Below are 72,089 nucleotides of genomic sequence, written 5' to 3'. Positions count from 1 at the left end.
CTTGCAGAGCTCTATCATATTCCATATGAACCTCTCTTATTATCACTCTTATATAGTACTTACTGGTCAAAGATGAAACAACATAAACCAGGAAAGAGACAAACAGGTTGACAATGAGAATTAAAAGCCAACTGTGCAAGGGATGCAGCTGTGGCTCAGTGGTGGAGTGCTTGCCTACCACATGTGAGGCACTGGGTTCGATTCTCTGCACCACATAAAAATAAAATAAATAGATGGGCATGGTGGCACATGCCTGTAATCCCAGTGGCTCAGGTCGCTAAGGCAGGAGGATCAAAAGTTCAAAGCCAGCCTCAGCAAAAGCAAGGTACTAAGCAACTCAGTCTCTAAATAAAATACAAAATAGGGCTGGGATGTAACTCAGTGGCAGAGTGCCCCTGACTTTAATCCCTAGTACCCAAATAAATAAATAAATGTATTGTGTCAATCTATAACTAAAAATAATAATAATAAAAAACACCAATCATGCAAGTGGGTGTGGGTAAAAAAACATACAAAATGATGATATTTGATTAAAGGAGAAAAAAAGGGACAACTTAACACACTACCAGAAAAGAATAGTAGTAATTATAGCAGCTACTATTAACTAAGCAATAAAACCATAATGTAAATGCATTACTTCCTGTTTCAAGGAGGCAGGAGAAGGGTTCCTATTTCTACATCTTAAGAGTGTGGTGCTGATGGTATGTCAAAAGAAACTGACATGAAGAAAAATATTCCCTTGATAGAAGCAGAGCTTATGTGATCATACCACATTAAGAATATGTTTATCTAAAGTATCTTGATAAATATTGTAACTTTCTAATGAAGTCATTACCACAAATAACCCAAGATATTCCTGTTTATTTTTCCATCTGACTAAATGAACTTCTTTATTAAAAAATACCTGGCCTATGATAACATATACTCCAAATAAAATAAAATTCCAAAACAGAATAGGAATGTTCCTTGCCTTGAGATACCTTATTTAGTAATTCTACTCTTAGGCAAGATTGTGTGTGTGTGTGTGTGTGTGTGTGTGTGTGTGTGTATGCATGTGTGTTCTTTCCTGCAACTCAATGTTCCTTAATAAATTTGAAGTAAAATGTTACATAAAAACAGTTTTGTCCTCTAGGGAAGGGGAACATCATCAATGGATCTTGTTTGGGGGTACATTAATCTTCCTGCCTCTCAGTCTCCAGCACAAAAATCACAACTTGTTTTGTAAATTCAGCTTACTTTTTTTTTTTAACTGTTAGAGCCAAAGTTGTAGGGGGGCAGTTTCATGATCATCAACAAAATCAACAAATCTCTTGTTTAAATATATTTCTCCTTTTTCTTCATAAATAAAATAAATACCCTAGGGGAAAATACTGGCTCCTTTGGTCATAAATCATTTCTTTCTCTTCCTGGGCATGACTTTCTGTGAAGATACAGCCAAATTTCACTCTTAGTCCTTCGTGCTTACCAATGGTTGGTGATGACATTTTCTCCTGGAGGAAATTAAATTTGCCTTCAACTAGCCTTTTAAAATGTATTGGCTTTGCCTCTCAGCAACTGGTTGTCCTGGCAGGGCTCCATCCCTCAAATAAGGCGATGTATCAATGTGACATAGAGAATAGGGTTTCAAAGAGCTGGTGTCTAAACATTACAGAGTAGCTTGCCACTGCTGCCTGGGACCCGAGAGAACTTCTGTTATGGACAGAGCATGTGCAGCATAATTTTTAGTAAGGGGGCTGTTTTCATAGGTACCTTGTTGACAGATATATGCTCTCTATGATAGCTCTATTCAACTCTGTAGAATGTGTCAAAGAGTCAGAGAGACACATCCAGGTGCATTACATACTCCAGTCCTCCCCATTTTGGTAGGCAAACAAAGACTGTGGTCAGTTCAGCAGAGCCAGGTCAACAAATCTGGATGGCATAAGACTCAGGGTTCTAGTGATTTCTTCTTATTGCTGAGTCTGCTCCCTTTGCAAAGAAATTTCCATTGTTACAGAGTCAAATAGATGTGTCTTACTGCCCTACTTCTCTTTAAATCTGAGAAGCCTAAAGAGATAAGACCCCTTTTTTGGAACACCTTCCATGTTATCTTCAGTTCACTCACATCCAAGCTAAGCACATCTTTGTGTGCAATAATGAGGAATGCAGGGGAATGTATGTGGTGCTTTTCTGCTTCTATGTTGTTCCTCACAAGAAATTGTTTCATATTTACAGTCCATGGCACTATGTTGTGTGTATCATACTCACTCCACCCTGCACATCAGTTCTACCTCCAGGCATGGGAGAGCATTTCAAATTCATTCTGCTGGTTAATTTTGCCAAATACCTGAAGGTAAGCAAGCTGCACAAACATCCTTCAAGTGCTTGGGGATATTGAGCCAGTGAAATTTACTTCAGGACATTCAACTTGAATACTCCTCTTTTTTGATCCTTCTTCAGTTCTTCCTAGTTAAAGGAATGGCATAAAAGCAATCAAATTGGGTTAAATAGAGTTTAGGATTCGCAGTGGACAACAGCAATGGAATTACTCCAGTACCTTTTCTTTTCCAGTCCTGAGGAAGAATACAGCATGCACCAGAAATTTGATACTATACTAAAAAAATGAAAGTCATGCCTGACAGCATGGCTAACTGGGACACAATCCACCTGATTAAAAAAGAAAGAAAGAAAGATATGTTCATAAAATTAACTCTTAGTTCTTGGAATATTACCGAGTGGTAGAGTGCTTGATGAGCAATTGGGAGGTTCTGGGTTCAATCCCAGCACTGGAAAGAAGTAATGACAGAAGGAAAGAAGGAAGGAAGGAGGGAGAAAGATACTCTTACACACACATTTCTGTCCCTGGTGTTGTTGTTTTGATATTTTCCCTCTTCTGGTACTCACAGTACAGTCTCTCACATGCAGTCATCTTGCCTCTCTTGGTACATGTCTGTTTCTGAAGTAGATTTCAAACCAGTGAAGGAAACTGATGGCATGTGGGGCCAAGTATGGAAAGACTACAAATAGTATCAATGGTGGGAATGTGAGTCAAAAGTAGAGAGTGTAGCTGGGAATATAGGTCCTCTCTGCAGATATCTGGTTTGATTCACCCTGTAAATATGTAGAGGCTTTCTTTTTTTATTATTTATGTACATTAACTTCTAGTCATCTGGTTGCAGATAGCTATTGCTCTGTAAATCAACACAGGATTATCTTCTTTCCCTATCAATTCATGAGTCTGAGATAAAATGCTGTAGAGTTAACCAAAGATAGTACCAGCCATTCATCTTAATTTTGTGTGGTTAAAGTCATTTTCCAAAGAAAACACATAAAATGAGAAATGCTATGTGGAGAAATCATTGCATAGTTAAATAAGTAGAAATAAATGACATATATTTTATTCAATTTAGTTTAAGATTTAATTTCTTTTATAAATTGGTTTTCTTTTTGTTTTGTTTTGTGTGCTGGGGATTGAACCCAGGGCCTTGTATATGCAAGACAAGTACTCTACCAATTGAGCTATATCCCCAGCCAAGTAGGTTTTCAAGAGTTTAATATTCATATAATTAACTGACTACTGATTTCTGAATGGTTCCTTATATTTTTCCAAACTGGAAAAAAGTGGATTTTGAATATAGAAAGCTTTATTTATTCCTTTTATATCAAGTTGATATTACAGGATTTAGCTAGGTAAATTTGTAGCTGACTCATGTTAGTTGAAAAGCACAGGAAACTGACATGGTCTTTATTTTCAAGAAAATTAATGGGAGTCAAACATGAAGGTAAGCTTAGCAGTTAAATCTGAACTTGGTGGGCTAGGGTTATGGCTCAGTGGTAGAGCACATGACTAGCATGTATGAGGCACTGGGTTCAATTCTCATATAAATACGTTTTTTTTTTAAAGGTCCATTGACAACTAAAAAACTAGTTTTAAAAAATCTGAACTTGGCTAATGTTCACAGAAATTGAAATCATTTAAATTTTATGATTTTTTGCTTGTCCATATATTTTCTGAATCAAGTTCAATGTAAATAATTAAGTATATTTGGGTTTGATTAAACACTCAAATGTTTAAACATAGATGCTGGTTCTGGTGTATAGTCTGAAATCCAATGTGTGAGTATATAATATTATTCATTTGAGGTTCTTTCTGTTACCCTTGGGAACAGGATGGTAAACAGATGCACTTCAAATTTTCTCATTTTCTTTTTTGCTATGGGTATTAAATAGCCATTTTGTTTTTTCAATTTATTTATGTCTCCTGACAAGGTATTATATTTGGAAGCATTTGGTTGTTATACAACATTTAAAATGACTATAGTTATTAGCTAAGGACTATCCTGGCTATCTGTATTATATGCTTGCTTGTAAAACAAACACACTGATAAGAAGTGGCAAGGCCTAAATATTTGCAACATTTTGCATTTTATAAACATATATATTATTCCATTTCAGCCTGACTGGTTCTGCACATTTAGATATCACCAAACTACAGGAAAAACACAAAACAGTAAGGAATGAAAATGAAGACATAGCCAAAAGTTCTAAGTACATAAGTAACTGAGTAACTTATTTCACTACCAATTTTAACTGAAACTAGCAAAACAATTTAAAAAATACATACTTTTGTCCATGTTCAGTTACATGTCACAGAGTTGGGTATATATCTATTAGTTCATTTAGTTCATTGCTTTGGGGACTTAGTCCCCACTTTCATTTGCCTTAGGGCACTGAAGTCTTACATAATAGTATTTAACAGTCTTTGATATGCACCTCTTAGGTATTTGAGTGTGCTTTCCATTATTTCCAAAATCTCTGTTAACAAACTTTTGAATGATCAGGGCCCATTCCAATGTAGTCAAGCTGAGAACAAATCTTTATTGGGAAAAATAAAGATTTGGGTCAACATCCATCAAATGAAAACTTATAAGGCAAATACTATTCAGACCTTAAATCTCCTCTAACTATATGCACAAATGTTTTATTACTCCTTAAAGGTTTTAAATATTGATTTTAAACTCACCAGCCTTGTATTAAAGGTCATGCTCCAAATCATAAGGTAATAATAATACTTTTTCACTCATTTAATGATTTTTCTGACACTGCAAGTTTTTCCCTTAATAATGATGACAGAACATTTGTTTATTCTTGTCACCTGTTCTTGGCAAATAATAGTTTCACTTGCCATTTAATAAAGATGATTCAAGTAATTAACAATTATGCACAGGTACTGATCAAAGGTTAGCTATGAGCTCAAGGTAAGAGTATAAATATTCAAATTTTTAAATGTTGAAACTAATTTATATTTCTATAGAAAAGAAAATGATATTTTGCTTTTTGACAGCTTGTATGTGTGTGATTAGAAAACATGCAATGACTGCTTTAAACATGGTTGTCCTAGTTTAGAAGACCTATAAAATTAAAACTTACTTGAGGACATGAAAACATTCTTTACTAAAATCATGCATTGCTTAGTTCAAAGCAGACAAATATTGCTTTCCTTCAAAAAGTACTGCTGTTGGTAGACATATAAACACAACACTCATTTATGAATTCCATAATGGATCTTTACTTTAGCTATGGTAGGTAAAGATCATGTTAACATTCAGATAAGGGAAACATGTCGACTTAATTTGTATTCAGGAAAACGAATACAGAGAATTCAAGAGGTACAATGACTATTCTGAAAGCACAAAACCTAAACATAAATCAGATTCTCTGTGTTGAGGCAGATCATAGTCAAGGCAAAACAACAGAAATTAAACACCAGGTGATAGAAGCCCAAACCCAAACCATGGGAAGTAAGTCGTTCATTTAATTGTACAGTTAGGACAGTCAAAACAGCAGCCAATACAAAATACTGTTTCAAAAGACATTAACAGTTACATAAAAATGTTCTCATTGGTTAACAATGAAAGAATATTATTCAAATCTATCAAAATAGTGTATGTGATCCAGGGCATATTTAACAGTTCATTTGGTATTTTTAAACAAGAAAATGAGAGAGTGAGTGAGTGATGCATTTTCCCTACTAAATGTCAGGCACTTTGTGAGACCTTTTTCTCTCGCTATTTTATTTAATTATCACCAATTTTATTTTTAGATTGCAAGCACTATAATCACAGTTACTATTCTGCAGAAGAAAAAACGGGAGCCCAAGGTTAAGAAATGACTAAATAAATGACAGGAGTTACCATTTAAAATTAGGTTTTAATTCCAGTGCCCCTGTCAATCAAGCAGTAACTATTGAGTGGCTTCTGAAATTCTAGTGTGGGAGGGAATGGATAAGAACAATTGCCCAGTAGTAATATAGCACATGGCATTGTGGATGAGTATGTTTATTCATTCCTCAGGATATGTGGCTATGTATAAATGTCACCACCCTCTTCATAGCCTGACATAAGGTTAGTGTTCAATTGAATTCTTGGTACTCTGCCCTCCATATTCCACATAAAGAAAATCCATGTTATTTTAACATTAAACAATCACACACACTTTCACCTAGAAACCTAGACTAGATATGGCCCCTTCTGCAAATTAAAAGAGGCTGGCTAGCTTCTTAAACCACACACAAGAGTCTTAAAAATCCTTCCTCCAAGACATTAAAAAAAAATAACAAAAAAACTTTTTTTTCCCCTGAATCCTTAGGGAAAACTTCTTGATATTCAGACAAAAATCAGTAGAATGCATATGATGAATGAATTGAACTTTCTGGGTTTTTCATGGTGAGAAACGCACGTTTTGTAAATTAGAATAATTATATCTAGTTTTTGGGTTCCTTGTGACAAAATCTTAAATGCAAGAAATTTGATTTCAATCCATTCCCACTGTCACTTTTTGTCCTCCTTCCTCCCCCTATTTTCCCTCCCCTACTCTATTAAATGTCCTTCCCTCTACGTATACATGAAGATGAAATTTTTTTGATGCCTTTAGATATAACATGATTTTGTTAGACTCGGTGCATTTATCTTCCCCTTTCCCTTCCTTCCTTCCTCCCTCCCGTTTTCCTTCTTCTACTCTACTCACCTACCTTATATCTTCATGATATCTGATCCCCTCCCTCACCACCACCTTTTCCCCTTATTTTTTTTTTTAGCTTCCATGTATGAGAGAAAACATTTGACCCTTGATTTTATGAACTGGCTTATTTTACTTAGCATAATGTTCTCCACTGCTATCCATTTGCCAGCAAATACTATTGTTTCATTCTTATCTACAGCTGAGCAAAACTTTGTGGATGGATATATATATATATATATATATATATATATATATATCCCACATTCTCTTAATCCATTCATCTATTGATAGGCATCTGGATTGATTTCATAATTTGGCTATTATGAATTGTGCTGCCATAAAAACTGAGGTGACTGTATTTCTATACTAAGCTGATTTTAGATCTATTGGATGAATACTAAGGAGTATGATTGCTGGGTCATATGGTGGTTCCAAATCTAGTTTTTTAAGGAATCTTCATACTGCTCTCCAGAGTGGTTGTACTAATTTGTAGTAGTCCCACTAACAATCTGTGAGTGTACCTTTTCCCCACATCCTCACCAGAATTTACCTGTGTTCTTGATCATTGCCACTCTGACTGAAGTGAGATGAAATCTCACTGTAGTTTTAAATTGCATTTCCCTAATTGCTAGAGATGCTGAATATTTCTTCATGTATTTGTTGGCCATTTGTATTTCTTCTTCTGAAAAATATCTGTTTAGTTCTTTTGCTAAGAATGGGCTGTTTGGTTTTTGGCATTGAGGTTTTCTTTCTCTTAGTTCTTTATATATTCTGGATATTAACCCCATCTGAGGAGAACCTGACAAAGATTTTCTTCTGTAGGCTCTCTCTTCATCCTCTTAATCATTTCCTCTGTTACACAAAAACTTGTTAATTGGTGGCATACGACTTATTAATTCTTGATTTTACTTCTTGAGAATTAGAAATCTTGTTAACGAAGTTGGTGCCTGCACCTATAGAGTGTCAAGCCTGGGTTTTATTCTAGCAGTTCCAAGGATTCTGATCAATTAAGTCTTTGATCCATTTTGACTTTTGTGCGAGGTGAAAGAAAGGCTGTACATGTGGATATCCAGTTTTTCCATCACCATTTCTTAAAAAGGCCATCTTTCTCAACATATATTTTTGGAACCCCTGCCTACTATCATATAGCTGTTAAGGATGTGGGTCATCTCTGTGTATTCTACTGTATTTGGTTAGTTTGGCTAAGGGCTTATCAACTTTATTTACCTTTATTAAGAACAAACTGTTGATCCTGTATATTATTTTTTATTCTGTTTCATTAATTTTGGCTCTGATTCTTATTTCTTATCTTCTACTGCCTTTGAAGTTAATTGGTTCTTCTTTTTCTAAGGCCTTGAGTTTACTTATTTGTGATTTTTAATTTTTTAAAAAAATAGGCACTCAATGCAATTAAGTTTCCTATTAGCACTGCTTTCATACTGAAACCCAGAGATTTCAATGCTGTATCTTAATTTTCATTTGTTAGAACTTGATTTCTTCACTCATTTCTTCTTTGATCCATTCTTCATTAAGAGTATTGTTCAATTTCCATGTGTTTATGCAGTTCCCTTTGTTTTGCTTTTTAATGTTCTATTCTGGTCTGATAAAATGCACAGGATTACAATGATCTTTTTGTATTTGCTAAGATTCATATTGTGACCTAGAATATAGTCTACTTTGGAAAAAGTTTCCACGAGCTGCTAAGAAGAGAATTTGGCTGCTTTGGGGTGACATATTCTCTAGATGTCTATTAGGTCCATTTAATTTATAGTATAATTTAGGATGAATATCTTTATTGAATGTATGCTTTGATGACCTATTGGTGATAAGGTATGTTGAAATCACCCAATATTCTTGTATAGGATCTATCTGGGATTTAAGGAATATTTTTTTAATGCAACTGAGGGTGTTGACATTGGGGGCATATATGTTTACTATCACTATACTTCTTGTTGAATTGTTCCCTTTATGAGGATATAATTGACCTTGTCTTTTCTGATTATTTTTTGCTTAAAATCAGCTTTGTCAGATATGAAGATAAGCTATTCTGGTTTGTTTTGAAACTCCATTTCCACGGAATATTTTTTTCCTTCCTTTTGGCTTTAGCCTGAGTGTCTTTGCTTTGAGTCTCTTGAAAACAGCATGTAGTTGTATCTTGGTTTTTGATCCATTCTTCTAGTCTTATGTTTTTGATACCATTTATATTCAGTGTTATTATGGATATATTTGTAGTATGCTGCCATTTTGATATTTGTTATTTTTAATTGTCTTAATTCTCACTTAGCTGACTAGTCTTCTATTAAATTTCATTTATTTGGAAGGTTTTGATTTTGTTTTTTGGGTTCTTCTGTGTACAATTTATCTTTGATCGTTCTTTGTAGTGCTGGCTTGGCAGTCATGTATTCTTTTAGTTGGTCTTTGTCATGGAAAGTTGTAATTTCCTCATCAAAAATGAGCAGAGTTTTGCTCGGTATGGCACTCTTGGTTTGCAACTGATTTCCTTTAAAGCTAGGAGTATCTCATTCTAGACCATCCTTGATTTTTGGTTTCTACATTTGAGAAGTCAGAAGTGAGCCTTATTGATGTTTCTCTCTTTCAGCTTTTAATATTATTTCCTTGTTTTCTCTGTTAGTCATTTTGATTATGATGTGTCTTGGAAAACTTCTCTTTTGATCAGATCTATTAGGGCTTCTGAATGTCTCCTGTATGTCAATCTCCTTTCTGATATGGGGAAATTTTCTGTGACTATCTCATTGAAAATGCTCTTAGGGTCTTTAGGTTTTATCTTCATGTTCTCTTCTATCCCAATACTTCTCAGGTGTGGTCTCTCGATGTACCAGATTTCCTGCATATTCTGATCATGTCCTATTATTTTTCCCCTTAATTGTGCACTCAAATTCATGTATCCTATCTTCAAGGCTGGAAAAGTTTTCAAGGGATGAAGTTGTGTTTTCTATGCAATCTATTAGTGATTTTCCAAATGAAAATTTTAATTTGATACACAAGAGTCTGAATTGATTTCTTTTCAATATTTCTACTTCTTCATTTAAATGGTCTTTCATCTTCTGAATTTGGTCTCTTAACTCATTCTTTAGATCTTATTTTAGTTCATGGAACATTTTAATAGTTTCTAATATCTTGCCATTGAAACTTATCCACTCAAATTTCTGTGAGATGTAGGAGTAAAGAGAGGTAAATAGGGAGCCTACATCATGGGAACAAATCTTTACTCCTCACACTTCAGATAGAGCCCTAATATCCACAGTATATAAAGAACTCAAAAAATTAGACAATAAGATAACAAATAACCCAATCAACAAATGGGCCAAGGACCTGAACAGACACTTCTCAGAGGAGGACATACAATCAATCAACAAGTACATGGAAAAATGCTCACCATCTCTAGCAGTCAGAGAAATGCAAATCAAAACCACCCTAAGATACCATCTCACCCCAATAAGATTGGCAGCCATTATGAAGTCAAACAACAAGTGCTGTCGAGGATGTGGGCAAAAGGGTACACTTGCACATTGTTGGTGGGACTGCAAGTTGGTGCAGCCAATTTGGAAAGCAGTATGGAGATTTCTTGGAAAGCTGGGAAAGGAACCACCATTTGACCCAGCTATTCTCCTTCTGGGTCTATTCTCTAAAGACCTAAAAAGAGCATGCTACAGGGACACTGCTACATCGATGTTCATAGCAGCACAATTCACAATAGCAAGACTGTGGAAGCAACCTAGATGCCCTTCAATAGACGAATGGATAAAAAAAAATGTGGCATTTATACACAATGGAGTATTACTCTGCATTAAAAATGACAAAATCATAGAATTTGGAGGGAAATGGATGGCATTAGAGCATATTATGCTAAGTGAAGCTAGCCAAGCCCTAAAAAACAAATGCCAAATGTCTTCTTTGATATAAGGAGAGTAACTAAGAACAGACTAGGGAAGAAGAGCACGAGAAGAAGACTAACATTAAACAAGGATGAGAGGTGGGAGGGAAAGGGAGAGAGAAGGGAAATTGCATGGAAATGGAAGGAGACCCACAGGGTTATACAAAATTACATACAAGCGGAAGTGAGGGGAAAGGGAAAAATAATACAAGGGGGAGGAATGAATTACAGTAGAGGGGGTAGAGAGAGAAGAGGGGAGGGGAGGGGAGGGGAGGGGAGGGGAGGGGGGATAGTAGAGGATAGGAAAGGCAGCAGAATACAACAGACTTGAGTATGTCAATATGTAAATCAATGGAAGTGTAACTGATGTGAATCTGCAATCTATATATGGGGTAAAAATGGGAGTTCATAACCCACTTGAATCAAAGTGTGAAATATGATATATCAAGAACTATGTAATGTTTTGAACAACCAACAACAACAACAACAAAATAAAAAAAATAAAAAATTTCTGTGAGATCCTTTGTTTTGGGATTATGAGTTTGGGGGAATAGATTCATTTTCCTGTTTCCTCATGTTTTCATAAGTCTTGGACTTGCACATCAATTAAGATGGATTCCTCATTTGTATCTGTGTCTTTACATATGTAGCTTTTTTTTGTTTTCATTCTAAGTTTTCTTATTTTGATAAATGAGTAGATGTCAGTGGAAGAGGATTAAATTGTACTCCTTGGAGTTGACTTTTTATGGGGATTTTATCTCCCCAATTTTATGAGTTGAAGCTATGTTTATGCTCATGGGTGGGTTTAGATCTTGTGTGAAGTGAGATTCTTGTTTGGCTAGGTTGTAGTTTCTCTGTTTAAGTGTCCCACTCATTTTTCAGCCCCTCTTGGAGGGGAAGCTAGGAATAGCACTAATGTCAGTAACTCATGTATAAAGATAAATGTCTGGTCTCTACTCTGACATTTATTAACATTAACTGACACCATTATAGGAATGGTGGGGTCAGCGATTAGCAGCATTCCCAGCAATATGAAACTATAAACTAGATTAGGCATCCAACATCTGGTGTCTACCATATGCACTGTATTAATAATTACCTCAATATAAATGGGGTGTGAACTGCATAAACTATATAATTCTGTTATTCAGTGGGATTAATGGTTTCTTGAGTAAAAATAGGGTGAGAAGATGGGAGAAAGTTTTAAATATTTATAAAAAGTGATCAGGGGAAAAGCAGGAGGTAGGTTGCAGATGTTAACTGTAAAGAAGAAAGAATAAAAGATTAACTGAGAAATAAGGAACTTGTTTCTGCTGAGGTGGTCAAAACTGTAGTTTGAGGGTGGGGTAGAATTTCAGTCTTCATGGTTGTTTTTGGCTTTGCAGCCTTTAGGTGGAAGGTTGCTGTCTGCCTTTGTGGTTAGGGGTCCCAGCTGGTTATAGACCATCTTAGCTTCCAATCTCCTGGTATATGGGGAGGTATCACAATTTGGGTGCTGATAAATTGTGGGTTTCTGTAACAGGGGTTGTATAGAGGTCTAAACTGGAGATACTAGTTATTATGTTATACTCTCAACTGGTACTCCATGGTTTAAGTTTGAGAGTTGGTCCACACCCACTACTTTTGGGGGGGATACCAGTCTCTAAAGGATGTCTGGATCTCTATGACCTCTGGTAAGATCCACTTTTCGGCACAGTACCAAAACCTCCACAGGTTTCAGCTTCACTCCTACACATATGAAATACTAAGCATTTGCCCAGGGTGCAGATGTTCCTGTATGTCTGCTATAGGACCAGCAAAAAAGGTAACTTTTCTCTTAGGTTGCAGAGCCTCAAAAGTCAACATATAACTTTCTCTATGCCTATTTTGGTCTCTCTGGTTCAGGAGTCATCTGGGAATTTTTATTTAGGAAAAAATATATGTATATATACAAACACACATTTAGTTGTAGATGGACACAGTACCTTTGTTTTACTTTTATGTGGTGCTGAGGATCAGAACCCAGTGCCTCGCATGTGCTAGGCAAGCGCTTTAGCACAGAGCGGCACAATCCAGGCCGGGATTTTTTTTTTTTTTTTTTTTTTTTTTTTTTTTTTTAAGTCAACTGCAGGAGTTCCCAATTCCTGTTACTGCTCTGGGCACATGCTTGGTGGTGGCACCGAAGGTGGTTTTTCCTGTCTGGTGTTCACTGGGATCTCAGTAGTGGTGGTAGCGGCGGCTTTTCCTGCCAGGTGCACCAGAACAGGGGGGCTTTTCCCAGTAGAACGCACGCATGGGGGACTCGGCGGTGCCAGGGGGCGCGTGTGGCACGTGGTCACTGCGGGGTGTGCATATGGAGCCCAGCTATAGGCGCGGCTGCCTTTCCCGCCCAGGGTTCAGAGCAAGGCCACCTCTTTCCCTCCCAGCGCGTTTTCCACACAGGGGCATTTCCTGATCCTGAGGAGCTAGTTTTGCATTTTCTTACGCTAAGCCGCTTCCCCTACTGACTTTGCGTCCTTTAAAACCCGAAGTCTTCTCCAATACACAGGTTTCCCCAAGCCAGTTTTTCTTTATTCTAATCATTTTTTAAAATTTCTTTATCGGCCCGTCACGCCCTCTCCTTCCTCTGTGCTGCCCTCCCCTTCGCTGGCGCTTCTGTAACTTATTATTTCTCACATTCAAGTTTCTGACTTCGTGTGTGTAATTTTAACTTTTTTTTTTTTTTTTTAAACAGTTCAGTACCAACTTCCAGTGAGCTCCCTTCGGTTACCCACCTGGCTTTGCAGGTCCAACTCTGAGGGGCTCCCAGAGCTGCCTCTTTCTTCCCATCGGCCATCTTTTCTAGTCCACACTCACTTGATCTCGCGAGATCCACGCCTGGGAGGTGACCCATCCTGCAAGCAAAATCTCGGTCAGCTCTCTGCCTCACTCACACTTGATCTCGCGAGATAAATGCCCACGCGAGCCGATTCATCCTGAAAGCACAGTCCTGGTCAGGTCTCTGAAGAGAATACCCTTGACAGTTGTGATGGCTACAACAGGAGACCTCAGCCATCATCACAACCCTATAATATCACACATCCCTATAATATTATGGCAGGAATGAGCCATAAACAGGGGGAGGCCAGCTCCACTCACTCACTAGCCACCTATAAAAGGCAGGCCTGAAGCTCAGCCACACTGTAAAAGGCTTCCCTGACTCAGGCTGTGCAAGACCTTCCCATGCGTGTAAAAATGTGCCAACTTGTAGCCCAGGAGGGCGAGGAGAGATGACTGTGGTCCACTTCTTCCCTTCTGAGAGTAGGAAGTAATGGCAGCTCTTTGGTGCCTGGGTTATTTATGTCAGACTCTCTTTAGCGTGGAACAAGGCCACTGGCAGAGAGGTGACAAACACCACTGGTGATTTGAACTGACTGGAAACAGCAGTGGTTTTAAGCATAAGCGAAACAGAGCTTATAATTCTATAACTGGATACTCCTGGAACTTCTCAGAAAAATATAAGAGGTGTCATTTAAGAATAACATTTTTTAATAGTTTCATTAAGTAAGTCTGAGACAGTAGGTCATATAAGCCTGATAATTTTCATGGGGGATGTTTTATATTATTAATAGGAGGTGCAGATTTTTAAAAGTTAGAAATTACAGTTAAAAAGTCTGTAAACTTATTAATGTAAATAATATATAATATGCTGATGACTGTTTTAATGTAAGAAGTCCATTTTGAATTAAAATTTAAAGGACGCAACCACCTCTCACACACAAAAATTACTAATTATGAGTGATCCTTCAAGACGAATACACAATAGTATATATTTCTACTGTGTAACATGTGCTCATGCCCTGACATTACTGAGTATTTGGGACAGAAGTGGATATCTTCAAAGCTTTTGGTGAACTTTACTGAGTTATAACTGACACATGAAAATTGTATAGAGCTATTCCTCAGTATCCATGGGTCTAATTTCCAGAATTAAGTAACAGTTAATAACAAGCAGTGAAATGCAAGCCAATAACATGGCAAGGTCACAAGTTTTCTTCAAGTTACTTTTGAAGTTTTCTTCAAATTACTTTTAAGGCAAATGGATAATCAGATAACTTATAGAAAAACAACAGGTGGTGGGCAAACTTAACAATAAACAGATAGGAACAAAAGAAACCAATTTAAAAAAATGTCAAGAAGGAAAGATTAATGGGACTACTTCTTGGCACAGACACTGAGGGCATTGTAAAGTTAGGATTTATGGCCATAAGTTTCTTAATGTATCTCAGATGAGAAATTTCTTTAGCAGTGCAGGTGCAATAAGCTAAACACGGTCCAGCCACTGACACTAATACCCATATTGACAGAGTGACTCATAGATGAAGGCCCCATGAATAGGATGGATACTGTTACAGTTCTGGAAAGGATCAACTAGGGTCTAACACTCTACCACCGAACATGTAGGAGGAATCAAATATCTGACTGGCAAAGGCTGCAGAAGTTGGACCCCAGTTCTCTTGATAAATATCCAATGGTAATAAATTTGGAGATGGTAGAGATTGCCCACTCTCTCTTGAGAGTGCTTTTAGGTTGAGGTTCACTTTACTTTCACTTGTAATAAGGTTCTCTTGCATGACTCTCTGTGTCTGGCTTTAAATTTTCTCTTGTGAAAGCATGAGAATCAAGGTTTGGAGCTTCAGATCCCCACTCTCCTGTGACACCAGGACTATCTCTCCTGTCAATATCAATTCACAATGCTCAAGTTGCTCATGTAAAATGGCATATAACCAATGTATATCTTTGAGAATACTTTAAATCCCCACTATATTACTTATAATGCTATCTACTATATCATAACATACAATGTAAGTGCTATGCAAAGAGTTTTTATACTGTATTATTTAGGGCATAATGACAAGAACAAAAGTCTGTACATATTTGACACAGATGTAATTCTTTTTCAAATATTTTAATCCTGTGGTTGATTGAATCTAACAATGGATAATGAGGACTGACTGTATATTCCGGATGTAAATGTGATGAATTTATGGATGTAAACATTGTAAAATTATCCCTATAAACAAATATATAAGCACAGCATCCAACACCATACATAGTAACCATTGTGTGTCTCAACCATGTATGTGTTTTTGTGCCACATCAGCAGTTGAAATCGAAAGAAGTGAAGGGGTCTTCAAGAAAGACAATGATCATTAGCCCAGGGAATAGATTAGGTAGACACTGTGTTTGGTTTGGTCATTGTGGTTGACTAGCACACAGCATTAGTACTGGGTTTGAAAAGGCAAATGACTAAGCCACTATTAAAGTTGGATATGATACAAAAGCCTAGCACTCACAGTCTTATATGAATTTTATGCTTTTATGCTACCACTTGGATCCCTGTGAGTATTTAACTTTGGCATTTCTGGTTTATAATCTCCCCAAAATGAATACATTTAATGCATTGTCTTCAATCTGATAATGTTTACTGAGTTTGCCTAGGCAAGCCACTCCTAGACATAATGCAGGACAGAGCAAAGTACTGTAACATAGTATTAGAATCAGCATAAATTAGAAATACTTAAAATTCAATAATCTTAGATTAAAACAATGTTTAATGGATGTTACAAGTCTATATAATAGAATTAACTCTTGTTATCCAAATTGACTTGGATCTTCAGTTCAGATGCCAAGAATTCAATGGCACATAAATAATGTAAAAGCAAAATAAATAATTCAAAGTGAAAGAAAAAATCTCATATTGGTGAAATATTAGAGTTAGGAGGATCAATGATGTGTTTAAGATAATGCTCATTTTTTCCAAAACCAAAATTTCATGGAGCATTCAGATATGTTTAGACATACAGAAACAGTTAAATTGCTTCAGGAGGAAAAATGAGAATGGAAGAGGGAAGGAGAGGAAAAGATGATTTTTTAAAATTCGTGTAAACAAAAATGTCAGAGGCTGACACCTTCAGGCACGGCTTGATCAAGAAACTAAGTCAATGCCATCAAAACTCAACTCTGTCTTCATTTATCTCTATGATTTTGTTTTTCATCTCATTCTTGGACATACATTTTCCTTTCATAGAGGTAAGGTGGCTAAAAAGGACTCAGGTTTACATTTTCACAACTTCAAGTTCAGAGATAATGCAATTTCTTGTTCAAAAGTCCCAAAAGTATTTTCAATAAGCTCTGATTGTATATCTTCCCCATCCATGGAATAAACATTGAAACCAGGACATATGCTGTTTCGATGGGTCAGGCTCAAGCCACAAGTACACACTGGGAAACTGATGTCAACTTCTCTCATGAGTCAAAGTACTATATCAGCTGAAAGATAAAGAAAATTCCCACCAGGAATTCTTTAAACTATTATTAGGGGGAAAAGTGTGTATGGGGTGGGGGTGTTAGGTAAGAAAACAAAGTAAGTATTAAGCAAATAAATATTTACTACTGATACTAAGTTTAAAAGAATGAATCAAATTGCAACTGGAAGATTAAATGACAGTAGAACTAACCAGATATTTTCTCTAGCATATTTGGTCACACTTCATAAATAAAAAATAAATAAAAGGAAAATAATGGGTAATAAACACTGTATGAAAGAATAACACTGACATATATCTCCTGACTGGGTTAAGTCAAAGGTTATGGAGATAAGTAAGTCCACAGTCAAATATTATTAAACCAGTTTTTCATTTGGTTTTGATTTAAAGGTACATCGGGAGAAATGATTTATTTTCTGTCCAGAAGTAATACATCAAATAGTTTTTTAATGGGACAAAAGAGGGATAAGAGAGAAAAAAATGAAAGAATCAGAGGAAGCATAGCGTTATTTATCAAAACTTATACAATAATTCTGCAAACTTTTTTTCTCCACTTGGCCGCTCTTATTAAATTCTGTCTGGTGGAAACACAAAGTCATGGAACAAAGCAAATCTGTGTCATCAAAACCAAGTAGCTGGATGCTGTGGCACCTGCCTGTAATTCCAGCAATTCAGAAGGCTGAGGCAGGAGGATTAAAAGTTCAAAGCCAGCCTCAACAACTTAGGGAGGCCCTAAGCCACTTAGTGAGCCCTGTCTCAAAAATTAAAAATAAAAAAGGCTCAGTGGTAAGTTCCCCTGGGTTCAATCCCTGGAAACAAACAAACAAACAAAAAATGGACATTATACTGGTAGAAATTAATGAGGTGATGGGACAATCATAACAGGTAGAAAAGGGACCCAGTTCCACACTCACCCAGGTACTTCAGTGGAAAGCCTTAGAGGGACCAGGGCAGAGAACGTGAGCCAACTTCCTGTCATGTAAGGAGCTCAGAAAGATTTTCAGTATATGAGACAATAATGGAGGATGAGAAGCTGCCCAAAGTGGAAAACAGGTGCAACAATACTGGTAAATGTCAGAAAACCCCTAAAGATCTCAAGAATTTCTTCTTACTCTTGAGTCTGCTTATATTTTGAGGGTATTAAGGACTTTTTCATGCACTAATTGTGCTTTAAACAGCTCTTGAATTCTACCTTTTGGTTGATGAACACCTGAATGCTAAGACTGAGCTCTTCTATCATCTGCCTTAACTGATTTTCAACAAAGAAAATATTTTTCATTCACTTATCTGCTACATGGGGAAGAAGCAGATCACTGACTCAGAACTCCCAGGTTCATCTTTGTCTCACGAAGTTTTCTCTGAGTTCTATGAGCAAAAGACCTGACAAGAATAATTAGAGTAGGAAAAGTTTATTTGGGGCTCATGGTTTCAGTCCATTGGCAGCCAGCTCCATTCCTTGGGGCCTGAGGTGAGACAGAAAATCATGGCAGAAGGGTGTGGTAGAGGAAAGCAGCTGGGGACATGGCATTAGGGAGCAGAGGGAGAGAGCCCCACTCAACAAGGACAAAACATATATCCAAAAGTTTTGCCCCCAGGGTCCTACCTCCAAACACACCCTAACTATCTATGGTTACCACCCAGTTAATCCATAAAAGAGAATTAATGCACTGATTAGGTTTAGACTGTCATAAACCAATCAATTCATCTCTGATCTTTTTGCATTGTCTCATATATGAGTTTTAGGGTGATAGCTCACATCTAAACCATAACATTTTTGATGGATATTTTGTGTTCATATGATGATAGAACTTTAGAATGATTAAAAACACAATAGTAATAATAAATGTTAAAATCCTCTAAAGCATCAACTTAATTGATTGCAGAAAACCTAAGAAAACCCAAGAATTCAAATACATATCCCAAAACAAAAGGAAAGAATGAACCAAAAAAAAAATACAGCTAATGAGACATTGTGGCATCATTCTCCTGCAATCTCAGCTACTTGGTAGGCTGAAGCAGGAGGATCACAAGTTCAAAGCCAGCCTCAGCAACTTAAAACCTCAGCAACTTAGTGAGACCCTGTCTCAAAATAAAAAGTAAAAAGCACTGGGGATGTGCCCAGTGGATTCAATCTCCAGTGCCTCTCCCTGCCAGAGAGAGAGAGAGAGAGAGAGAGAGAGAGAGAGAGAGAGAGAGAGAGAGAAGAAGAAGAAGAAGAAGAAGGAGGAGGAGGAGGAGGAGGAGGAGGAGGAAGAGGAGAAGGAGGAGGAGCCGCCAAACATGTTGAGTGTTTCAGAGGAAGTCAGCAGTGCAAGAATAGAGTGACACTTGTAACCAACTACATGAAGGTCACTGGGTTTGGACAAAAGCAGTTTCAATGGCATATAGAGCAAAAGTGAGGCTTTCATAAGATTAAAGGAATATAAGTGAAAACTAGAAATTTATTGATAGAGAAAACTCTTTCTAGAAGTTCAGTCTTAAGTGAGAGCTGAGAAATAGAGCAAATGCAGAAAAGCAACATACAATGAATGATGAATGGAAAGATGTTGTTTATCTTGCTGATATTTTGTCATTTACTGTTGTCTGTTTAGGAAGGGGAGGTAAAAGCCATTTTATACTACGATGGAAATGGTCCAGTAGAGAGAGGGGGAAGACTGAGAAGAGAGAAGAGATGGCTGGAGTAGGGAAGTATTTGAGGAAGTTGTAACAAGTGGAAGAAAAAAAAGTAAAGTTATATTTCTTCTACTAGGAAAACGACTGATAAATAAATATAGGAAGCAACATGCATTATTAAAAAATAGTAATCTACCTTCTTTTTATTTAATTGATAGGGTCTGAGGCACATGCAGGTAGAGATAGCTAGTTTCTATAAATGAAAGAAGACACTGGCAGGAGAATTTTTAAGACTAAACATGCAGATTTGGGATGGTCCAGGCAAAGGTCACAGTTAAAACCATCACAGCCTTTGCAGTATAGGTCCCTTAGTTACAGAACACCCACTCTGAGGAGCCTACCCTGACTTTCTGGGCTGTGACAGATATTTCTACTACATGCTACATTAGGACCTTGTCCTCATTTCTACTGAAATCCTCATACACTCAACTCAAACTGTACATTTACCAGTCTGTCCTGGTATCTTCCACAGGATTCTTTCCTGGTACCTAGCCCAGGATTTCTAAATGGAGACAAGCAGAAGGGGATTTCTGTTTTGTTCAATTCACAATCCTTCCATATCACCTTGATAAATATTTTGCACCTCAGAGGTACCCAATACAATCTTGAAACAAATAAGATATAACTTGAAAATTTAAAAAAATACAACAGGGTTTTGTTGTGCATTTTATAGCTGTCTTTGCTTAATGTGTTATCACTTTCCACATGATACTCTGCTCACAGTAGCCTTTCTAAAAGTACTTTGTTATTTTATAAACTTTCTTTTTAAATGTTTCCTAAATCGAATCGAATAACAAAGTCAATTATGTGTAACTCATTTAACTAAATTGGCAATGAAAATGAAGTGAATAAACAGTCAGCAGAAAAAATAAATATGCTATAAAAAAGGATTCAAGTTTATATTTTGTACAAAGTAAATATAATAAACATTGTTCAAATAAGATGGAATGCATAGCAAAGAAGATGTCTGCAATTTTCTCTAATGCTTTAAGTGAAACAAGGAAATCATTCATTATGGTAACTTGATTTTACTTATGTATATGGAAAATATTGTAATTATAGTTTAATGATATGAATTTATACCATCTTATATGTGATTTTTTCAGTAGAGTAAAACAAATAGACCTTATTGTTATTAATTTATCTTCATATATAAGTACATAAAATACATATTATCATGAATTAAAATACTTATTGTTAAATATGTAATGTTTTATTTAAAAGCCACAAATTGAAAAAAAAAAACATGGTATACTCTTCTCTCTAATTTAAATCCAGATGTTACAAATACTAGATTCTCCAATATTAGGAGTTACATTAAAAAAAATGCACTTTGTCAGACAAGATTGGTTATGACCCACTAATATAATTTGAAAGAACAAAAGCAGAAGATTTATGTGGATGGAGAAAACACACACACATGAGAATATATGTCAGAAGCATGATTTTCCAAAACACTCAAAGATTAATGTCCATGAGCAGGAAAGTGAATGGAATGTCTTAGAATGATTCTTTGGAGGATCACTTATAGGTTGTCCTATAGCCTGTACTACATAATCAGGAAAGAAAGTCTTCCCTCTGCCTGCAGAATTTATTGCTGGTTGGTAACTTAAGCAGAGTGCTTGCAAAAGGGAGCAAATTTATTTTGGGGGAGGAGCCACTTGGTGGGTAAAGGATCTGTGGAGAGTAAAGTACCCTGAGTCTCTCAACCTACAAAATAGAGGAGAAATTGAGGGAGTTCCAACTAGGAGCAACATATTGAGGTACTTCACTCACACAGAAAAGACTTCTTACTTGGGAAATAACCAGAGTTCTACACAGGTTTGCCTAATTCCAGCCAAAACCACCATAAAGAAAATCTTACCAATGGGTTCAGACATCCTTACCCAGAGAACACAGCAGCATTTCCATTCAAGAAAGTAATCTTTTAGGTAAAAAGACATGCCCAGCTGCAAAGCAAACCTCCACTAGTTACCCATGAACACAGACATAAATGATGAGCGCCAAACTATTTAATATTTGAACCATGAAATTGAAAGCCAATGATGAATACAGAGCACAGGTCATGTAAGGGGTTTAGACTCAATGTAAAGAACAAGGAAGAACTTAGGATTCTAACTAGTCTCTTCAGCAAAATCAAGATCGTGTAGTCTACCTTCAGAGAAAGCATACTACTATGAAATTGAAGAATGTCATCTGAGACATATTTCATAAAAATTATAAAAATAAAAAAAATTTTCATAAAAATTATAAGTTTTTAAACATTTTTGTGAGCTATTTGTAATTCTGGCTGTGATGCTACAACTTGTAGCATGGGAATTGTCCCAATGAAAACTAGCAGGTAAGTGCTATAAAATACAAAATGAATCTTTCAGAAAGCATAGAAGGGCTGTTAAAGCAGTGAGGACACGAGGAGCCAGACCCTAAAGAGAAGGGACTCTCACTGAGCTGAGCCCAACTTCCCTCACACAGCTTTGGAATATTTACTTTTTTGGGGTACATGGTTGAGACACAGGACGGTGAACAGCTTCTGGGAAACAAGAAACCAAAGAAGATGCTGTCAAGAATTCTCAGGCAAAGAAACAAACATTGGAACTCAGAGAAATGAGGGTAACAAGAAGCTTCTCAAAGAAAGTAGGCAGCACAAAGAAATTAACAAAATATTTGGCATATATTTTAAAGAAATTTTTAAGATGCACAGTGCAAAATGTTACAGTCATAAAGAAAGTGGAGTGCTATAATACTGAACACAAAAACACTACAATTCATTGTTCACCAAGAATCCTAGTAAATACTCTATACTTCTATCTGGAGCACCTAGATTACACACTTAGATTAAAAATAAGACTTACAAATACTGCCTCATGGTCAGTTTAGAAATTTCTTAGTCCTTGACTGGACGTGGGCAATCTATCTTTCCTTTTTCTGATTATCAAAGAATGGTGCAAATTTTCTCTAGAGGAAAAAAAAATGAATCAACCATAGCTTCTATGCTTTTGTTTTTAAATTCATGTTCTTATTTACTTATTTTTTTACATTTTTTCATATTTTTATTGATGCATTATAATTATACATAATGCTGAGATTGTTAACATGTTTGTACATGCATACAATATAACAATATAACTCAGTCAATAACATACCCCAGTATTTGCCGCCCCTGTTCCTTTCCTCTGTTCTACTGAATTCCCTTTGATTTTCATGAAACCCTGGCCCTACTTCCTTTCTTTTCCTTTCACCTTTCTAGCTTCCACATATGAGAGAAAACATGGAGCCCTTGGCTTTTCACAGTTTGACATATTAATGTTCTAATATGTTCTAACAGTTCTCAAATTCCATTAATTTTCCTACAAATGACATAATTGCATTCTTTCTTAGGGCTGAAGAAAATTCCACTGTGCATATATAGACCACATTTTCTTTATCCACTCATCTGTATGGACACTTAAACTGGTTTCATAACTTGGCTATTCTGAATTGTGCTGGTATAAACATGATTATACATATATCATCATAGTGTGCTGGCTTTAATTTTTTAGTATAAAAAATGAGGGGAATTTAATATGCTTAGGATAAATAATGAGGAGTGGTATAGTTGAGTTATTTGGTGATTCCATTCCGCTGATTTCCATAGTAGTTATACAAATTTAAAATTCCACCCATAGTGTAAAAGTGCTCCTTTTCTCTGTATAGTATTTATTATTGTTTGTATTCTTGATTTCTACCATTTTGTCTGGCATGAGATGAAACTTTAGTGTAGAAATCTACACTAAATTTGCATTTCCATAATTGTGAAAAAAGCTGAATATTTTTTTGCTGACCATTTGTATTTTTTCTTTTTGAGAAGTGTCTGTTTAGTTCTTTTGCCCATTATCAATTCCTTTCTTTCTTTTTTTGTTTTTTGGTGTTACATTTTTCAGTTGCCTTTTCCTCTGACAGTAGAGTTACCAGCAATGATTTCCCCCCATTCTGTAGGTTCTATTTTTGCATTCTTCATTGTTTACTTTGCTGTTTAGAAGCTTTTTAATTTGATGTCATTCCATTTATTAATTCTTGGCATTATTTCCTGAGCTTTAAGATCCTATTGAGGATATTGGTGAGTATGCCTGTACGTTGGAGTGTTAACTCTACATTTTCTTCAAAGAATTGCATAGTTTTCTGGTCTAATTGCTAGGTCTTTGATCTATTTTTAGTTGACTTTCGTTCAGGGTAGTTCTAATCTTGTAAGAATCTAGCCTTCTTCTTCTACCTATGAATAACCAGTTTCCCCAGCACTATTTGTGTAAAAAGTTATCTTAATGCCAACATATGATTTTGTCACCTTTGTCAAGGATCAGATGACTGTGTTTGTCATCTGAGTGTGTTTATCTCTGTGTCTTCTGTTTCATTGGCCTATGTCTGTTTTTATGTCAGCATTATGTAGTTTCTGTTACTATAACTCTGTGGTATAATTTGAAGTCAGGTACTGTGGTTTCCTTTTTTGGCTTAGAATTACTTTGGCTATGGGGTCTTTTATTCTCCCAAATTAATTTTAGTAGTGTTCTTCTGCAAAGAGTGTCATAGGTATTTACATGGTGTTTTGGGATTGCCTTGAATCTGTATAAATGCTTTTGATGATATGGTCATTTTAATATTAATTCTGCCTGCCCATCAACATGGGGTTTTTCCCCATCTTCTTATGTCTTCTTCAATTTCTTCAGTGTTCTATACTTCTCATTACAGAGGTGTTTCACCTCCTTAGTTAGATTTATTTGTAAACTCTAAAAACTTTTTTGAAGCTATTGTGAATATTGTTTTCCTGATTTCTTTCTTGGCAGATTCATTATTAGTATATACAAAAGCTATTGATTTTTGTATGTTAATTTTGTAACCTACTACCTGCTGAATTTTTTTAATAGCTCAGACAGTCTTCTGGTGGAACATTTTAACCCTTCTAAATATAAGATCAAATCATCTGCAAACAATGATAATTTTACTTTTTCCTTTCCTATTTTCACCCTTTTATTTCCTCCTCTTGCTTAATTCATTTGGCGAAAATGTCTAGTTCTATAAAGAAGAGAAGAGGTGAGAGTAGACATTCTTGTTCAGTATTTTTACATGAATGCTTTCAGTTTTTTCCCATTTACTAAGATGTTGCATAGCCTCTACACTTTTTATATCAAATAACTGGTATTTAGCAAATTCAATTACTTGCCAGGAATAGTAATTGGATCAGCAGTTGCATATATATGCAAACATAGAAGAATGAATACATATTATATATACCATATTTTATTTATATACACACATAGACATGTGAGGAGTGAAATAGAGAGCAAAAATAGAAAAATAGAATATAGGTGATATAGATATTGTACTTGTCAGACTTTAATTAGAACCTATTATCATTATTTCAAGGAAACACGATAAAATATAATAATTCACTAATAATCAGACTCTCTACTTAAAAAAATAACAAACAAGGAGAAACTGAAGAAATAAAGACTAACATATCTGAAATTAAGAACTCAACAAGTTTAACATCAGATAAAGGACTGAAAGAACCGAACAGTAATATCCTGAATTGACATTACACATAAGATGAAAGACACATGAATGACTATAGAGACTTATGAGTGTGGTGAACATATTTCCAGTATATGTAATTTGAGTCTCAGAGGAGGCAGAAGAGAAAGACTGAGAAAAGCAATGCTTAAGACGATGATGACTATATTTTGCCAAAATTGATCAAAGGCTTCAATCTATAGATTTGATAAATTTTAGGAACCAAACAGAATAAATTAAAAGTAAATAATGCATTTTGTGTCATATTAATATTTTAATATTGCTTAAAGATAAAAGGATATTCTTTAATACAAGGAAAAAATATCTATTAATATTTCTTTTCTTCTTAGTACCGGGATTTGAACTCAGGGTGCTTGACCACTGAGCCACATCCCCCACCTTTAAAAAAAATGTTTTATTTTGAGACAGGGTCTCACTAAGTTGCTTAGGGTCTTGCTAAATGGCTGAAGCTGGCTTTGAACTTGCAATCTTTCTATCTCACCCTCCCCAGTCACTGGGATAACTATTTCTTTTTTAAAAAAATATTTTATTTTTTAGTTGTAGTTGGACACAATATCTTTATTTTATTTTTACGTGGTGCTGAGGATCAAACCCAGGATGTCTCATGTGCCACGTGAGCACTCTGCTGCTGAGCCACAACTCCAGCCACTAATAACTATTTCTTTTTAACAAGCAATATTAAGGCTGAGAGCTGAGTCTTTAGTATATAAACTAGAACCAAGAAGACAATTAAATAACACCTTTAATTGAAAGAAAATACCCATTGATCCCAACATCTCTACTCAGTGAATTAGCATTTGTAGGCAAATAAAAATAAGACAATTTTCATCATTAATCTTTTTTTTTTTTTTTTTGGTGGTGGTGCTGGAGATTGAACCCAGGGCCTTGTGCATGTGAGGCAAGCACTTTACCAACTGAGCTAGATTCCCCAGTTCCCTCATCATTAATCTTATTCTGAAGGAAAAAAATAATAATTGGGCAAAAGAATGTTGTTGCATACAGAAATGGTAGAAGGAATAGTGATTCAAAAGATAGTTAGGTAAATCTAAGTGCAAACTAACTGCGTAAATGTTAATAATGTTTAAAATATATGTAGAATTTATATGCATAAAATGGCAGAAGGATGACAAGTGGAATTCTTTTGGACACAGTAATTAGTTCATATTAAACAATGTTAATTCAAGAACAATTGTTCTAACATCAGGAATCCAGTGATAAAGGAGTAGGCAAATCCATCATTAGTAAGAAGAAAACAGTATAAAATACTAAATGCAAAAGAAGAAAAACAATAGAAAGGAAACATAAAAGAGATTAGAAAGGTTGAAACTGAATAACAAATGTATATAACTGGCATACTCCCAATAAATGGGAGTGGATAAAACAGTAACAACAGTCTTAGTTTATAAAACAGTAACAACAAAACATACTGTGTTTCTTGGGAAAAGTACATGTAAATATGAGTGTGCAGAAAGTTAAAAAGAAAGAATGTAAGATGATATATACCATACAAATAAGTACTAAAAACAATAAGAGGTGATTTTGTTATATTAACACAAATCCATTTGACATTAAAGTCAAAAGCATTACTAGAGATACAGTAGCAAGGTTTTTGTATTATGTATTAGAATATGTATTCGATTTTTATTTCTATGTAACAAGTTATTTATTTGTAACAAAAATCATGCCAATTTTAATTTTTTCTCAGGGTTTCCAGGGAGCAGGAGGCTCTAAGTGAGAGAACAAAGTTCTCTGCTCTAAGGTCCACCGGACTGCTACCAAGGTCTTGCCTGGACAGCATGCCCTCTCATCCCATCAAGGGGACCCATATAAAAGAAAAGCAGCCATAGTTTTTGTTTGGAGGTATTATTCACTGAATATGGGCTTCTGGGTTGAGAGGTACTTTGTTTTAATTAAAGGTGTCATTGGATTAAAAGTGGCTAGTAAAGAACCCATCCACTCATGATGTTGATAGAATGCCTTTCCTTGTGACTATGCAAACAAGGGCTCTGGCTTCTCACTGGCTGCTGCCTAGAAGATCCCTGAGGTTCCAGAGGCCTCCCATAATTCTGTGCCAGGTAGCTCTATGCATGGGCAGTTCACTAAATGGCAATTTACATCTTCAAGGCTAGCAAGAGAATCTTTCTCTATGCTGCTTTAAAAATGGAGGTGGATCTTATATAACATAATGCAATCATGGAAAGGACAGGCCATTGCTTTTGTTTTTGAGTCCTACCTCAAGGAGAATAGATTATATATGAGGTAAGACTTGGGGGTGGAGATCACACAAGCCATCTGAGGAGTTTGCCTACCATAGAAGGATTCAAAAATTTTTGTGCATCTACAAATGTATTTTCACAACTAAAACATAAAAGTGTAGTCAGGCATGGTGGCAAGCACCTTTAATCCCAGTGGCTAAGGAGGCTGAGGCAGGAAGATCAAAAGTTCCAAGCCAGCCTCAGCAAAACCAAGGTGCTAAGCAACTCAGTGAGACCCTGTCTCTTATTAAAATACAAAATAGGGCTGGGGATATGGCTCAGTGGTAGAGTGCCCCTGAGTTCAACCCCTGGCACTCCCAAAAAATAAAAATAAAAAAGGAAAAAAGACAAATACAAAATCATGTAGAAAGGTTTTAATTCACATCTTTCAAGATCTCATCATGAAATTATCAATGAATATAAAATTATGAAATTAAATATAAAGTATTAGATGTAAAATATGTACTGTCTCTAGAACCGACTTCAGTTACATAACAATTTATATGATATGATTATATATCCTATTATGGCAATATGAAGAAGGAGCAGAGCAGGGTAACTGGAACAAGGAGACACCAGGAGACATGAAGAAGGTCCTGAAATGCCTGGAAATAAAATTTCTTAACAGCAAATGGATTACAGAAAAATAAAAATGAAAGTTCAAAATTATTTTTTGCATTGAATTATATTGAAAATATAATATATATATAAGATATGAAAAACAATCCTCCTTGGAGAACATTTACCAAAATATATACATTATAGAGAAAAGGTTGAAAAGCAATGATGTCAATTTTCATCTCAAGAAATTATCAAAAGAAGAACAAATAAACCCACATGATGCATAAGGGGAGAAATAATGGTAAGGTTCAAAGATCATAAAAGAGAAAACAGTAGCATAATAAAGAAAATTAATAAAGACAAAAGATTTTCCTTGGAAGATTAAAGTTCATAATCCAACAGCAGAAATGAAGAAAAGATGACACATAAAACTACAAGAATATAATGTTTTTCTGGACCATGGAGTCCAATACATGAAATATATGTGTGACAGTTAAAAAATGCTATAGGGCTGGCGATGTGGCTCAAGCGGTGGTGCGATCGCCCGGCATGTGTGTGGCCCGGGTTTGATCCTCAGCACCACATACAAACAAAGATGTTGTGTCCGCCGATAACTAAAAAATAAATATTAAAAAATTCTCTCTCTCTCTCTTTAAAAAAAAAAGATGCTATAAAGTTGACTTAGGATTTTAATAACTTTCCCTTTCCTAATCTGCATAGTGGGTGCACCAGGTGTGGTTTTATTTGATAGAGTTTCACAGGGTTAGACACTATTTTTTAATGCTTTTTTATATAGATATCATGCCTCGATAAAATTATTATGTAAAACTATAATGAAATAACAAAAAAAGACAAATTTTAAAAAGTGAAAAAATTATGGCTAAGAACAATAACACATCTACAATTATACTATTTCCAAAAGGTCCTGACTGATTGCTATTAACTTCAAACAGCCATTGTTTAAAAGTTTTAAACTGTTTGCTTTAAACTTGAAAAAAATGAATGAAATGTAAATGCATTAAAAAATACCAAATTGACCTCTCCTATGGTTTGGACCTTGAATATTCCCCAAAAGTGCACATGTTAAAGGTTTGCTTCCCATAGTGGCGCTTTTGGGAGGTGGTAGAATTTTAGGAAGCCGAGACTGGTGGGAGGTCCTTAGATAATGGGGCATGCTCTTTGAATGGTATTATGAGACCTTGGCCCTTTCCTCTTCCTTAATTTGTTTCCTGTCCAGGAGGTAAGTAGTTTACTCTACCACATGCTCCCCATGGCCACCAGAGGCACAATCCTAGATTGGAACTTCCAAAAACTGTGAGCCAAAATAACCTTTTCTCCTTACAAGTTAATCTTACCAGGCATTTCAGTATAGTAATATACAACTGGCTGTTTTAATCAACTTTTACATTTCTGTGACTGTTACGGGCCAGGCTATATAGGCAATGACCAAACAGACTCCATTTTACCATAAGACTCTGTATCCTGCAAGGAATGCTTCTCCCATGGGAAAGCCCCACCTCTGTACCCATCAACAGTTGCTTAGCATAGCATGTTTGACAACACAAAATGGCAATTCTTACACAATGTAAAATTGTTCTCTTTTTGGTTCTCATTTTCCTTGGACAATGTACCCTGTCAGAGATTGATTGTCAAGACATTAGTAACCATTCTTTAACTTGTACTCAACTAGGGACTCTCCCTTCTGCTGATGACTTTAGATTTCACGACATTTGTTTGTGGGTTTGAATCATAGCAACAGACACTTATGATTAATATGGTTTTAGACTATAAAAGGTGTACTCAAACTCCAGGAGGAAGTCAAAGGTTATAGACTTGCAGCCTGCCTCTTGGTCCACCAGCTGGTGGATCTGGACAACTGGCTGGTGAATAAAGTTTCTGTCTCCTGCTTTAAGATTGATTTATTGCAATCTAACCATAACATAACCAAAAGACCTCACAAGAACAACACAGAGTGGAAAATTAGGGGGGTGGGGTGAGGACTCATGATTTCAGAGGTCCATAGATGGCCAACTCCATTCCTTGGGGCCTGAGATGAAGTAAAACATCATGATGGAAGGGCTTGCTGGAGCATCTCAGGACATTACCAGGAAGCAGTGAGAGAGATAATGTGCAGCCCACAAAATATATATTCCAAAGGCACAGACTCAATGACCCACCTCCTCCAGTTTTTACACCCTACAAGCCTTCAGTCAGCACCCAGTTAATCCTATCAGTGGATTAATTCACTGATTGGGTTAAGGCTTTCATGACCCAATCATTTCACCTCTAAACCTTCTTGCATTGTCTCAAACAGGAGATTTTGAGGGATACCTCATATTTAAACCATACCTCATATTTAAACCATAATACATGCTCTAATAATAAAAAAGAAATATTTCAAGACATTGAAATGACAATCAACATATCTTTCTTGCATGATCTATTCAATCACAAAGACATCAAAGTCATCAGCCCATTTTCTTGTCTAAATTTTACTAAATCCCCCAAATTTGGTAACTTTTTCAAAGAGTAAGAAAGAATGAAAAGTTGATTTCTATCTAATTCACTTTGTTAGTCTAGCAAGACTTTTTTTTTAGTTGTCAATGGTCTTTACTTTGTTTATTTATTTATTTGCAGCACTAAGGATCGCACCCAAGACCTCATGCAAGCCAGAAAAGTGCTCTACCACTGAGCCACAACTCTAGCCACCTAGCAAGACTTTTAAAGCAAAATTCAACAAAACAAATTAAGAAAAGAAAATTAAAGACCAACACAATTGTGAAAATCCATGTAAATTTTTAAAATTTACCTTGAGTGAAGGAAGTTAAAAAAAACCTTCACATTGAAAAAAGTCAACTGAATATAAGGCAAAATGAATTAATAAAAATGCTCCCACTAAAAATTTCAGATAAAATTTTATAATTCTAAGAATATGGAGAAAATTCTAGGAATGTTAGGAAGAATAAAATTCAAGTACCTATAAAAGAAAATATAAATCATGAAAATGGAAAGTCTGTATGGCTATTAAGTAATACTATTATCGATATGGAATTCAGTTTTCTGATATCTTGACATTTAAGTGTGAGAACAAAATAAACATTTTTAGAAATTCAGTGATTTGCAAAGTTTGATTTTTAAAAAATAATACCTGCATCTCTGATGGTGAAAATTTTAAAAAAGGAAAGTACACGAAAGTCAAGCAATACAAAATATATATATTTATGTACTATAGTTTGTCAGATTTATAGCAGATCCAGGAAGCAAGATTTGTCAGATAAATGGAAAGATAAATATTCCAGCAGATTGGATTATAATGAGATACCATTTCTTCAACATCATGATAACAAAGTTAATTAAAAACCACTAATAAAAATGAAACATACCAACAAACAAATTTAAAGAAAAGGGAACAGAAAACTACAAGAAAGTCATGATCCTAAAATGAAACAAACTGAGTTATAGACTGAGCAAATTTGATGAAACAAATAATTCAAACTGGTCTGTACCTTAAGATAGCTTTTCAATTTTTGTGGATATTATCATATTTCTTGTTGTGAATAATATTCATAAAGTAATAATCCTCTCAGTACTGTTAATTTACTTCAATTTTTAAAATTAGCTTTAAGCAAAGCATCAAAGTTTTAATTATAATTAGAGAAGAGTGATAAAGATGGATTTCTCATTTCCCTGTTGCACATGCTGGGAACTTGACAGAGTAGTTCAATTTGATTCTTCAAGAAATAACTGTTGAAATATAGCACTTAAAGCTCAAAAATAAAATATTACTAACAATACTAATAAAAGTAAAAACAATGATGACAAAGAGATGGAGAATTGGCTTCATTCATTAAATTTTTTGTTGTGGGGGGAATGGAGTATATTGAAAGTCATTGATAAATCAATTAAAAATGTCTGAATATTTATTATTGTCATGGTGACCTCCAATGGAAATAGAATTGATTTATTTCTAAGGAATGGATTGAAATGAGCAAGGATTAAATTCATTACTTCTACTTTTGTAACCTTCGGTATTGCTTACATCTCTTACTTTATACTCCAGATAGAATAAAAATAAACAAAACCTAGTTGTATCTATTTAATATGATACTCCTGGAGCTGGGGATGTGGTTCAAGCGGTAGCGCGCTCCTCTGGCATGCGTGCGGCCTGGGTTCGATCCTCAGCCCCACATACAAACAAAGATGTTGTGTCCACTGAAAATTAAAAATTCAAAAATAAATATTAAAAATTCTCTCTTTCTTTAAAAAAAATATGATACTCCTTACGTTGAAATCTCTCTGTAATATGCTAAGCCTCTGAATATCTGCATTCAAGTGAGAGACAGGTTACTAAGTATCTTCTGAGCCATGCACAAAGCTCCCTTTTGCTTTTTGAGCTTTCTACAATTTAACTACATTAATACTAACTATGTCCTCTAGCTATCTAAAAGTAACTTCCTTCTCAGACTTCTCTTTCTGACAGTCTTTCTTCCTCCTATATATTTTGTGTTAATTTATATTTAAAATGTTCTATACCTGTTAGATTATTTGCTTATCCCTCTTAGGAACTTCTGATAAAGATTTTCCATTACTTCTGTTTATAGTTGAGAGAATGATGCTCAGAAAGCTTAAATGACATATTCAGTTGAAAAATAGAGAAGCCAGCATTTGAACCCATGCTCACTGGCTCCAGAACCCATTCTCTTAACTACTGTATTACTTTATTATGAGCTGAATACTTAGTTTATAATAAATTTTATATCATCCATATCTTTCATATGATTTTGTCCTTGTGTAACAGTCACATTTTATATGGAACTTTGGACATCTCTTTTTGATATATTTTTACCCTATTCAGACAAGGAAATTAAACAAAAATGGCTAAGGCAGCAAAACTTGGTCTAGGCATGGTGGCGCATGCCTGAAATCCCAGCAGCTCAGGAGACTGATGCAGGAGGATCCCGAGTCAGCCTCAGCAAAATTGAGGCACTAAGCAACTCAGTGAAACCCTGTCTCTAAATAAAATACAAAACAGGGCTGGGGATGGGGTTCAGTGGTCAAATGCCCCTGAGCTCAATCCCTGGTACACTCCTGCTAGACCTACCACCACCCACCTGCCAAAAAAAGAACTGTGTTTCTCAAGTTAGACTGACCTTTTTCAAATGGCAGCTCTACTGACCTTGTGTAGTCCCAGTTTATCAGTCAATCATTGGTCCTAATTTTGCATGAGATCTATCTCACAGGTCCCTTGCAAAGTTGTAAGATAAGGTATGTGTCCAGAATGGCACAGTTAATTAATTGTTGCTTATCTTTCCTTTTGTGGCACACTGCCAATATTTGTTGATGTCCTAAGGGTGATATATTCAATAGACACCTTTCATTGTTTCCCAGTGACAGCATGTTGGTTTGGTATCTGAGAATAATCACATGTCATACTGACAAACTATACAAGGTGCACATTGATTATGTTACAAAATGAATAAAATTGAGTATTTGCTTCATTTACTTCACTTTCTCCCTCTTTTCCTGTGTCCCTTCTCATTCCCAGACTTCATGAAAAAAAAAAAAGAAGATATTGCTCTCTGGTGCCACACGGCCTTCCTTTTGAACAAGTCAGTGGATCTCTCCTTCCTCAAAGAACCAGAGACTGTTTGCATTGGATAGGAACTCAGAAGGTTTTCTAGTAAAACTCTTTAGCAAGTGTCATTCTCTGACACCACCCAAGATGATATCCCTATTTCCCACTTTCTCTACATCAGTTCAGTTTCTAATACAGTCACTATCTAGAATATTAAGTAAATTTTTTAAAATTTAAGAAATGAAACAATACGGGGAGTTGTGCTTGTTTTGTAACACAGATGACAGGAAGAACATCATTATATAATATGCATATAAATTTGCATTTTAGAGAGACTCACTGTTTTAAGAAATGGATGAAAGATTCTTAGACTGTCTTTCCGTAGACAAAGTTCAGGCACATTTACACATGTGATTTTACTTACAATCTCAGAGTGTTTATAGCATCCCTTGGCTCACTTATGGACCTCAGATTCAAAACCCATGGCCTGCAACTGTTATGAAAGCAAGTATCTGCCTATACTGCCCTTTAACATCTTTTAGATAAAAACATCAAGTACAGGTTATTACTTTGTATCTGAATACACCATTTCTCTAGAACTGCACAAAGGGTTTTATAATATCTGGTTAATGAACGGAAACCTCAAGCTGGCTTGATCTAAGGGAGAAGCATATTAGAGATACATTGCTGGTAATGAACAGCCTTGTAGATCTCAATAACAAAAGAGTCATACATGCACAACATTTGCGTTATTATCCCCTCATGTTCTCCCAAAGCACACGTTGGCCTTCTTGCCTCATTTATCTCAGTAGACTTAAAAACACCCTCATGTGCCCACATGATAGCTTGTCAATAAATATCAAATAATTTACAGGAGGAATGCCAAGGAGAATCAAGAGTAACAGTGAACTTTGGTCCCTATCCTAGAAATTTTGGAAAATTAAAATACCTTGCTAGTGTTGGGTTTTTGTTTTTGTTTGGGGGTTTGTTTTTTGTTTATTCTTGTTGGTTTTAGAAGAGTCAAAGAAAACACAGATGTGTTTACCACATTTAAATAAAGCATTGTTAGTAAGAAGATTGCTACAATTTTTTATTTGAGATGCTGTGGGCCTGACTGATGCAAAGGAAAAGATGAGGTGAGGATTCCTGGATGGATGGTACCTGGAACATTCCTCTTCCTTTTGTGTTTAGAGGATGTCAAGATAGCCTCTTAGTCCTTTTTATCAAACTTCATCCATTCCATTTACCTTAGAGACAGGTCAAGAGAAAATCCTGTGAACTCTAACAGTATTGGACAATGTGAATTTACATGAAAATCAGAGCATGAGCTTCATATGAAGAACTAGCAAAGTGGGCTGGGGATACAGGTTCATGACTGAGCAGTTGCCTGGCAGATGCAAGGCCTGGGTTTGATACTCTGCACTGTAAAACAACAACAACAACAACAACAACAATGACAACAACAACAACAACAACAACAAAAGAACAAAGAGACAGAAAGCAAGGAACGCCAAGAATCCAACAGATGAATATATAGCAAATTAAGTCTGATATCTATTGGTTTACCAATGATCCAAACAATAGTAGTACCTTCAGGAACTGTCCCTTAAACATTTCTCATGTCTACAATGTTCAAGTAAATAAAATAATTTGCATGGATTTGTTTTCCAAAGTGATATCATTACCATGTTCCAATTTGAAATTCACATTAATCCTATAAAGTCAGTAAGATAGGTTATATTTTTCTTTCAGAAACAGACTAGAAAACATTGCTTTAATTTATGCTGAAATGTTCTGAAGATTTATTTCCTTATGACTTTAAGTTATATCAAATGAAATTATCATAAAATTATTTTATAACCCTATTATTTCTTTTTATAGACACAGAGAATTCAGAATGTTTAAAATGGAACAAAATAGACATTATAGTAAACATCTCTGGGAGTATAGAGAATAATTTCTTTCAGTCTTATTCCAAGGAGTTGCAAATCTAAACCCTACTTAGTAGATCAGTTATTATTCAGAGAGAAATAGTGCCAAGAGGATTAGAACATATTTGACATACATGCTGATACCACCTCTCCCTCATTTGTGGCAGATATTCTAATTGATCAAGACAATCTTTTTTTCAGATCTCTCATATAGTGCCATGATCCAGTGCAACACACCCAATCACCATTTATAGATGAGAGTTTTCAAATTAGATGAAACCAAGTGGTCATTCATTAAATAAGTGAAAGTTTGCAAAATTTATGTAGTTCTCACACTGTATAAGCCACCTCCACTGTAGGGAGAAGGAAAATATATCTTAAAAAGTTGTTATAAATATGGGTTTTATGAATATAGACATTGTAATGGAGAATAAAATCAAAGGAGTTACAGAAGATTTTCTTTTTTGAGTGTACGCTTTTTAGTGAAGTCCAATAGAACAATGAATATATGGGTAAACCTGCCTATCTTGCTCTCTAATTGCATATGGTGCTAGCAATTACCATGTAGCTTCCACAGCACACTGATAATCAGAACTTAGCATAATAAAATAGATCTACTTTTTCCCTAGATTAAATTGAAGGGCTATCACAAATACATACTATGGAGATGTTCAATTTTTTGCCATAAGAGAAATAAAGACAGAGCAGCTGAAGATAGACAGATGAGATAAATCACCCTCTAACATTTTCATATTAGGGACCACACTTCTCAACTGCAAATTGAACGAGGTCAGCTATGGTCACAGAACACATACAACAGAATAGAAAAAGGAAAAGAAAAGATAAGTGCACTGGAAAAGCACACCCATACTCACTCTCCCACCGCATCTACACGTGTTAGTGAAAATGATAAGGGTAATCTACATAAAAGGCTGTACCTTTGGGGGACAAAAATATATCAAAGAGGTGGTTACCAGTAACGAGTGCTTGTGAGCATTTTTGATGCATTGAATTATCATACTGTACCTATAAATCAGTACAACTAAATAATAAAAAAGATAATTATAATATTAGCAGGGTTTTTAAATACATGTAAAATTGTCAGTTTAAAGAAGTTACTTAGTATTCTTAACTTGCTGAGAAGTTTTGTTGTTGTTGTTGTTTGTTTTTTGGTATCAGGACTGAACTCTGGGGTACTTAACCACTGAGCCATTTTTTTTTTTAAATTATGAGACAGGGTCACACTAAGTCCTTAGGGTTTCTCTAAGTTGGTGAGGCTGGCTTTGACCTTGAATCCTCCTTACTCCTGAGTCACTGAGACTACAAGCATGGGCCACCAAGCCAGCAGTAAGAAATTATTTTAAATCTTTTTTGTGCATTTCCAGTGTTGGAACCCAAGCCCCCACCCCTACATTAGTTATGTGTTCTAACATTGAGAGCAAACATCTCCATTCTTGCTGAGGATCATTATCAAAAATATGTGCTAAGTTTGTCCAAGTTATTTTTTTCCTATAAATATTCAAATGATCATCTGCATATTCTTTTTAGAGTGATAGTAAATTCTATAAAATCAATTGTTAATATTAATTTGGGATACTGAATAAATTTATGTCAGATTTCGTTTTCCAAAATATTTGTAAAAGTTTGTTTATCTAAGTTCATTTGGAATATTATTTGTAGATTTCTTTTTTAAATTGATTTATTTATTCTAATTTGTTATACATGATAGCAGAATGCATTTCAGTTCATAGTACACACAGAGCACATTTTTTCATGTCTCTGGTTGTAAACATAGCAGAGTCCCACCATTCCTAACTTCATACATATACATAGGATAAGGATGTCCATCTCATTCCGTCATCTTTCCTACCCATGCCCCCTGCTTCCCTTTGACGTATCTAAAGTACTTCCCTTCCTCCCATACTCCCCCCCACCTCATTATGGATCAGCATCCACACATCAGAGAAAACATTCGGACTTTGGATTTTGGGGGATTGGCTTACTTTGCTTAGCATCATATTCTCCAACTCCATCCACTTACTGACAAATGCCATGATTTTATTCTCTTTTAATGCTAAGTAATATTCCATTGTGTATATATACCACAGTTTGTTTATCCATTCATCTACTGAAGGGCATCTAGGTTGGTCCCACAGTTTAGCTATTGTGAATTGTGCTGCTATAAACATTAATATGGCTGTGTCCCTCTAGTATGCTGTTTTTAAGTCCTTTGGGTATAGAACCAGGGAGTGGGATAGCTGGGTCAAATGGTGATTCCATTCCAAGTTTTCTACGGAATCTCCATACTGCTTTCCAGATTGGCTGCACAAATTTGCAGTCCCACCAGCAATGTATGAGTGTGTCTTTTTTTCTCACATCTTTGCCAACACTTATTGTTTGTATTCATAATACCTGCCATTCTGACTGGAGTGAGATGAAATCTTAGAGTACTTTTAATTTGCATTTCTCTAATTGCTAGAGATGTTGAACATTTTTTCATAGTTTTGTTTGATATATATATATATATATATATATATATATATATATATATATATATATATATATATTTAGTTGTAGGTGGACACAATATCTTTATTTCATTTTGGTGCTGAGATTTGGACCCAGTGCCTCCTGTGTGCTAGGCAAGCACTCTACCACTGAACCACAACCCCAGCCCCATATTTTCATATATTTGTTGATTGATTGTATATCATCTTCTAAGAAGTGTCTGTTCAGTTCCTTGGTCCATTGTTTGGATTATTTGTTTTTCTGGTGTTAAGTTTTTTGAGTCCTTTATATATCCTAGAGATTAGTGCTCTATGTGATGTGCATCTGGTAAAAATTTGCTCCCATTCTGTAGGCTCTCTCTTCACCTCACTGATGGTTTCTTTTGCTGAGAAGAAGACTGTGTAGTGTTCTTTTAGTGGCTTTGCCTGATATTACTGTCAGAATAAAGCAGACCTCATAAAATTAAAAAAATAAAATAAAAAGCATTTCTGAGAAATTTCCATTAAGACAGTAGTCTAATAATTGATATTTAGGTGTCATTGGAATTTTAATGATATTTTTAGTTATCAATGGACCTTTATTTAATTTATTTATATGCAGTGCTGAGACTCAAACCCAGTGACTCACATATACTAGGCAAGCATTCCACGACTAAGCCACCATTCCAGTCCCTGCATTGATTTGTTTTAATTCATGAAATGTATTAGTGAAAGAAAACTCCTTGGATTACATTATTTGTTCTGCCCTCTATTATCACAGTACTTTAACCACATTCTGAAAAAGATCTTACTTCATGAGTTATGTATGTTCTGCTCAAGACAGTCATCACCAGAAAAAGACAAGGCAATGTTCCCTTTCTAAGTTCTTGCAGCTTAAGCATTCTGACATGCACTAAAATCTTTTAGAATGTTAATTATATGAAAAATGTAAGAAGTTTGATTGGCAAGTTCCTACCAGGCATGTACTTCCTTTATATTTGTTTATTCCTCCATCAGAAGAGCTCTGCATCATTCAACTGAAATGCTTAACTCAAATATAAGCTATATAAGCTCTCTAGATATCTGTGATAAGTAATTAAAGTAACAATAAAAATTAATTATGAAATAACCTATTATTCATTGGAAACAACAATGTGCAATGTGAATTCATGCTCTGGGATAATGGGTAACAGTTCTAAACTTTCTATTCCACTGAGTTGTACAGTTGCATTTTCTGGAAAATTAGTGAAATCCAAGATGCTGCATCTTCCTGTCACAGAAAGATGGATTATTGTAGGATTTACTTGTCGGGCTGTGAAATGACCCGCAGCACTAAGGCAGACCTGGTGCTGATTTTTGAAACGGCCTCATTGCCTTCAATGTAGGATGTGATGAATCGCTGCTTGATACCTCTGTGTGTGTGTGTGTGTGTGTGTTTCCTTAAAATGCTATTCTAATTTCAAAATGAACACATGCATATGTACATGTTCAGAGGGAATATGTGCACAAGAAGGGGTTTGATAACCAGAGAGAATAAATTTGAGAAAACAGACAATGCGCTGACCACAGAAAAATGACAGGCACATTGGAAGTTCAATTAAAGAAAATCAAACAAAATAAAAACAATCACCAGGAATCAAATAATCCGTATTAAAAATCCAGTGCCCTCAATTCTACTCCCAGCTATTTTATCACACTGCCTTCTCAAAAGAGCACACAATTGAAAGCTAAATATGAAACTTCTTCACTGTTTAGGACAGAGATGGTTGGATTTATGAAGAAACATAAAAATTATAATCACATTCATTTTTGTTAATAGCAGCCTATAGCACAATAAACAAAGAAATATAGCTTTCTTTTTCTTTTCTTTTCTTTCTTTCTTTCTTTCTTTCTCTCTCTCTCTCTCTTTCTTTCTTCCTTTTTAACTTTAAACTATGACACTGACTTTAAATGCATACAATAGAGATGGGGATGATAACTTGTATGTGTGCCAAAATCATATATTCATTTATTATGGACAAATTTCAGTTAATGGATACCAAATAAATGCAAGTGTTTATAAGAGCCAATGAATAATGTATCAGAATATTTATTGTTAACAGTTTTAACAGACATATTGGAACTGGGCCAGAACTGTAAAAAAAAAAAAAGACAAAAAAAAAAAGTAGAAGGGAGAGCAGTAAGAATTGTGGCCTATAGGAATTAAAGAGGACTCTTAAGACTCCTTCATTTGGTGTCTAACCAGGAAGCTGATTAAAAGGAATGGTAAAATGTAGTGGGGAAAGTCTAGGCCTAGAAAACTAGGGTTTGGATGGTAAATAAGCATTTAGAAATTGTGATGCTATTCACAATTGCTATTTTTAATCCATCTTATAAGGGAGAGTTTAAGTAAAATCATATCTAGGTAAGATACTTACAGCTGGGCACTGTGGTACACACCTGTAATCCCAGCTGCTAAGGAGGCTGAGGCAGGAGGTTTCCAAGTTTAAAGCCAGTCTCAGCAATTTAGTTAGGCCCTAAGTTACTTAGAGAGACCCTGTCTCAAAATTAAAAAAAAAAAAAATTCCAACAAAAGGGAAGGGAATGTGGCTCAGTGGTTCAGTACCCCCGGTTTCAAACCCTGTTTTTTTTTTTTTTTTAAATATATATATTTAAAAACTAATAAACTTGGGCTGGGGATGTGGCTCAAGCAGTAGCCTGCTCCCCTGGTATGGTGCGGCCGGGGTTCGATCCTCAGCACCACATGCAAACAAAGATGTTGTGTCTGCCGAAAAACTAAAATATAAATATTTTAAAAAGTCTCTCTTTCTCTCTCTCTCTCTCTCTCTCTCTCTTTCTTTAAAAAAAAAAAACTAAGAACCTATAAAGTCTATGACAAATCTAAGATAGGAATATATTGTAGAAGTTCGGTACATGAATTCTGTGGTCATTCTTTCTCTGGTGTCCCCTGCTTACCACTGTATAAAGGTCATGAAACTAGTTATTTAATCTCTCATGGCCTTAATTCTCTCATCTGTCATCTTTATGTAGATTTGAATCAGTACAAATGATAATTAAATGAAGTAAATCATGTAAAATGCATAGACTCATATCTGGAATAATTAGCACTCAATAAATCTTATTTATCATTAGTCATTTTACTATAAACTTCTAATAAGTGAGCTGGAAATGGTACATTGTTGTTTGTTTCTGCCCAAATCCATCTTCTCTGAGATCAACAGTGAAGGAGTCTGACACTTAAATTTCAAATGGGTGCTTTTTTTTTCTTTTTTTTTTTTAAATAAATGACAGCGGAATGTATTACAATTCTTATTACACATATACACACACTTTTCATATCTCCAAATGGGTGCTCTTTAGAAACGTTAATCTGATTACATAGCTACAGTTAGGACAGAGGATGTTTAGGAAGAGCACACTGGATTATTAGTGTGGCTTATATGACCTATTGTTCTTGTTGTTTCCTATGACATTTATTTTGTTGGATTCTTGATTAACTCTAACTCACTTGTTGCTTTTCTGGTCCAGCTGAAGGAAGCATCATGATTGACCCAGACATCAAATGGTATAGGGAGGAGTTTTGATTGGATCTGGATCCTGTGTCTCACCTTGGGAGGGAGACAGGAGAACTAGGAAAGAAGAATCATGTGAATGATGGACAGCTTTGCAGGTGAACCTGAAACTGGGCCACTGGTCTAGGTGTTCCTGTTTTAGGCCCTGCTGTGATGCTGTAATAGGATATCTGAGGTGGGCTAATTTATTAAAAAAAAAAAACTAATACATTTCTGCCATTTTGGAGGTTGAGAAGTACAAGATAAGGGTGCTGGCATTTGGTGCCTGGTGACAACCTTCTTTCTGAATCTTCACATGGAAGAAGGCCAAAGTAGAAGACAGCTAGCTAGCAGAATGTTGTGAGGAGCCTCTTTGATAAGGGCTTAATCCCAGTCTCAAGGAAGGAGCCCTCGTGGTCTAAACACCTAACACTTTTGCATTGGCAGAACTAGAATTTTTCAGGGACATGCCTAGGAAACAGTTGGTTCTCTCAGAACTCACTTTGGTAAAACTGTCCTGATACTTTGAGTATCTGGAAAAGAGTGAGCTGCTACTGGGGCTGGAAGGAAGGCAGGTACAGCAAAATAAGGGACATTTGCAGATCATGAGTGAAGGAAGCACTCAGTGATCCACTGACCCTGGAGTCACCTATATAGCATGAGCACTATCCTCCAGAGTGAGTCACACACTCATACATACATATGTACCTATGCAGTCACGTGCTCACACGCATGAACACATGTAGTCACATGGACCTGAGCTGCTTTAGCCAAAACTCCTTCCCATATCATGTCTTTCAGTAATATGAGGCAAATAAAATCAGCTTATTCATGACCCATTATGATACCCTAATACCTAATGAGCTACAACCATATGCCCTCTTTATCCCAAGAAACCACTAGTAGGCTGACAAGTTCTATATAAAGGATCATTATCATTGCATTTGAGATTGATAGCTCTTGGTTTCCATTTCCTCCATTTTTTTCCTCATGCAGTCCTAATCTCCAGTGCCATACACTGGAGTTGTAGAATAATGAGGGAAAGGAATTAAAACACCTCCACAAGGAAATAGTTTGCAATAATGAATCTTATGGAAGCGGTGTGGTTCAGAAAATAATACTAAAGGCTTTCAGTGCATTTATAAGAAATCAAAGTGCCAAATAATTTTTAAGGTTTTCATTTTCTCATGCTGTATAATCAGTGAGCTGTGAATGACTCATTTACCATCCAGTTGCAAGCCTAAGTTATATCACAGTGATGTCCCCAAGTAGAGACAGAGCCTTGGTTATGGTTTGGATATGTGAAGTGTCCACTAAAATCTCATGTGTGAGATAATACAAGAAATTTTAGAGGTGAAATGGTTAGATCATGACAGCCTTAATCTAATCAGTAAATTAATCCCCTGATAGGAATTAACTGGGTGGTAACTGTAGGCAGGTAGGTTGTAGCTGGAGGAGGTAGGTCATTGGGGGTATGCCATTGGGGTGTGTATTTTCTCCTTGTTGAGCAGAGCTCACTCTGTGCTTCCTGGTGCCATGTCCTAAGCTGCTTTCCTCTGTCCCACTCTTCTGCCATGCTATTCTGCCACACATGGAGCCTGAGAAATGAGTTAGCTGTCCGTGGACTGAGACCTCTGAAACCATGAGTCCCCAAATAAAATGTCCCTCCTCTAGTTGTTCTTGTCAGGTCTTTTGGTCACAGCAGAGAAAAGGCTGACTGAAACAACCTTCATGCTCAAGTCTCAAGTCCTTATACTGAAAAACAAACATTTTAAAAATTAGATTTCATCATTAGGTAGTTTAAAAGGAGAATGAAAATAAAACATTCTTATATCATTAGACAGACCTTCAACTAAGCCAGCTTAGTTCCGAAAGTTTTCCATTGGCCAAACAGAGTCGCAGATAAAACAGTGTTTATAGATTATCCTGAACATGAACATTTCACTCTACTCTCACTCCAGATGTAATGGCATTCATTAAGGGCAAATGCAGATGAAAAATGCAAGAGTGTTATTTTTTCTGCTTATGAGAGAAAAGGCAGTTTTCCCTTTATCAATTTATTCTAAATGGTAAGAGCTCCCATTTATTCTACACTTAGTAACTGCCATACACTGTTGTAGCTGCTTTCCATGCAATATCCTGCCTAATTGTCACTAAAATCCCTGTGTGAGAAAGACTGTGATCGTCATCATTTTATAGGTTAGGAAAATAAAACATGGTTTTAGGCAAATTGTCAAATAGCTTACAGATTTTATAAATTGGGATTTGAACCCAAGCTCTCAGATGTCAGAGCTTATGACCTTAGATGTCATCCTACACTGTCTCCTATCCTGTAAATGAGTTTGCTACATCTTTTTCTTTTCTTTTCTTTCCTTTTTTTTTTTTTTTTTTTTGGTACCAGGGATTGAAGTCATGGGTGCTCAACCACTGAGCCCCATCCCCAGCCCTAGTTTTATTTTACTTAGAGACAGAGTCTCACTGACTTGCTTAGCACCTCACTTTTGCTGAGGCTGGCTTTGAACTCACCATCCTCCTGCCTCAGCCTCCCCAGCTGCTGGGATTACAGATGTGTGCCACAGCACCCAGCCTTTTCCATATTTAAACAAACAGAATAAATTTGTTACTTAATTTTCATGTTATCAACCTGCTGTTTCTTCCCGCTCTCCCTCTTCCTTCTCCCTTCTTTCCTCCTTTTCTGCCTTTTACTATCCCTCTCTTCCTCCTTTTTTCCTCCTCCCTGGTTTTATTAATCTTTCCCCTCCTTTTCTTCTTTTGTCCTCTCCCTTCAATTGGCCTTCCCTTCCTTTCTCCTTCTTGCTTTTCTTGTTTTCTCTCCCTTGATTCCTCTCTTGCAGTCCTCCCACACTCCCTCTCTCTCTTTCTCATTCTTTCTTTCCTTTACTCCTCCTTCTTCTTTCCTACCTTCCTTCCTTTTCTTTTCCACTCCTCCTTCTCTTCCTTCCTCCTTTCCTTGCTAGTGACTGCAAAAGTCATGGTGCAGCAGATGAGGTAATGATGGGTTATATTCTCTGAGGTCAAATGGTCTGGAAGGAAAATCAGATCTAACAACGAATAGTTGCCTGGCCTTAAGCTCCTTAAACCTCCTAAGCACCCCCAGCCTTTCAGAAAATAGGACCACTATGTTAGGCTGTGGGCAAACAGGTAAATCCATGCATAAAACCTACTTAAACACTGCCCTGTCGTGTGGGAACAGTCCAGGACTTACATTGTTCTCTGAATTGAAAACACTACCCAGGGATACCACAGGATGAGACTATGTTAACTTAGATGCCTTTGTGATCAGAACATGCATAATCTAAAGGACTCAAACAATGTCCTAGCAGGAAGAGACCCAGATATCAAAGGGCAAGTTTATGCCTGAAATTTTGTTTTATGGCTGGATAGAATCTGGCAAGAACAACAACAAAAGAAGGGCGGGGGACTTTACAAGTTATACAGAAAAATGAAGTAAAATTTGGCAGACATTCAAGAAATTTCCAGTAGCAAAGTAAAATGTGTCTTTACAGTCTTGGATTTTTTTTTAGTCATCCCAGCCCCACATTCTCTGAATCAGAAAATTGTGAGGAAGATATGATATAGAAGCAAGAATCAGAAGAGCACAAATATCATGTTCAAAAGCAATAGGCAGGGAAGTTGCTGAGTAGAATTTGGCTGAATGCTAAAATAGGAAGACAAGAAGTTTCCAGAGAGCTGGAGAGGGCTTTGACTGATGACTGCCTAATACCAGCCATCTGTATCATTTCAAGAAACTCTACATGAAGTTTGCTTCCCCTGGGAAAGCCATGCAGTTCATTTCTATGATTGCTCACTCTGCTTTCTATCCTTTCATCAGTACACTCATTCCTTGGTGTGACAATTCTTTCATATTTCTCAAATGACAGCTCAGATGTCCCCAGTTCTACATTATACCCTGTGATCCTATTCTTCCAGTGCAGGAAGTTAGTCATTCTTTCATCTGTGTCCCCTGAGAATCTTATACTAATTCTTGTTGATTGTCTCCATGAACGAGAAAAGGGCAGTAGCCATTTGTCACCATTTCTAGCTCCTGAGTGCTTGACTGTGGGCTGACTGATGGAATCACAGGAGAAATAAATGGAGAAATAAGCAAAAGTCAGAGGACAATGTAAGAGTTCCACCCACAACCAGGTTCTCAGGTCCCTCTTCCCAAGGTAATTATGTTTTATCTTTATGGACTTGATGTATTTTTTTTCCATTTTCTTTTTTAATGTGTTTATTATTTCCTTATAGTTATACATAACAGGGGGTCCATTTGCACTTATACCTAAATGCATGTAACATAATTTGCTTCATTTCAATTATACAATTCCTCTTTCCTTTAAATGAAAGTAAGAATGACAACATGCCTAAGGATTTTCCAAGGTATCTCCTTAATTTCCCTATATGCTCCTTGAAAAAAGTTACAGCTCATGTATAATTGCATAATTTGGCATGAACATACTTTATATACAGAGCTATGAAAAATCGTGCTGTGAATGGATAATTATGAATGTAATGCATTCCACTATTGTCATGTATGTAAAAAATTTAAAAAAGTTTCAGCAACAGATGCATGCAGCATCTACAAATGGATTATCTCCCAATAAATGCTTGGCTCCTCTTAAAGACTTGATTTTTTAAAGGTTTTGATGCTTCTGAGGAAAGAGCAAGAATGTAGTAATCATATCACAAATATCCATTTATGGTCCTTAATGGAAAAAAAACTCCCATTTAAACAGCACACATACAATGTTGCTGTATTTTCATAATTGTCTTAACTACACAGTCTTATTATTAAACGTGACATATTTGTCAGTCCACAAAATTGTTTTACATGGCTACTGTGTTCCTCAATACATCCATATGTAGAAGGCTAAACAAACTAAAACATCATTGTCCTTACATCTGACATCAAGGTAATAAACAGAATGACCAGATATGTGACATAAAAACACTACAGAGGCAGTAAGAATTTGATTCTTCAATGTTCTCGCTAGCTCACTGAATTGTGTGAGTCATTAATCTAAATTCTCTTTATTTTATTAGCAACACACACACACAAAAAAATCACAAAATACAATAGGGATCTGTGTTTTTCAAATAAGAGTCTCTCAAATCTCTGAGGTTATCTAATGTTTATTCTATTTTTATAGTTCTTTACATGTGAACCCTTTATTGCACTTAAAAATGTATTACCCCAGATTTGCTTTTAGAGAAACAGTAGTTGCTGCATCTGGTTTAGTAGCCATTTCTACTTCAGTTCACAATTTAGCTAGATGTGTCTCTTAATAGAAAAAAACCATTACTTTATTTCCTCAGCCTACTTAGTGTGGTCTAATGCTTCCTAACACGAGTAATAAAGTTCATTCTGACAGTACATTCTAGGAAATAAAGGGATAATCAGCACCTCTTTTTTTTTCTGCTAGGTTTTAGTTGTTGTTGTTGTTGTTGTTAGGTTGGACTCAATTAAATGGTCTCTCAGTTCATACTTTCCTCTTCCCTGGCTAGTTCCTTTTCCTTGGAATCCTACATTAGCATTCTCTTAGCTATAGGATCCTCTGAGTTGCTAATTCCTCATTTCTGAAGTTTCCATAGATCTGAAGGGTTTGGCCATTAAGTAATATATACTGACTTTGAGAGTTTTTCTCCCTGGTTAAGCTCGTGTTCTGCATACAAATTAATGCCAAGGGCAACTGCTTCATTCAGCTCATCAAACATAAATTCAGTATCCCAATGCCCTTTTGCCCTAATTTCTCAACATAAATAATTCTGCTATGTCTTTGTTGAAAAACTAAAGTAGGTTTCCATGATTGAGATTCAGTTTTGAATGTCAAGGTTATTAAACATGCTGTTAAGTTCAAGTCCATTTTTTCTTCATTAGTGTGCCAATAAATGACTAATTTAGTATTTTATTTAAACTAGTTTTGAAGTTCAAATAATGTAATATTTTGAGGATTTTAAGCCAGATTTTTTTTTATTTTTGGAGGGGGGTGGGTAGGTACCAGGGATTGAACTCGGGAGCACTCAACCACTGAGCCATATCCTCAGCCTTATGCTGTATTTTATTTAGAGACAGGGTCTCACTGAGTTGCTTAGTGCCTCGCTGTTGCTGAGGCTGGCTTTGAACTTTTGATCCTCCTGCCTCAGCTTCCCAAGATGCTGGGATTACATACGTGTACCACCTTGCCCAGGCTTCAGCTAGATTTTGAAAGTGAAATAATCATATATAAATATATATATATGAAGAATACAAATATGTGTATATATTTAATATACACAATATGTGACATATATATAAAATATATACTATGTGTTCCTTATTGATGGGAATATATTCTGAAAAATATAACATTAGGCAATTTGACACTATGCTAACCTGAGAGTGTGCTTACATAGATTCAGATGATATAGCCTGCTACATTAAGTCTATCTATCTATCTATCTATATCTATATCTATATATATATATGATATATAGTATCATAAAGTATACTTCATCATAGGTAGGACCAAGAAGAGTAAAACACGTGAGATTAAATCAAGCACAGGAGAAAATGATGTGATCAAAAGACACGGTGAACATAACATGTTTATGACTGCTTTGGTATCACACCACATACTGATTTAGAGTAAAATTCTTTCAAGTAAGAGTATATGCTAAAATAATAATAAAAATATAGTTTACTGAGCACGGTGGCACACACTTATGATCCCAGTGGCTTGGGAGGCTGAGGCAGGAGGATCATAAGTTCAAGATGAACCTTAGCAATTATTGAAGCCCAAAACAACTTAGATAGACCCTGACTTTAAGCAACAAATAAAAAAGTCTGGGCATGTGGCTCGGTGGTAAACCACCCCCTGGGTCCAACCCTGGTAACACACACACACACAAAAAAAAAATTAGTATAGTATGGTAAATACATAAATAAATGAGAACATATTTAATTATTATTACTAGTTATAGCCTACTATACATAATTGCACATGCTGTGTTTTTACATGAAGGGCATAATGGGTTTGGTTTACCCATCACCACCACAGGCACATGAGTTATGCCTTGAATGAAATTGATGGCTACATCTTCACTGGTGCACACAAAATTTTCAGCACCATTATAATCATATAAGACCGCTGTCCTATGTCCTGACTTAGATGTGGTCCATGTGTCATGCAGTGCATGACTATGTTTGAAAAAATCCTGCATGTTTGTGTTTTTGTTTGATAGTCATATGTGTGTGTGTGTGTGTGTGTGAATACACTATATATAGTGAATAGAGGTAAAGCTATATTGGACTAAGGAAATAAGGACAGATGGTAAAGTAATAATTATAACACTTTATTGTAGTTTATAACATTAATAGAGATGATATATTATATATATGTATATATAAAACAATATTACAAAAGGGGAAGGCAATAGAGAAATATAGTAGTAATATTTCTATAAATAACTGAAATGAAACTAGCATCAATCTGAAGCTTATTCTGATACATTAAGATATATGTATGAGGGGTGGGGTTGTATCTCAGTGGTAGAGAGCTTGCGTAGCCTGTGAGGCACTGGATTTGATTCTTAGCACCACATATAAATAAATAAATAGATAAAGGTCCACTGAAAACTAAAAATTTATATTTATAAAAATTTACATCTATACTCTATAAGATAAATATATCTTATAGAGTATATATGTGGGAAATAATATAATATATATGGGAAAACAGAGTTATCACTAAAAAGGAATCCAAAAAATGCAGTGAAATATAATTGATAAAATTAAAATAATAGAAGATATTTTTACAAAAGATATTAATAAAAAGAAAGCAGTGTAGGAGAAATGGGAACACAGACATATAGAAAACAAAAGTAAAGAAGGAAAGATGCAAAAATATATCAATAATAACATTAAATATGAATGGATCAACAACCCAATTAAAAAATGGGGATTGTCAGACTAGACAAAAATAAACAAACAAACATGATCTAATTCTATGTTTTCTACAGGAGATAAACTTTAGATTAAAAGTCACAGACTGATAGTAAAAGCAAGGTGTGCATATCTGCGTGTGTATCAGTGTGTATGTATATATGTATACAGAAAATATAATTTTATATATACATAATGCAATCATAAACTATAGAAAATCTGGAGTTGCTTAGCATTATTGGTCCAAATAGACTTTAAATTAAAAAAATAGTCACCAGAGATAAAATTGGATGTTTTATAATGGTAAAGAATGATCAAAAAGTTACTACATAAGCTGGGTGTGGTGGCACATGCCTATAATCCTAGTGGCTTGGAGGCTGAGGCAGGAGGATTGAAACTTCAAAGGCAGCCTCAGTAACTTAGTGAGGACTTAAGCAACTTAGCAAGATCCTTTCTCAAAATAAAATATAAAAAGGGTTGGGGATGTGGCTCAGTTGCTAAGCTCCCCTGGGTTCAATCCCTGGTACCGAAAAAATTTTAAAGTTATAACGTGATAAATATACATGTTTATATATGTATATAAAATGAAAGATTATCTAAATAAACATGAACATACATGTTTCTGGTTCTTCTGATTAAGATCATCTTCAACATGTTAGATAGCAAACTGATCTATAGATTCAACACAGCCTCTATCACAAACCCAGCTTATTTCTTTATAGATAAACAAATGGATTCTTAAATTCATGTGATATTACCAGGAGAACTAAATAGTTAAAATAATCCTAAAAAACAAACAAAGAAACACACACAAAAAAGGTAGAAAGACTTACACTTTAAGGCTTTTAAACTTATTGCTAGGCAATGGAAATCAATACGGTGTGACATGGCACAAATATCTTGAATCTAAAATGTATAAAATAAACTAAAACTTATCCTCTTATAATCCCATGATAATAATGTAAATAACCAAATTAAAATGTGCAGATCAATTGAATAGATATTTCTCCAAAATTCCAGGGAACATATTAAAAGATTTTCCCTATCACTAGTTATGAAGGAAATGCAAATCAAAACTAAAAAGAGATATGGCTTTACACATTCTAGAATTGATAGGTGGTAGACAGACATGAGCAATAGAACCCTGCACTTGGAGGAATGGTTCTGTAGATTTTGTCTGCTCTGCTAAGCACCCCTATGCCTTCCCTTGGCCAACAGGGTTGCTTTTTTGTCGTTGTTGTTGTTTTGTAGTTGTAGGTGAACAGCTTGCCTTTATTTAATTTGTTTAATTTTATTTGGTACTGAGGAGAATCGAACCCACTGCCTCACACATGCTACCAAGCATTCTGCCACTGAGCTATACCTCTAGCTCCAACAGGCTTTCTTTCTGGCCTTACCATGGCTAAAGTCAATACGGTCTTACATTCCTCAGCAGGGATTGGGGCCTACATTTCACTGCTTGTGGAAAGGAGAAATGTAGGCCCTAAGATTCTTTCCTTCCGTAAGACCATTACAGGAGGAATTTAGTGACCTTTGTACAGACCAAGGATTCCAGAACTCAGGAAAAAAGACTATTAGAAACAAAGCCCACAACCATAAAATCTGTAAGAATAAGATGACCCAGAGTTGTCTGTGAATCTTTAGCATATGATTATGATGGTTTTGCTTGAGTACCTGTGGGTAAGACCATGAACAATAGGGACTTGGAAGTTTGATGCAATCCAGGTGTCAGTCAAAAGTTAAGAGGTATACCTCAATGGCACTCTGTGGAAACTTCTCTGGGACCTCCAATAAAACAGGAGGATGGAGAGTATGCCATCCCTCTCCTCTCAAAGAGCACCCACTCTCCCCCTTTCTCCCTTGAGAGAATTCTTTTTCCTTTTCCTTTTCTCTTCTAATAAACTCCTGACTTCTATATGTGGCTTGCTTGAAATACTTCTTAAGGGTTCTAAGAACCTGTCCATTATAGATTCATATGGTCACCCCATCTCTTCAGGTCTCCTCTTCTACATCAGAATGGATATAATAAAAAAGTCAGGGGCTGGGTTGTGGCTCAGAGGTAGAGTGCTTGCCTAGTATACATGAGGCACTGGGTTTGATCCTCAGCACCATATAAAAATAAAAATTAAAGATAGTGTGTCCTTCTATAACTAAAAAGAATTAAAAAGTCAGAAAAGAACAAGTGTTTTGGGGCTGGGTTTGTGGCTCAGTGGTAGAGTGCTTACATAATATGTGTGAGGCACTGTGTTCAATCCTGAGCACCACATAAAAATAAAGATACATCAACAACTAAAGAAATATTTTTTTAAGAAAGAATAAGTGTTATTAAAGATGCAGAGAAATAAAGAGTCTTCATACATTGCTGGTTGGAATGTATCATGGTGCAACAGCTTTGGAAAATACTCTGGCCTTTTCTCAAACAATATAATATAGTTTCCACATGGCCCAACAATTACACACCTAGGTATATATCCAAGTTAAACAAAAATATATCCATACAAAGGCTCATACACAAATGCTTATATTAACATCATACATGGTAGCCAAAAGATAGAGATGACTCAAATGTCCATAAATAGACAAATGGATTAAAAATATAGTATAAACCTATAATCTCAGCAGTTTGGGAGGCTGAGGTAGGAGGACCCTGAGTTCAAAGCCAGCCTCAGCCACAGCGAGGCACTAAGCAACTAAGCAACTCAGTGAGACCCTGTCTCTAAAGAAAATACAAAATAGGACTGGGTATGTGGCTCAGTGTTTGAGTGCTTCTGAGTCCAATTCCTGGTACCTGGCCCCCTCCCCCCAAAATATGGTATGACTATACAGTGGGATAGTATTTGACTATAAAAAGATCTGAAATCCTACCACCACATGGTACAACATGAATGAGTGTTGAGAACATGCTAAATGAGAAAAGTCAGTCACAAAAGTTCATGTGTCGCATAATTTCATTCATACGCAAACCCATAACAGGGAACTCTATCTATGGAGATGTGAAATAGATTACTGGCTTTTTGGAGCTGGAGATGGGATGGTGGTAGTGGTGGTGGTGGTGGTGGTGTGATATTGGTGAGTATTGGAGTGATATTTAAAGAATATGGAATTTCTTTTTGAGGTCACAAAATGTTCTAGTTTACTGTGATGATAGTTTTCAACATTGGTAGATATCCTAAAAAATTGACTTTTATATTTTCAAATGATATACTGTATGGTGTGTGAATTACAGATCAATGAAGCTGTAAAAAAATCTTCAAATGCAATGAACCTCTATGCAAATAACCCCACAAAAGCTCTTTGGAATCTAGCCCCAAAAGTTTGTAAACCTCTGTGAAGCTCACCTAAGTTTTGTAAAATCTGAATCTGAAGCATTTAAACTGACATTGATAGAAATACGAAGTAGTTTGTATTAACAGACATTATTTCCAAAAGTTCAATCTTTTACTTCTCCTTTGATCATTGTTCAACAGGGTTGAGAATCATAGGTGCTGGTATTGGATGCACTATTAGCACACTTTCTGATTTGAAGTAATTACTTTTCTTCTCTGAATCTGATTTTTCTTTAAAACAATAAGAAGTCTGCACTTATCATGATTTTCCCTCAACCTCCATGTGACACGATAGATCTTAATACATTAATTTCTCAGCTCTACAAGTTACTCTTTAATTACTCATCATTGGTCCCAAATTTAATTCACATAATGAAGATAAAAATGTCTAGCTCTCTAACCAACAAATTATTTTAGAATATAATTAAGTGAAAAGGTCATGGTAATCACAACTAAAATCTCATTTCAGTTACTGAGAAAGGAAAACGTTGTATTCATTCAGAAAATGGTGACTCATTTTAGTGCCTTCTGAGCTGTTCATGTCAGATTAGGCCTTTTAAGGGCCAATGAAAGGACTTGCCTTTTATGCATGTAAAATTAAATTCTGGATAGTTTAAAAAAAGCCGAACATAACATAATTATAGGGCTAATTCTGAAAAGGTTATAATAGAAGTGTTTTCCAATTATTTAGTGAAGATTTAAATGTGTTATTTGAAATGTGTTCATGAAAACATTATTTATTCATCACAACAACTTTCAAAAACAGGCATAAAATTGCTCTGGTATCCATTATCCACAGTGGAGGATACAGAGATTGAAGAAGTAGCCGTGAGGGCATGGGGATGGCTGGACTTAAGTTACACTATGGTTTCCTGAACCCAAGTTCTATGCTTACTCAATTAACCATACTACAACCATCTTTGCTGCTAAAAATTAGATTTGGGTATATGGAATATGTCTAAAAATATAGCTACTGGAGACTTGGGCTTCAGGAAACTTACATAATAAATTAATATACATACACTAAAGATGGTTCATCAGAAATATGGTATTGAGTTCATACCATCATTTAGCAAAATAACTTGGTTTATATTTATTCTTATGAGTTGACTAATGAGCTCTCAAAAGATGAAATTCTAATGTCAAGACTGATTAAGACTACAAAAGACACTAAGTCTCCTGGCAGGGTGAGGAGGCAGAACAAAGAAATAGTAAGAAGGTAACCATGCCATTTCAAGATGTCCAAGTCTCAGATCAGATCTAGGAAAGACAGAAGGAGTAACTCTAAATTAGATTTTGTGTAAAACAAAAAAAATATTCATATATATATTTAGGAGACATTGAATTTCAGTATAAAAATAAACATGCAATGGCATCTTAGAGACTTGAGTTATGTCTTGACTTTATAGATTGCTTATAGTCTTTATCATGGTTACAGTTCTGGCTCCTGCTCATATTTCCTGCCACCTTATTTGGAAATCAGCTCTGTGAAGATGTTCAAATAAAATTGAAGTCATTAGTGTGGGTCCTAATTCAACATGACTGATATTTTCACAAAAAGGGGGATTTAGACATAGAAAGAGGCAGCGAGTCCTGGAGGAAAGGCCCCATGAAGACACAGGGAGGACACCACCCATAGGTGAAAGAATGGCGAGGCCATCAGGAGAGAACAGTATGGTACATGCCTCCAGCCCTAAAAAGTACCAACTTTGTAGATATCTTGATTTATGACCTACAGCATGCAGAGATGTAAAACTATAAGTTTTGGTTATGTGGTTTTTTATTACTGCAGTTGGAGAAAAATGAAACATTTTATTAACTACTAATGTTTTTAAAGTTTTAAGTAGAATCATTTTGTCTTGATTATCAGTATCAATAAAAGATAATAAATGCACATACATTTAATTTTCTAGGTGCTTTTTAAACTTTTTCAAAAACGCACAGTAATGTTAGCCATGGAAGGATATCGAGTCCAATTAATGGGCCACAGTTCTTTTAAAATGGGTTTTGTTGTAAAAAAAAAAAAAATGCTTAGCAGGCACCGAATTTCACTGGAGAAAGTAATATGTATTAGCATTTTAAAGACTTCGATATGTTCTGATTTAAATAATTGTTTTGTTTATAATCTTTTACTTGGTTATAAGGTCCAGCATGATCTAGCCTCTTTCCACAATTCTTGCTACTCTCCCTTGCTGAAGTAGTGAGAAATTTTGTACACGGGAGTCTCGCTGACTTAGTTTGAAAACACGAAAGGCTAAGTAAGAGACCTGCAAGCCTGGTTTTGTTAGTCTACCACTACAGCTAGTGCTAGAGAACCACAGAGGAGTGTGGATTTAAAGACTGAAGACTAAAGCCTTCTTTGGAAAGGATTACCCAAGGACTGAGACTTCCACCCTTCTCCTAAAATAAAGCAAGAGAGAAAAGTAATTTTGGAGCAACTAAAGATTGATTAAAGTTGCAACAGCCACTACAACTCTTGATTGGTTGCAGAGGTAAAAATAGGAAATGTTAAGAAGGTAAAAATGCCGCTGAGTTGTCCAAGCCTGAGTCAGTTCAGAACTAGGAAAGAAGGGAGTGGGATAAATTTAAAACCATAACTTGACATTGAACCAGGCCAGATCTTTTAATGACCAACATGAGACTATTATTGTGACTCAGGACAGAAACAGTGTTGGGTCATGATTGGGATTTAAAAATAAGAGGCCGCAAAAGGACTAAACTAAGAAAATTTGGAGAAAGTTGGGCAAAAGGCAATTGTTACTTTATACTTGCAGACTACAGAATCCAGGTTTTTTTTCAGCAAGATGATTACATCTGCTGAGAAGAGGTTCTTTTCTTAAATGGTGTCTTAATCTGTTTTCTGTTGCTATAACTGAATACCACAGATTAGATACTTTTTAAAGAACAAAGTTCTAATTATTTAATGATGGGAAGTCCAAGATCTGGTGCTGGCTTGTGGTCAGGACCTTCTTACTGTATCATAATGTGGCAGAGGGCAGCACATGGAGAGATGAGCAAGTCTCCTATCTTAGATCACTCTTCCTCTTCTTAAAATGCCACTAATGCCATCCCACCGTGATGGCCCCATCTAATCCTAGTCACCTTCCAAAAGCTGCACTTCCAAATAGCATTAACATATATGAATTTGGAGATTAAGGTTCTAATACTGAAATTTGGAGGGAACCGTTTGTTATGGTGTGGAGAGGAGGTGTACCTCAAATTCTCCTGTTAATCCAGGAATATTCAGAGGTGAAGTGATTGGATCATGAAAGCTGTAACCTAATCAGTCCATTAAGGTTTGAATGGATTGACTGGAAAATAACTGTAGGCAGGTGGGGCAAGGTTGGAGAAGGTGGGTTATTAGGGATGTGTCCGGAAAGGCTGCATCTTCCCTGTGGCCCTTTCTCTTTGCTTTCTCTCTTCCTGGCTGCAGTGAACAGAGCAGCACCCCTCCATCAAGCATTTCTGCCAAGGTGTTCTGCCTCACTTGGGCCCACAGCAATGGAGTTGACTCATCATGGACTGAACCTCTGAAACCATGAGCCAAAATAAACTTTTCAACATCTAAGGTGCCCTTGTCAGTTATTTTGGTCATAGCAATAAAATCTGGGTAACACACATTCAATTCTTAGCAGAGGGTGTTTCTTGATGGAAGGTGCTAACTTCACCATGCTGGTTTTCTCTCAATTTCTAAAATGTACCAAGGTGCTTTAGGCCTCAGGGCCACAGCATATGCTCCTACTGTGATGGACTGCTCAACCTTCCTCTTTTCTCCCCAGATAGCTGATCAGCTCTGACTCAGCCTTCCTTTTCAAACTTATTATCAGTACTTTGGGGAGGACTTTATTAATCTTCTGTCTCTCCCAAAGTAGCTAAGATTACAATTGTTATTCATTCTCATACTGCTCTGCATTTTCCTTCATGATAATTATAAAGTATTTATCTTTCTGTCCAAAAGTTCTGGAGGATATTCTATACCAGACATAGTACACCAAGAGAAATATGTTAAATGATAAACATGCTAGACGTTAATCTCTGTTAATGAGTATTAGCTCTCATTTGCTATGCAATAAAGACTCTACGTACAGTATTAATCATGAAATGTGTCTGACCTATGAATTTTTTAAAAGAATAGATTGGAAAAGACTAGAGCTAGTGTAGACAATAATGAAAGCATATGTAAAAATTAAAACTACATGTACTAGCTTTCGAAAAACTACAGTAGTAGAGTTGCTAAATCAGATTCATTTTGTTCAATTTTACCACTGTCCACATTCACTAATTTCAATGTTCCATTAATCTACACTTTATTTTTTTTATACTGGAAGAGGCTAAACAATTAAACCAGGTTGTGTATTTCCTTTTTACATGAGTTTGCATACATGTACTCATTTATTAATGATTAGACATTACTATTAATAGCTAATCATAAAACCAACCAAAATATATCAATGCTACCAAGAGTACTTGAGAGGAGTCACAATATTGATATAAGAACCTGACCAGGATGAGATATCTGACCCTCAGGGGAACTAAAACCATGTGGTCAATGGAGATGGAATGCTTTTATTGGGCTTCTCCTTACTCAGGCCAGGGTAATGTAGTGTGAGTCTCCATGGATTAATTAGCTCAGATAGTACCTAGTGGTGTAGTATCACAGAATCAAAAGGAATGACTAAGCAACAAGTATGGAGGACTCTCACTGAAGAGATTTACTGAGAGATTTCTGTGTATCTGGTATGCAAGTTGTGTCCCCTAAATCACTTACCCCAAACTTCTCTCGATTCATTCATTTCTGTTATAGACAAAAACACAAAACAACAACAACAAAAAAGAAACTATGGGATAGAATATGGTTAATGGTACATGTGAAATTTTGTTTTATTTGGCTGGTATAATGGTTTGTGTTATAGTCAGCCATGACTAAAAGACCTGACAAGAACAATTAGAGGAGAAAACATTTATTTGGGGGCTCATGGTTTTAGAGGTCTTCATCTATATATAGCCCCGTTCATTCCTTGGGGCTCAAGATGGGGCAGAACATCATGCAGAAGAGGGTGGTAGAAGAAAGTGGCTCAGGACATGAAGATCAGGAAGCAGAGAGAGAGAGAGACTTCACTGATCGGATACAAAATATATACCCTAAAAGCACATGCCAATGAATATCTCCTCTAGCCACACCCTATCGGCCTATAATAACCCGCTGATCCTTATCAGAGGATTAATGCACTGATTGTGTTAAACCTCTTACAACTTAATCATCTTATTCTAAACTTTTCCTGCATTGTCTCACACTTGAGGTTTTGGGGGACACCTCATATATAACAGTTTGGATCTGAAATGTCCCTCAAAGGCCATGTGCTAAAGGGTTGATCTCCAACCCAGGGTGCTCTTGGGAGGTGGTGGAACTTTTTTAGATGGTGGAGCCTAATGGGAGGAAGTTAGGTCACTGGGGGTGTGATCTTGAAGATGATATTGGAACGCTGGCACCTTTTCCTCTTTGCTTCTTGGCAACCTTGAGGTGAACAGTTTCTTCTGCCACATTGTCCCACCACCATGATGTACTGCCTTACCACAGTCCCAAAGCAATGAGACCAAACATGGACTGAAACCTTAGAAACTGTGTCAAAATAAACCTTTAGTCTTTAAGTTGATTTTATTTCAGGTATTTTGTCACAGTGGAGGAAGGCTGACTAGCACAGTTGGGTTTACTATTTATTATCTAAATAACTCTTTCTCTGCTCACCTCTACCACGTGTCATATTTTTAGAGCAATTGTTCATTCTCATTAGGATCAAGTTTTGTCCTGGTTGGATTTTTATGTCTATCATCTTAATGCATGTCACTGCAATTGTGGATTTTATATGTCAACCTAACTAGGCTATGGTACCCATGTATTTGGCTAAACATCAGTATAAGTTTTACTGTGAACATATTTTTTAGGAGTAATTAACATTGAAATTGTTAGGCATTTAATAAAGCACATTACCCTTTATAATATGGGTTTATGTCATCCAATTAGTTGAGATTATCAGAGAGAATAGAGAGACTCCCTGACATGGAAGGAATTCCATCTTCTAGACAGCCTTCAGACTACAGCTGCAACATAAATGCTTCCCTGATTTTTCAGCTTGTTAGTTTGTCTGCAGATTCAGACATAATAGCCCCCATAATCATGAGTCAATACCTTATAATAGACATTCTTCTCTCCCCATCCCTCCTATTTATTCTATTTCTCTGGACAGTACTAATACAATTTGACCATGTACAACCCTATTAGACTACTGGTACCCAACACATCTTTGCTGTGAATGAACAAATTATCCAAATGATTTAAAGAGAAGGCTCATTCTTTTCTCTCTTGGTTTTGACCACCAAGGAAACTACAGAAAACAATTTTCAGACAACTCTACTCATTATTAATAATCAACAAGTAAAACTATAATAAATGTGGATAAAGAATAGTAGTCCAAAAGAGTTATGATAAGATCCTGCTTAGAAGTAAAATGATATTTGAGGGAACACAATCTCCAGTGCTCATATTCCACTAGATACTGTACAACATTGACGTAATCCACTGAAGCTTCATGTTTGGCTACCATTAGGCCTAATATAAGTGTTTCTATTATTCTTCATTGTTTGTCTTTCTACCCAATCCCCAATATATCATACATATTTTATATGTTTTGTTCAAAGAATAAATATACACAAAACTCATAGAATTAGAATAGTCAATTTATTATAAAATGTCCTAAGAGAGCTGAGGATATAGCTCAGTTGGTAGAATGCTTGACTTGCATGCAAAAAACCCTGGGGTAAATTCACAGTGCGCATGTGTGTGCGCACACACACACACACACACACACACACACACAAAATGTCCTGAGATACTCTTAGCTTGTCTCAGTTCAAAGGACATATGTGACCCAATTGTTGTATCAGATCTTACAATCTTAAAAAAAAATCAACTTTGGTATTTATGAATGTAAATATTGTTAAATGCCTTTTTCATCTTTAGCTGGGATGACTCTAAATAACATGGCCTTCTTAAGTCCATGGGTATGAGTTACTATTTTGAGGATATAATTCAGGACAAAGTAGTGGACCAACATAGGAAAACAACTGCCATGATACTACATATTCTTGAAATCAGAGGGTGGCTAGCTCCAGAAAAATGCACTCAGGTCAGTCAAGAGAGGCAGTAGTTATGGGTACTTAATGGAAAGAAAATATACAGATGGTTCTTAATTTATGATGGGGTCATGTCCCAATAATATCAGTAGATGCTGAAAATAGCTTGAGTCAAAATACACAAAATATACCTAATCTACTGAATGTCACAGCTTAGCAACACTATATAAAGTAGAGTAACAGATGCTCACCCTTGTGATCCCTGTGGTTGACAGGGAGTGGGGACTCTGCCATTGACCAGCATTGCTAGGAAGATCCTATTATGAATTTCTAGCCTGGGAGAAGTTCAAAATTCCAAGTCCAAAATATTATTCCTGCTGAATGTGTTTTGCTTTTGCACAATCATGAAATCAAGAACTTAAACTATTTTAAGAGGAGACCATATATAGTCTAGCTTGTGACATTTTAAAGTCAGCAAAATAATCACCAATAAAATAACACATGTTCAGACCATTCTGATTAGCTATGCATTTTCTGATGTTATGTTTCCTAGATTGCAAAGGTTGGAATTTCACTTGGGAAACTAATGACATAGACTGACATGTCTTTAGATAATCCACAAATTGGATATAATCTTTCCTCTAAGATGATGGATTTGGTTTTGGGCAAAAGGAAAATATCATCTGGCCTTAATTATAACAAATATGGTGTGGCATCTAGTGAATAAAAAGCAATTTGTGTAAATTGTGTAAAATTAGTTTTCTAAGGTGGTGCTGGACAGAGGCCTAACAAGAAAACTCTGTTATGTTTCAAGTATTCTGAAAAACAGAATATTAAAATAAGACTTCAAGACTTCGTTGTATTTAGTACACTTAAAAATTATGAAGTCCACAATATTATTCTCATATTCCAATGAAAATAATCTCTCAATATCTTTGTAGTTTCATTTACTTTGTCCTCACTTCAGTTTCATAGATTATAGATTATCGCTTAACTTTCTTTTTCAGCCTAGAAGATCTAATTTATCTTTAAGACATAAGAAACTCATGATAAAAATAGAAAAAGATACTTATGCACGTCTCTTTCCTTCCTATGTGGTTACGACTGGGGTTGAACATCCTGAACACTCAAATTCTTTAACGAGTAACTCTTTTGTCTGGCATTTCTTGCCCTAGAAATATCGACGTGTCCAACATGCCCAATGACTTTCTTTAGGAATGCAAGAAATGGTTTCTTTAACATGATTAGTAAAGATGAATTTTAGAACTCTCCACGGCTTCATAAACCTTTCAGGAAATCTAATTGGAATTTTGATATAATAGTCTAACCCAACTCCAATAAATCTAGTTCTCAAAAGAAGGAGCAAAAGAAAATTCGAAAAGGAGATTCTGTCCTTTTCTGGTCTATTTGGCTTTTAGATTAAAGATAAAACTCAAACTTTTAGTATAAAACCTTTTCCTGGCCAGGGTTATAGCTCAGGGGTGCAGCGCTTGCCTCACATGTAAGAGACACTGGGTTCGATTCTCAGCACCATATAAAAATAAATATGAATAAAATAAAGGTATTGTGTCCATCTACAACTAAAAATATTTTTAAAAATCTTTTCTTCAGTCCTGTTCACTATTTTAATGTTAAAATATAATAACTGGACTAGGGCTGTAGCTCACTGGTAGAGTGCCCATCTAGTATGTGAGGTGCCCTGGGTTCAATCCTTAGAACCACATAAAAATAAAGATATTGTATCCAACTACAACTAAAAAATATTTTAAAAATATAATAACTGGTTTGTCCCAGAGTTAACTGAAAGAGCACATAGCCTTACTGAGCAAGTAACTATCTGGTATTCTATATACTTCTCTAAACTTCATCTGGAAATATTCTATATACTTCTCTAAACTTCATTTAGAAATATATATATATATATATATATATATATATATTTAATATATATATTAAATATATAAAAATATATATGTATATATATTTATATATATATATATATAAACTATGAAAAGTTAGAAATCAGAAAATTTGGTTAAACCTTATGCTTCTATAATGGGTCAACAATGTGGACTTAGAAGAATTTATATCCTTTCAAGATGTAGTGTTCTTATTTGTGTACAATTATAATAAGATTATTCTAAAATGAGATTTCTCATCCCTGGCACTATTGATATTTGGAGTCAGATAATTTCTCACTTGTAGGGAGTTGTTGTGTTCACTGCAGGATGACGGCCAACATCTCTGGCCTCTACCTGTTAGATGCTAATATATTCTCCCACAGTTGTGACAATGAAATATGTGTTGACGTTGCCCCATGGATGAAACAATGGCCTCAGGATGAGAACAACTGTTCTAAGAGAACAAGTTGTTCTAAGGAGTTGTGAAAGCTTTTTTAAATGCTTTGACTTACCAACGAGGAAATACTATGTGTTCAGCTCTGGGAAATCGTGGTGTACATACACAGGCAGGCCTCCACCATGGGAGAAACAGGAGCCCAGGAAATCAAAGCTGATGACAAAAATTCACATGACCAGCCCATGCCTGGCACACAAGGTGTTTTATTCAGCTTTTTCATGGCTATAACCAAAATACCCAAGAAGAACAAGTCAGAAGAGGGAAAAGTTTATTTGGGGTTTATAGTTTCAGAGGTCGCAGTTCACAGACAGCCAAATCCATTGCTCTGGGACAAAGGTGAGTTGGAGTATCATGTGGAAAATCTCAGTGGATGAGCCCTGCTTAGCTCATGGTAGAATCAGGAGAGAGAGAGAGAGAGAGAGAGAGAGAGAGAGAGAGAGAGAAGGAAGAAAGGAAGGGGCCACAGGAAAGATGAAGCCTTACAGGGTGCACCTCACAGTGATGCCCTTCCTCCAGCCACACATAAACTGCCTAAAGTTGCCACACAGTCAGTCCATTCAAACCAGGATGGACTGATGAGGTTATAGCTCTTAGTCCAATCATTTCACCTTTGAATATTCCTGCACTAATACAGGACATTTGGGGAACACCTCATATCCAAACCAGAACACAAGGCATACTCAGTAAGAATATGTCAAATAATTTATGTGTCCTAACAATAAAATAATGTACCTGACATTTGTAGTATGATTATGCTAAATCAAAATTATGGGAGGCCACATTTTTGGACAAAGCTCCTGCACTAGACCCCAATACATGAGATGGAACAAAAATGGAGTCACTTAGGCTAACTGCTACATAATCAAACTGAAAATTTAAGGAAACAAATTCCCTTGCAGACCAATTTTTCCTGGAAACTGAATGTTCTATAGTCTATGTTAGTCAGACTAACAAGGAAGTCCTCTTTGCTTTAACCCTTTCAAAAAAGTAACCTAAAGTAACCTGAATTTAACCAATCAGCCTTTCCCTATCATTTGGTTTCCTTATTGTTACCTCACAAAACCCTCTGTGCTAATATTACCCAATGGGATATCTCACTGGGTTTTGTAGAATGAAGGCTGCCCCTATTCATGAATTATAAGAAAAAGCTCATTAGATCTATAACCAGATTTGTTGTAACTGTATTTTGTCTTTTTGACAACTAGAAAGCAAGAAAGTTAATTATATTGTTACACATATATGTTATATATTTTGATGCCTACTGCTAAATAAAGTCAAATAGCAACACTAACACTATCTAAGGTGCATAAAATAGATGAAGAAATGTGTGTTCTGATCTTTACATATATATTGTCCTTTACATATATATGATCCTAGGACAAGTATTCATAATTCAAGGTAGAATATAGTAGGTGCCACATAAGAACTTCAATCAAAATGCTAAAAGGGTTCAAAGGCAGAAGAACTGACATCTAGTTAGGGCAAAACAGGAAGCAACCTCAGAGAACCTTTATGAAATTTTATTTTACAGAGTTGCAAAATGATAATGCTCAGTGTTTCTTGTTTGGTTTTATGGCCTTTCATGTGGCACAAATTGCTGGCAAGGTGCCTTTAAATCTCTCACAATTTCTAATCTAAAATAATGAATTAAAGCCAATTGCAAAATATGAAATGAGGCTCACTTGAAATAGTTCATGTGATTTAAATGTGTTTGGTTTTCCTGGTACAAAATAAAATATGGTAGCCATAGACCATAGTCCTAGGAGAGGTAAAGTCATAGATATTTAGATATATTTAATTGCACATGAGTCTATTATACATTTATATATGCAGATCATATTCCTGAAATAGGTTGATATGTTAATATATTCCTCTTATTTATCATTCTTTTGTGGAATCACCTCCTATCCACTCTCATGAGATTTGGATGAAGCTATCTGACTACTGGGTTCAAGGGTTAGACGTGTGATATCAACTGGGCCCATCAGGATATTCCACTCTCCTAACCTTGACAGTGAGATTAAAAGAGCATATAATCTCAAGAAGTGCACAGAATCAAACTCATGACATTTGGTACTACTTTTCAGGGAAATTATTCTGTTTTTCTGGAGATGGAATATTAGTTGGAAACGGCTGCCTGGGAATAAAGCCAACGGAGTATAAAGCAGAGGTTAAGATTGCAGGAAAACAGCTTCCTAGTTATGCTGTGTAGATACTGGCCTTGACATTGTATGAATGGGAGGTGCTCCTTCAACTGTCCAGGCCTATCAAGAAATACATTACACCACATAGGTCAGATCTGCATTCAAAGAGTTGCAATTAATAAGTATCCTAATTACTTAAAACATTAGCTTAAGTATATGGCTTTTTAATATAGTACAGTGTCAAGATTTGATGAAACTTTGAATTAATGAGAGAGAGAGGACAGACATCAGGCTGAGTATCTATGACACTCAGTAAATATTTGTAGAATGAGAGAACAAGTGTCAATTGTGAATGAAACGGCAAAAATTGAATAAAATAAGCAATAGGCTTCCCAAGCATGGTAGATTACAAACATTTAAAGAAATGATTGAAATCGCAAGCCTCGAAATACCACATATAATATAAGGATTATTGACATTTGCTTCCTCTGGTTTATTCTTTTTTGACTGCACAGTGCAGTTAATAAATTTTCATGATATTTTCTACATTCTGCATCATGATAATGATTATGACCCTTGAACTGAAATGATCACATTAGTTCTCCCTCAGCTTTTCTCATTTTGGATTCTTCACAGGAAAAACAATCCCAGGCTTTTTAGGAACTGATTTATCATCCTTTCTTACATGTCAATAGGTTATCCTTGCTGAAAAAGGTCTTTCAATTGTTCTTTGCATTTAAATCCAAATTAAATCAAATTGCTTCTCCTGGTTGATGGGCTGCTTACAGCTTTGGTACAAATCTGCAAAATACAGACCATGTGCCTGATGTTTTGGAACTATTTCTATTTGTTGGTTTTACATGCTCAAAAGCCAAGAAATACCCATAAAATCTCCCCAATTTTACCCTACCCCAAGTCAGGCAGATAGATTCCAATCTGGTAACAATCAATAGATCATTTATGGAACTCTTATGGGGTTTTTTGTGTGTGTTTGGCTGGGAGATATGGCAAGACAGGAGGTGGGTAAGTGGTTAATGAAGACTATAAAACAAATTATTCCAGTCCTCAAGTATATTTAAAACACTGTGAGAGGAGGATGATCTGAAATTAAAATTTCCTTTATTAACTGCAGTTCGTTACTGCTATATCTCAAAGCTAGCAACTACTAAGCATATTAAACAGTAGAGAAACTGCCTTTCTCAAGCATAGAAAGGCATAATAAAGAATATCTATGTTGTGTACCTTTAATACTGCAATACAGTGTGACGCATGAAAGAATACTGAATATGTTTCTATTTCTTTTTCTCCCTCCTTCTTTTTCTTACATCCACCCATTCATTTCTTTTATCTATGTAATACATTTATTCAGCAAGAAAAGATTCACAACATTCCGGGCACTGACATAGGCTGCAGAGGTATAAGGATAAATGAGCCCCAGAACTTAGGTTCAAAGAGTGATAAGTTGAGCAGGACAACAGCCACAGAGACAGCTAATTGTATCACAAAGCCCCATAACTTACCACAGAGGGGTACACAGAAGTATTATACTAGAATCAAAGAGGGAAAGGCTGGCAGGGGTGGGCAAAATGGGGTGCTGATGTTTCAGGGCTGGGGGCCTTCTGCATAACTGAGGTAGTACAAAGGCCCCCTGTTCACCCCAGGTTCTTGCAATCAGATCGGAAGATTTCAGGCACGTCGCTCAGAGATACTCAGATTTATTAGAAGGGATATGCAGGGGAACACCGACACTCTTCAGGGAGAGAGTGGGTCCTCTCAGCAAGGAGAGGGATGGCATACCCCACCTGCACTCCAGTTTTATTGGGACTCCCAGGGAAGTTTCCAGAATACCATCCAATTCCACCTTCTGACTTTTGACTGACAACATGGGAAGTGGATGGACCACCTCCAAGAGAGAATGGTATGGTGCTCAGAAACGGAGTTTGGCAGGAAATTGAGCCCCCCATTTTTTTTTTTTGAGAGAGAGAGAGAGAGAGAGAGAGAGAGAGAGAGAGAGAGAGAGAGAATTTTTCAATATTTATTTTTTAGTTCTCAGTGGACACATCTTTATTTTATTTTTATGTGGTGCTGAGGATGGAACCCAGTGCCCCGAGCATGCCAGGCAAGCGCACTACCGCTTGAGCCACATCCCCAGCCCGGGCCCCCCCATTTTTGTCTCAATTTCCTGCACCCTCAATTAGTTCATTACCCTTTAATAGCCCCCATCAAGTTTTGAGAGTCTTGATGTTTTGGTGATCAGGGTGATTGGGGGTTGTGACAGTTTCCATGACAAGGAAGGAATAGTCTAGGTCACCCAGTAGGTGTGACATGATCTTGAAACCAGAGTTTTTCTTAAGGGGATGTAACTAAGGCATGGTGAGGTTTTGACATACTAGGTCCCCATCTTCTAGCTGCTTACCTGTCAGATAAGGGTCCCTGTGGTTTTCATTTCCCTTCATTGTTTTTCCCTGCTCACCCATTGATGGCTGAGAAAGGCTTTAGAGAAAAATTCCTAAGATAAGGGGAAAAACACATTTTCTTTAACTATTACTAGGGTCATAGTTCATATCCCCGTAACAGAAGACATACTAACAGGAGAAAAGCAGACATATTTTTTTAATGTAAATTGCACATGACATCAGAGACTTTGAGAATAAAGACCCAAAGAAACATGGAAACTTGAACACTTTTTTAGGCTATATTTATGAAAAAGTGGATAGTTTGGAGAGGTATGATAGCACAAAGTGGGTATGAAACAATGATAATAAACTGGGGGGATTTGACAAAGCGTGTTTTTTCAGATTCTTCACTGCGGCAATGTGTCTTCAGAGAAATGATTCCCCTTCCTCTGAGTACAGAGTACCCCTCAAATGAAGCTGTTTCAGGCAAATGGATCCTTCCTAGGTGTTTTGACTTGGTCAGAGAGTGATGTTCTTGCTTCTGCTATTTTCTCAAATCCCAAGGAACCATATTTTGCAGTAATGTGTATTGAACCCCATCAGTATCTTAGTCCCTGAAGTTTTGAATGTAAACTAAAATAATTTACTTGGAATTTCAGACAAAATCCAAAGAGTCAAGAAAGGACTAGACCTTTTTGAAGCATAACAAACCTTCTGTGCTAGTCATCTTTCTGTTGCTATGACAAAATACCCAAGTTAAACAATTTAAAATAAGGAAAAAAATCTTTTTGCTCACAGTTTCAGAAATTTCAGTCCGTAATCACTAGGCTCCACTGTTTCTTGGACTATGATGAGGGTGGGGAGGGAGGGTGTGGTGAAACAAAGTTGTTCACCAGATGGAGCCCAGGAAGGAGGGGGGTGGGGGAGAAGGAGAATGGGGCAAAGGACAAAATATATCCTTTAAGGCACACCTCCCATGGACTTGCTTCCTTCCACGAGTCCCCACCCCTTACAGTTCCACAAGCTCCCAGTAGCACTATAAACCAGGGATAAAGCCTTTAATACATGAGCTTGCCATTGGCTAAGACAGGGACTACATGCAATGCAAAAGAACGTAGAAGCATAAGTTGACAGGAAGGGTACACTGAGGCTGACTTCTGAAGGATGTCCACTGTCTTTTGGGGGAGCCCTCAAGGGCTATATAGAGCTCTGGAATGTTTTTGAGAAGTTGAGGGACATACTCGTTCTGTGTTGTATAGGCACTGCTTCAGCAACCTTTGGAAGGAGTGTAAAGGGGGTGAAAATTCAGTAGGAAAACCAGCAGGGTGTATGCTTCATGAGAAAGTGGATAGGAACATGGACTGGAATGATGGAGCCAGGGAGAAAGGACATAGGACTGACTGACTGACTGCAGTAGAGAGGCAGAAATCTCCAATGTTTCTAACTGTGCAAATGGGTGGATGCTTCCACATTCATGAAAGTACCACGAAGGAAATCTTTTGGGGGCAGAAGGAGAAGAGTAAATTGCTGGCACTCTACCAATGCATGAGCACAGAAGGGCTCTAAGGTATACATCTAGTTTTGTTTTCTATCTCAGATAATTTGGCCTGAAAAGTTCCAGTGCAAATTCCCTTCACCTTCTCCTATCTATGTTGCTACAGCATCTTTAAACACCGTCTTGGTTCTTAGACTTGATTTGGATAACATCCATCACTCATCTCAATCATGGAGTCACTTAGGTGGCTTTAGAGTAAGTTTCAGAGTTTACAAACTCCAAGTTTCTGGCTGCATCCCCTTGTCCTCCCTTTCTCACATTCTCTCCATCTTGGCAGTAAAAATAAAAAATGGACCCCTTTATGTCACACAGGAAAGTTAGAACACCCTTTGGTTCCCTGAGTGTCTCAGCTTCTCTCTGCACAAACGCAGTTCTCTCCCACAAAGGGACCTGTGTCATACGAGTTTTTTCATCTGATAGCTCACGAGGGTGATACGGGAAGAATGGTGCTGCTCAAAGCCATAATCTACAGACAGTTACACCACTGAGGATCCCAAGCCCTATTTCTTAAAAAGCCTCATAAAGCTTTATGGAGCATTAAGTAGACAGATAGGTCAGATGCATAAGTCTAGCTTTAACCATTTCAGTTCATAGGTAAAATGAAAAAGTTTTTATATTTTCAAAGACTCCCACACTATTAACTTTTTAAATGTTGTTTACTTGTTGGTGATTGGTATTAAAATATCCATATCTTTAAACCTAATCTATTCTGTCTAGGGCTGTGAGGTCTAATATGATATCCACTAGTTACACATTGGCTTTTAAGCTGAAATGAAGGAAAATGAAATATAGATGAAAAACTGAGTCCCTCATACTTACCACAGTTTTCATATATGACTAGACAGATAGACAACATTTGCATCATTTCAAAATGTTCTAATGGAGAACCCTGGTCTAGAACTTTTTTAGGTCTTTTGGGTGTTATATGGCATTTTCATTCTTCAATAATATTTACGTTGGCACATACTGATGACTAATTATATGTCAAGCTGGGTTCTGAGTTAATGTTTTTATTCTCATTTCATAGATGAAGTTACCAAAGTAGAGAAAGGTTGAAATAGTATTACAGTAGTCATAAAACCCATCAGCGTTAAGAGATGGGAGGTATAGAATGCAACAGCTCTACAGAGTATAAAACAATCCTGTTATAGTCACAGATAAAAATCACCCAGTGAAGTAGATTAGCTCCAATCTGGTCTCTCACACTGGCCAGAGGTAGCTGATTTCCTCTTTTCCATATTGTCTCCTAAACTAATGATTAAGTCATGATCTTCTGAGTCCCTTCATATATGAATAAGTGCTTCTCAGGAAAAAGCATTTTCTATTTCATTAAGATCAGGAAACTCCAGATCAATATAGTAGCTTAAAAACCTTCAGGACTTCATAAAGCCTTTAATAGGCTCATGTTCCTTGGGAATGTCCAAGACCAGGATAGGTTACAGTGATCCCTGAGTTCATTTGATCCCAGACTCCCTTTTCAACCGACTGTCTTATTAAGCTTGTGCTTTGTACCATGGGCACTATGAGCACAAAGATTTTGTGGTAACAGAGATGATGCCTGTTGGCATTCCCCTCTCTGTTATCAGACCATTAAAAGTCACCTGTCTAAAACAGATTGTCCAGAGCAGAAGAGCAGATATCTTGGCTTCTTTGAGTAGTGCTTCTCAAACTCTAGCATGCATCCAAATACACTGATGAAATACAGACTGAGATGCAGGAGGATGGCCGTGGTGTGGGGCTGTGGGGGTGCTGGTGAATATGAATTTCCAATACACTCCAGAGTCATGCCAGAACTGCTGATCTGTGGACCACACGGGCTCTTTGGAGTGACATAGTGCTCACTACCGATGCCAATGTCATGCCTTTGGACTTCAGAACCCTGAGCCCAAATAAACCTTCTTTCTTTATAAATCATCCAGCCTCAGGTATTCTGTTATAGCAATAGAAAGTTATAGCAATAGAAAATAGATTAAGATAGTATGTATGGTCTACAGTCCCAATCTGGCCCATTGCCAGTTTGTATATTTCATAAACTTAGCAGAAAATTTTTAAATTTTTTAAAATGTTTAGAAAAATTCAAAAAATAATATCTTATGCAATATGAAGTTCATATTCAGAAACCATAAATAGAGTTTTATTCAAATGATCATCCTCATTTGTTTAGCTATTATCTAAAGATTGTGAGCTGTAACTGCAGAGTTGACTAGATATGACAGAAACCAGGTGGCCCACAAAGCCTAAGATACTTGCTATCTTGTCCATAACAGAAAAGCTTGCTGACCCCTGGATTAACATATAAACTCCAGAATGAAACCACCTAATTTCAAATCCTGCTCTACCTCTTGCTGGTTGAATGATTTTAAGCACATTCATAACCTATATCTCAGGTTTCTTCTCTCTAAAAGAGAGATAATAATACTGACTGCCTTATAAGTTTGCTGTTTAACTGAAGATATAAAGGCAGATAAAATTTCCCTGTATGAGTCAGCTTTTGATCTCTGTGAAAAAAAAAAAAAATACCTGACAAGAACAACTTGGGGGATGAAGTTTATTTTGGCTCATAGTTTCAGAGGTACAGTTGATGGTCAGCTGACTCCACTGCTCTGGGCCTGCAGTGAGGCAGAACATTGTGCAGGGTTAAGGTTTGGATAGAGCTGCCCACCCAAAGTTCATGTGGGAGACAATGCAAGAAAGTGTAGAGGTAAAATGACCGGGTCATCATTAACTGGATCACCGCATAAATCCACTTGAATTGATTAACAAGATGGTTAACTGCAGGCAGGTAGGTGTGGTTGGAGGAGTTAGGTCACTGAGATCACACCTCTGGGCTTTATTTTTATCTCTGGTGAGCACAGTTCTCTCTGCTTCCTGACTGTTCTGTCTTGAGCTGCCTTCCTCAGCCCCACCCTTCTGCCATGATGTTTTGCCTCACTTCGGACCCAGAGCTATGGAGTTTGTCATCAATGGACAGAGACTCTGAAAACTATGGGCATCTTCTAAAATTCTGCTTATCAGGTCATTTGGTCACAGTGGAAAAACGAAGCAACATCAACAACAAAATTAAAACTTGGAGGAAGAGTGTGGAGAAGGACATGGTAGCTGGGAAGCAGAGAGGTAGTGAGGACCAGGATGAAGAGCTAATCCCCAGGGGCAGACCTCAGTGACTTATTTCCTTCAGCCAGGCCCTACCCACCTAGAGTTATCACCCATTTGTCCATTTAAATTTTTGATCCATCAAACGGATTAATCCACTGATGACGTGTTACAGCTATCATAATCTATTTTACCTCTGAACCTGAGCTTTTCAGGGGACATTTCCTATCACTCCCATAGAACAGTCCCTGGAAAATCATCAAGAACTCAATAAATACTCGCAGTGAAACTCACTAGTTGATAAGATCAGTTCTGACTGAAAACACAATAGAATGATATTAATACTGAAAGTGAAACATTGTTAGG

This window comes from Urocitellus parryii, chromosome 16, assembly GCF_045843805.1.
Source record: "Urocitellus parryii isolate mUroPar1 chromosome 16, mUroPar1.hap1, whole genome shotgun sequence".
NCBI classification, from domain to species: Eukaryota; Metazoa; Chordata; class Mammalia; order Rodentia; family Sciuridae; genus Urocitellus; species Urocitellus parryii.
The sequence above is the reverse complement of the archived record's forward strand: the minus strand, read 5'-3'. Positions refer to the sequence as shown.